Below are 72,089 nucleotides of genomic sequence, written 5' to 3' on the forward strand. Positions count from 1 at the left end.
CGCTATAGAGTCCCTTAGCCACACCCAAGGCCAGAGCTCTGTCTCTGACTAGCGGCAGCAATAACACACAAGCCTACCTAATTAGCCCGTTTCACGATGATGTCAGACGAAGCGTTGCTGGGTATCCTCCAGCATGTCCAGCCGCCAAATACTACAGAAGAAGAAGAAGTATTCATGGGTTTCATCAGGTCCCTTTCCACAGGTGTATACAATCAAGCACCTTGATTATCAATGCAGACTGCATGGTGCTTGATTAATACACCTGTGAAAAGGGACCTGATGAAACCCATGAATACTTCTTCTTCTTCTGTAGTATTTGGCGGCTGGACATGCCGGAGGATACCCAGCAACGCTTCGTCTGACATCACGTGAAAAGGGCTAATTGTAGTGAATGTATGTGTCAACCATAATAGACAACATGCTAGGTGGGGCTATAGAGTCCCTAAGCCCCACCCTAGGCCAGAGCTCTATCCCTGACTAGCAATAGCAATAACACACATGCCCACCAAATGTGGTTAATTTTCGTAAATGTATCAACCACAACAGACAATGCGCTAGGTGGCGCTATAGAGTCCCTAAGCCACACCCTAGGCCAGAGCTCTGTTTCTGACTAGCGGCAGTAATAACAAACAAGCTCACCAAATTTGATTCATTTTCGTGAATGTATGTCAACCACAACAGGTAACACAGCAGGTGGCGCTATAGAGTCCCTAAACCACACCCTCGGCCAGAGCTCTGTCTCTGAATAGCTATAACAAAACACATGCCCAATAAATTTGGTTATTTTTTGTGAATGTACGTGTCAACAACAGACAATGGGCTAGATGGCGCTATAGAGTCCTTAAGCCACACCCTAGGCCAGAGCTCTGTCTCTGACTAACAAAAGCAATAACACACGAGCCCACCAAATTTGGTTAATTTTCGTGAATGTGTCAACCACAACAGACAATGTGCTAGGTGGCGCTATAGAGTCCCTAAGCCACACCCTAGGCCAGAGCTCTGTCTCTGACTAGCAATAGCAATAACACACAAGCTCACCAAATTTGGTTCATTTTCGTGAATGTTTGTGTCAACCACGACGGACAACTCGCTGCTAGGTGGCGCTATAGAGTCCCGAAGCCACACCTTAGGTCAAAGCCCTGTCTCTGACTAGTCGTAGCAATTCCACATGTAGCTGCCAAATTACATCCAAATTATTACCTTTTTTCTGCCTATAACACAAACTTCCTGTTTCTTTAATAAGTCGCCATAATTCAAACCTTCGCCATTTCAATATGCTTCAAAAATTCTAAATCTGTTCGTAATTTCTCTTGAGCAACCCCTCCAGATCATTTTACTGCCAATATTACATGATTTCGATAAACCGTCTATGAGAAGTGTTTCAAAATACACGATGTGCAAAATTCATAATGATAATCATAACTCAAATTTATCTAAGAAAACTTGTAATACATTATTTTCTTATTAATGTAAGTAAACAACTGGGGAAGCTCCATAATGATATTTGCTTACCCTATTCAACTAGTGTCTCGCCAATATATCTTTTAAACTTCAATATGGCCGCCATAAATACATCTGAGCAAATGCAAACATTGATTTTCTGACTCCTCATACAATAACCTTTACAAAAATGTATAGTTTAGCAACTCCCACAAAAAGACATAGTGAACCTGACGGACCTCACTGAGATGTTACATATGATCTAGCTCTATGTAACGTTCTGAGAATGGAAACACATTATCTATGCAGGTTACCATTTGCGAAACATCACAAAACATGTTTCTATGAGCAATTGCCAGGGTATTATTGCGGAAACAAATATTCAACCTCTCCGTTGGCCTTGGTACTTTTCCATTCGCCGAAAAGACGCCCCCAAGTCGGCTCTTCACACATCCCTGTGGGTTTTTTTACGCTACGTAGCTGACGCTCAATGTTGCTACCAAGCGGCAACATTCTAAACTGAACAATGAAGCCTACCCGGAAGTTCGAAAAACTGCAATACCTCGAAAATCCGCTGGGGACTGGTCCCAAAACAGAGCAAATTTCCATAGACGCCCATGTTAAAATGTCCGTTTTCACGGCGTAAATTCGTGTTTTTAAAGCCTGGTCCCATGGACTTTTATTGTATTTTTCGGTAGTTTCCCGGTCCCTGACAACTGTGAGGGGGGTGAATTTTTTTCTAACTCGTTAGTTTGGATCGCATTTGGATATAAAAAATTAATGACGTCGTCAACTTGATTGACAGCTGACCAATGTCGAGGTTGACGTTGCCAGCCGAGTGGACGTCTCAGCCGTGATCCTGAATCTTCATCACCGTATCCTCTCTGAACATTTTTATTGAAATATCTCTGCTGTTAACTGTACTAACCGACACCAGAAGAGGACATCACTCTAGTTTTCCGGTAAGTGACATTCCACTATTATTTCACGTAGCTGCTAGCTTATGTGAACGTTAGCCTTAGCATCAGTAGCAAGCTAACGTTAGCATAAATCGCTAGGACAAATTAGCGTCTGTGGTATGTCTCTGGTTTAACCTACCGCAAACATGCTGGCTTACTATCGGAAATCCCCACGTAAGTGTAACATTAAGGAAGTAATGAACTAATTTGCTTATTGTTGAAACCTAATGGCAGAAGCACCCACAAACATTCATTTAAGAAATGTAGTGAAAACCGCTGTTGTGAGTTAACTTCATGTTAATGTTACTAGCCCAGGTACTTGAGTTAGCTATAATCAACAAACAGACTGTGTAAGGGTAACATATGTGTTTTCTTCAAAAAACCTTTAGGGAATAGTTAGTCTGTTGTCAATTTACAGCCTCGGTTGTTGCATTTAAGATCACAACGTTTGTGAAGACATTAACCTAAGCCGAAGATTCCTCAATCCTCACATTAAACGGCTTGCTTTCTTCTTGCTGAGGTGAACCGCTATGAACCTGACTGTATACTTTGAACACGGGAGCTGTGATAACGAGCGACATCTAGTCAACATACCATTGTCAGTTATAGGTTAGACACAAGGAAACAAAAGTGTACTGTAACATATGCGTGTGCCAAATCAATATATGCAACACAAGAACAGACTGATATGTCCCACATTAGAGTGTAATTCAAATAATTTGATTATAACAATGATTAACAATCTACCATTCTTGCCTGTGTCAAGTTTCTCTTTAGGTGATCCAGCCAGGCTGAACCAGTGGGTGCTGAACATGAGGAGCTGGCTCCTAACAGTTCTCGACCAGTGACAACTTCTGATTTCAAAGACTCTTCACCAGCAGACCCCTTCATGATTACCTTATTTACATCTGAGTTTGCAAAGCAGTCTATATACTGACTATTTACTAGCTTACAACATTGTGTTATTTACCTGTAATGCTCAAGACATAAGTAAAAATGCAAATGTACTTCCGCATCTGGGTCTTTAATTCAACCTACTGATTGTTTTTGCTCCCACTGCAATTTAATCGTAAATGTTTGACAGCATAGACAAAACTGGTTTGACAAGTTAAATGTAGGTCACAGTTGACCAGAAAAGTCCCATAAACATTTGTGTTTTTATTTTCAACTTCAGTGCCATCAACAGTAATTTTGTTAATGAACAGACATTGGTTTTGACATAAGTAAAGGAAAGGGTGTAACAGTCCATCAGTATCAGTAACAGCATCTCTTAGAAAAGTTCCATAACCATTTGTAAGTGCAAGTTCAGTGCCATCAAAATGCAGGTTGCCTACTGAATTCGGCTGGATACAGACATTCAACAATATTTTAAAAATATTAATTGCCCCAGACAGATTAACCTGGTCTCTAAGAAACAATGCAAAGTTGTGTGGATGGGGCATGAGACCCAACACAAAGCATAAAAATATGATAATGGTCATGTGGGGGGGGATGGAGATCACACAGGTTCTGCTTCATCTCTGCGGCAAAATCCACTCTTCAGGGACTAGGCAAAAAGGAGAAGGATGCTATGCCACCTCAGTCGACCCCAGCCAAGCCATTTCACCTGCATTTAGTCCCAGGTTAGAGCTCAGGGACCTCCTTGCCACCTCCTCTCCACAGCAAACATAGCAGTCTTCAATGATCCACACATTAGGTACTGCCAAAATAGAAAGGTAAACATTTAATTACATTCATACCTGTGTAACCTACAATGAAATGCAATACAAGTACAACACAAGTGTCAACTAACAACACTTGTAATCACCAGTATTCACGAGTGTGATTTTGACAGTAAAATTACATATTGTGTAAATCATTGCTCTAAAATTGTATTTAGTTTTACTCATTGCATAATCCATAACACAACACCCTTGTATATTCATTGTTTTCATTAGGTCCCTTTCCACAGGTGTATAAAATCAAGCACCTTGACTATGCATGCAGACAGCATGGTGTTTGATTAATACACCTGTGGAAAGGGACCTGATGAAACCCATGATTATTGCTAAAACATAAAACACATCAATGATGTACAACTAATACCAGACTAAGATTTTGTCAATAACTTGACGGAATAAAGCGAGCTTGATGTTGACATAAATTATTGTTAATGTTACAATGAAATGACCGCCACATTCATGTCTCAGGATCATACGTTTCAACGTTTCATAACTACATTACCAATAATAAAATGAGAACAGAGATGGGTAACGTTAATCACTAAAGCTAAAGATCAATGTATCTGTAGTGGAGTCTAACTTTCTCTATCGTTTATTGTAAATGGGGTAACGTAACGTTAACAGCTAGCTTATTTCACCTGCTAGAAGGCGCAAACACAACTCCGTTCATTATAGTAGGCTAACTTGTTAGCAGCACTAACTATTCACATGAGTTTACCCGGTTAGCTTGCAGGATACATAATCATAAGATGTCTGAACACATGCCTTTAAGAGACATACATGAACACGGTTCAACTTACCAGCAAATTCAGGTGGGTTAGACTCAGTCTTCGACTTCGGTGGCTTCGCAGTAAACGTAGCAGTAGCCAAGCTTGCCAGTCTCGTAACGTATTAGCTGCTTAGCTGAACAAGCCGAGCAGAACAGAACACCTCTTCGGCTCAGTTTCGCACAAAGCCCGCCCTTTCACCCATTTGATTGGATTGGCCAGAATGTGGGCGTGGTTAGGATTTCCCAACGTTTCCCAAGATGGCGCCGCCCATACCCCCCATAAACGGCTTCATTTGAGTTCTTCAGAAATCTATGGGTGACGTCACAGACGCTTTGTCCATATTTTTTACAGTCTATGGTTGCTACACGTACGAGTTCATTTCTGAATCCACTGTAGCGGAGAGCAGTCAGGCCCTCGATTCCCTCTCCGAGGCCGGATGGTAAAATCCAACCTCCAGCGGATACTAAACAGTCATTGCTTTGCTCGCGAAAAAGAAGGAAAACAACAGTTCCACACCACCATGGATGCTTTAAGTAACGTCAGTAACGTTAGTATTTGTGACATGATTGGCAAGTAAGTAAACATGGGAAAAGGCTGTGGGGGAGGGTAGCTAGCTGGTAACTTAGCCAACGAATAGCAGCTAGCTGTTAGCATAACGAAATGCCAATCACGGAAGCCCAGACTTAAAATAATGATTATATACATATATGTTATGCTTCGAATCGTAGGTACTATTGTTCTGTTCGTATACATATTATTACAGCTAATAGTAATACTGACGTACGATATAACGTTACAATATCTCCCTTCAATTACAGCTAGGTAGCGATAACTAGCTTATGATAGCTTGTTGAGTTAGCTCAAAAACATGAAAGTGTTAGCGAAGTTTACCTTAAACATATTCTGTTCTACCGTGTGTATTCGTCGACATATGCTAATCATTGGGGATAAGACCATCATGTTAACGTTAGCGTTTCCTTCCACAATCTCTTTCGTCTATTTCGATATATTGAAACAACGTCAGTAAGATATTCTTAACGTCACGATAAGCAAGAATGATATGCTATTAAGCAACCGCAGGCGCTGTGTGATTAGGGTAGCTGCTACATTTAAAGGCCCAGTTTAACAGCCACTAAACCTCATCACGGAAGGTATAATGGTAGCTTATCTGAAACATTTTAGTTAAGGATGAGCAGAGCATTATTAGATCAAATAACCGCTCTTTGGTCAGATATTTGATTTCAGGCTGTCAATGACTTGGTTTGTTTTGTCTTTACTAACATTGTCCACGCTGTAACAAAACTGTTAAGTTAACGCTAAGGCAGGAGCAACGTTATCAGTACTTGCACTTGAGGCCTAAAAATGCACGGGTTTACCGTAGCCACAATCGCAAGATCAGTTATTTCATGTTCAGTGAAGATCAATTTAATTCATATTGGCAGCAAGGTGTTGTTACACCGGAGTTGTTGATAAACATCATCAGTAGGAAACACCTAGCAGCTACCGTATCACGACCATATAGACAAAGATTCTAGAATCTTTGGTATAGATATACGACCATAGAAGACTCCGCATTGTCCGTTGAGTTCTATTAGAACGAATGTGGAATACGGCCGCCATATTGGTAGGGGCAACATTCCCCCGTAAATGAATGGAGACCTATGGTGAGCTGAAGGAGTTTTGGGCTATAAAGTCCTCAAAACTCATAAATATTTCAATCGATGGGCATGAATTATATGTCATGGTTACAAGTAGCTAAACTACGTGAAGAAAACAAAAAAATAACACTATTTACGTGGAGAAAAAATAAACATTTTGATGAGAACAATTAAAAACACACCCAAACTAAAATATATTGTCGGATTTATTTGAATATTTGACATATAGTCGTTTCATAAAAAAACTATGACTTTTGGCCGTTTTGATGGTTTAAAATGGGAGGAGAGTTCATGACACCGTCAGTTCTGCCACTTCGAATGTTACCATTTCAAATGACGGCATTTGACAACAGTAACAGGAGACAGATCATACGGATATCGTACCTGACAAAAGCTCATTTAGTAGAGAAGCATCTGAGCAGATTAGCGCCAGGAACTTTCAAGTGAACCCACTGAAAAATAGAATCATTAAATCAGTATAGTACAAATAATATTAACATAACATTTGTATGATTTCAATATATTCCTATTTTCTACAACCCCTGGCATAAATTATGGAATCACCAGTCTTGGAGGATGTTAGATCCAGTTGTTTATTTTTTTAGAAAAAAGCCAGATCACAGACATGACACAAAACTAAGTTCATTTCAAATGGCAACTTTCTGGCTTTAGGAAACATTAAAGGAAATCAAGAAAAAAATTCATTAATCAGTAACAGTTGCTTGTTTTAGACCAACCAGAGGGGAAAAAAATATGGAATCACTCAATTCCAAGGAAAAAATTATGGAATCATGAAAAACAAATTGAGAAAAGAACACTTCAACGCACCACTAGCACTTTGTTGCACCACCTCTGGCTTTTGTAACAGCTTACAGTCTCTGAGGCACGGACTTAATGAGTGACAAACAGTACTCTTCATCAATCTGGCTCCAACTTTCTCTGATTCCAGTTGCCAGATCAGTTTTGCAGGTTGGAGCCTTGGGATGCACCATTTTCTTCAAATTCTACTACAGATTTTCAGAGCTCTCGTGTAAGATCTCGCGTGACATTTCTGTGCTTCAGACTGGGTTGCGGTCTCGAACTGATTCTACGTGTATACAGACTATTCCAAAGTTTACAGACTGATTGGTGCTTCGTTTTATGTGTAGACACCTAGAGCAAGCTGCTGACGAGGTTTGCCGCTGTTTTGAGCAATGTTAGTGGTTTAAAAATGCGATTTTGAAAGCGCATGGCTGAAAGCCCTGTGCTAACCCACTGTTTGCGATTTTGGGCTGTAGGTCCTGCCAGTGCTAGCTCTGTACTGCGTGATGAGCGAAAATTACTTCCTCCACGGCTTAGTTGATGTATTTTCATTCAGAAAATAGCTTTATTTTCATTTTCCGCCAAACTTACGCTTTAAAATACAGTTACACGAGTAGTCACACGACCAAGTATGGTGAGACAAAATAAAACGTGGTGCATTTCTAAGCAGGTAAAAGGGATAACTATATTGTGTGGCGGAATAATATTGGGAGCACTCAGACTCTGCGCAGTAATATCCTCACTCCAAAGTGAAACTGAAAGTTCAAGAGTGAGGATATTACTGCGCCACACAATATAGTTATCCCTCTTACCGGCTTAGAAATGCACCACGTTTTATTTTGTCTCACCATACTTGGTCGTTGTTTCTAACTTCATCTCTGTTTGGATCCTAATGAATGAACTGGGCTAGCTAAGTGCTATCAAAGTTGCACCGCGCGCCAGAGCCAGTGAGTGCACGCATTGAAACGTGAGAGGTATGTATTAACTCGTCTTAATTAGGGGAATAACGTAGTTTAATATGAAAAAACGGTGAAATGTTCCTTTAAGAGAGGAGAGGGGTTTAAAAAAAAAAATGGTGCTCATTAAATACAGGAATTTTCAGCCTTTTTTTAGGACACGTCTATCCACATTTGAAGAGCCATATCTCAGAAACTAAACAAGATACGAAGCCAAAGTTTTGATTTTCTTCTAATGAGACATGGGGGAACATTTGGACCAAAAAATCAGGAAAATCTGAGGACCATGGTGTCGGACCTGTTCAAACTGATATGGAATTGCCCTTGAGCCATTAAAATCAATTGTCAAAAGATGATATTATATTCCTATTTTTAGTCAACTTTAGTCAAACATTTTCTTGGATCGTGTCTATTTTGACATGGTATGACCTCTATTGGTGTTGTGACCTTTCATTATCTGCTGCCTTGTTCTTTTCTCTCAACTGTAGCCTGTCCCTGCACTGTAGTAGTACCCACGGTCCAGGGCCTCTGTGGTGCTCCTGATGCCCCTCTCCCACCCCTGAAGATCCCAGGTGGGCGAGGGAATGGTCAACGGGATCACACTCCTGCAACTCGAACTTTGCATTCAGTGAGTACATGCACACACTCCCTTATCTCTCACCATTTGCCAGTTTTTGTTGCGCAAATTGTTGTTTTCTCCAGCACAGTGTGTATTTCATTCATTAAATTTAAATAGTAGATTGTGATTTGAATCAAGTGTTTTTTGTACCCCTGCAAAAAAAAAAGAATTCCACGAATGTATTTATTACAGTGCATGAAAATGCACTGTACTGTTCTTCCTAGGCTTCTTCTTCTTATTATTCTTCTTCTAACGCACGCAAATCAGCTAGAACCGTTTAACGTAGAAACTTCATTCAAACTGCGTTACGTAGGTCTTACTTAGGACAGGTGTGCTATGACTTTTCAACTTTGTAACTTTTATACTTTTTAAACTATTAGTTAAAAACTATTACAATTTCCCCCATAGACTTAACATTGCTCATTATGACATCACGGCAGCAATTAGAATCTTACGCCAGGTGGCCGGCCACCTGGGCACCAACTGTCAGTTTCTCTGGCTTTAAGCATACAATCTCTCTGAAGACTACACATATCCTGTTCACTGTTTCCTCTGTCCACAACTGTTTCAAAATAAAAGTCCTCAGTGCAATAATACACCATTAAATCATTTAACCATTGAAACTACTCAACTATTGAACTGTTCAACCATTCCAACTGTCAGTTATCATCAACTATGCCTCCAGTCAACTACATGAAACCTCCATGTACCTAGCAACCAACATAGCAACCATTAAAATTAAGCGTTTATGACCGTTTCCATAGCAACCAACATGATTATACTGCAGTAACTTCTTGTTTCCTGATAGTGGCCACCATGGATACCCTAGCAACAAATGTTTCAAAATAAAAGTCCTCACTAGCAAGTTATCTAGTTAGCATGGTTAGCATTGTTAGCATAGCTAGCATTTTTAGCATAACTGCAAAAAATCATCAACTAAGTTAGCTAATCAACCTGGTTAGCATTATTAGCAAATCTAGCATTGTTAGCATAGTTAGCATTTTTAGCGTTACAGCTAGAAATCATCGGTTAAGTTAGCTAATCAACCTGGTTAGCATTGTTAGTAAAGTTAGCATTGCTAGCATAATTAACATTTTTAGCACAACTGCTAGAAATCATTAGCTAAGTTAGCTAATCAACATTTTAACATGAATAGAAATCATTAGTTAAGTTAGAACTGGAATGTTTCAGCTTTAAACTGTCTACCCTCACACTATCAACTCTCTGTAAACTATGCAACCACCATGTTTATCCTAGCTACACCTTAGTAACCATATCTACATTATCTATCTTTTTTGCATTTTCATGCACTGGTAATTCCTTGGAATTGCATTTCTAGTTTATTTATTTATTGTAGCACATGACGTATAGATAGATATACACTCACTGGGCACTTTATTAGATACACTGCATTAGTAGTGGGTTGGACCAATGAACTGTGTTGCTCTCAGAACTACCCTAATTCTTCATGACCGTTTCAACAACGTGCTGGAAGCATTTCTTATACAGTGGGTATGGGTTGAGAATGCACCTTCTCCCGCAGGACTCCCGAAGAGATCCCGCAGGCTGTCAAGCCGTTTTTTTTCGAGGCTAAGGCAATGTACCCAAACAACCACCAGGTGGCCGAAAGTTTCAACCCGCATTTCAGCTGCATTTAATGATGAAGACCGCATATCCGTCAATAGTCGACTCCTTAATCTCATTTAATCATCAAATTTGACAACAATCAGCTTAAATGTCAAATCATATTTATTTCACTTTGTCGCCATGGTATTGGGGGAAACGCGGAGGAACGAGATGGTCAGTCCTCGTATTTTTTGTTCACGTTTAGTTATAAGAAATATATAAGCTAAGTAATATAAGTTAAAGTCTTCTTCCGTATTGAACAGACGCCCGGCATGTCAGATTGCAGTTGCAGAGTTTTCGAATGTTTTACAACCCAGCTGGTATCCGCTGTTCATTCCGACATATCATTTAAAACCTGGACTGTCCCACTTAATATATATGCTCCAATGATATACTGTAAAAAATGTGCTGTCTAATTGTTTATTGATAGTGTGTTTAACCTTCATGTAACCCAGTGCTTTGTTTTTATCCTGTAGCTTTGGCACACTTTTTTCACCACACAGGACTCTATACAATTGTTTTTCTGCAGGGGAATTAAGGGTTAAGAGAGGCCACACCCCTGCAGACCAGGTGTAATTAAAAACCAATCAGTATGTTTCCTGTAGTGAATCTGAAGAAGACCAAACGGTCGAAACGTTATTCTTGTGCTAGAGAAAAGAAAATAAAACCAAAAAAAGAAGGATTTCAAGTGTGCAAACCTTTTTCCATTTTTATCATTCCGACATATCCCCACTCGGCGGTATTTAACTTTTTTTTTGTTCAAACAACGTGCCATTCCGACATGAGGTCATAAATAGGCTATTAATGTCATAACTATTAGGCTATCATTAGGCTTACTATGCATGGCTGTAGGCAGCTATGAGGCCACTGAGATCTGGACCTCATCGGTTTTGAGAGCTGGAAATACATGTGTTTGCTAAATATCGGTATATTGTTGTGCATGTTGCGTTGGCGACTCTGGGAAGTGAAAGCAGTTCTGTATAGACATTGCACGTTTTCATGGTGATCATCGGCGCAGCTGTAGCTGATTGTGAAAGCCGATTGGAAATACATAAGTTTAGAGCGAACGTTTCAACTATGTTTGCCATGGTAGACAAAAACACTCAAATAAAACAATAGCCTAAAAAATAACCGTAGTGCGTAATGGACACGGCTCTATATCCTAAATAATGTTCGAGGTTCGCCATTTGGTAATATGACCTATCCTTAGTGACAATAATTTAGATTGAGCACAACTAAAGTTGCACGAAGGCAAAATACAGTCCTAAGCCTATTATATATAGCCTGGCCAATTAGCCTATATTGTAGATGTGCAAAACCAGCATTTGCGTGCGTGCTTGCCGGTGAGGTGTAGCCTACAAAAATGAGCATAACATCTGATTATTAAAGTATGGCTAGGCTACTGGTAAGAGAAGAGCTGGTTTAAAATTCAAGTGTAGTAAAAAGGATTGTGCACATCCCCGGTCAAGGTGCAGAACAAGAGTAAATCATAAAAAATGGAAAAAGGTTCGCACACTGAAATCCTTCTTTCTTTATTTTATTTTCTTTTCTTTAGCACAAAGGAATGACGTTTCGACCGTGTGGTCTTCTTCAGATTAAAATTAAATTAACTTGCGCTATTTAACCCCTCGAGACCGATATAAATATACACATTCCTGCATGCTGGCTGCGCTTGCTGGCTGCGCTAATAAACGTCTTTTCACAAATTAGCTGCATTCCTGCATGCTGCATTACCGTGACCCTTAGCCTACCTTTGTGGATGATTTTTTCTTATTGGAATACAGCAGGACAGAATGCCTTTTATCTAACAAACGCAAAAGCTGAGATTGTTGGAAGGACTAGGCCAGGGGTCGGCAATTAAGTTTGGCCTTGGGCCAGATATTTTCCAGCCATTACATAGCGGGCCACAAGTTCACAACCAAAACAATGGCTAATTGAATTAATTAATATCGGAGGAGGTAAAAATGATAGGCGCTCTTGAAATGTCAGAGCAGAGACATTCAAGCAGGCTGATGTAGGTTAAATTTGTCGACTGGTCATTGGGGGCGCTATTATATGCATGTGTGTAAAAAAAAAAAAAAAAACACCAGAAAAACATTTCCACGCGTTGCTGTTAGCTGTCAAAAAATGGCACTATCAAAAAACCTGAAGAGAAAAGTTAACAGCGAAAACAGGATCTTTAATGATGAATGGACAGAGAACTATGCCTTCATCCTCCCTAATTTTATTAAGGCAAAGCCCACATGCCTGATCTGTAACAACTAACGAGGGTGTCTCTGCATGCAAAGAGTACAAGACGGCTCCGCGAAACTAGGCATGCTAATTTTGCGTTCCTAAATAGCAAACGCTATGTTTGAAACGCGTGTTTTACTTTTCACAGTTCTATGTGCGTAAATTGCCTGTTTGATGTCAGGCCTGTTTAAAAGAAGTCGTGTTTTAATTATCACCATAAGCCCGTTGTTTGAATGACAACATGTGTTATAGGGACTAGCTTGGAATTTGAGAACCAGCGCTGTCCACTGACTTCATTTGTTTTTGCATGTTGTGCGTTCACGCTGCTGCGTGCTTCTTCACTCGTATTCAGATGAAACAAATAGCTAGCATTTAGATTGATTGAAATTCTTCTGTTCTGGAAAGTTACGTTTCAAAATAAAGAGCATTTTTGAGACTGGCAGTCCGATTTTTGAAAAGTTTTTTTTTTTTTTTTTCAAAAGATCTCACGGGCCAGATGTTTTTGCTTGCGGGCCGCCTATTGCCGACCCCTGGACTAGGCTATACTCAACAAACTTGTTTTTCGTTTCTGGGAGATCTCGTTATCGTTTTGGATTGTTGGATTTTTATACTTTGTTTGGACTTATGGACAATGAACTTTGAGGGGTGGTTGTTAGTGCTTTACAAAGCTTTGTGTTAATAAATGTCGGTCCTCCTTCAGCTCACTGCGCGATGCAGTTGCGCAGTAGTGGCCACGAACTCATTAACTGTTTACGACACAATACAGTGTGATATTTGTGTTTTTCGTTTCTTAGAGTTAATGCATGTTTGACATGTAAACAGGCCTTCTGTCCGTTAACTTAAGGCCTTCTTTTGCATGGGGTTGCTCGCATCCGCCCGTAACCTTATAGGCTATTATGTGCGTAGTGGCAGTATACTCTTGATTATAATAAGAGGCAAATTGTTACAGGACAACCTACACTGACTTCCCCAATGCTTCCCCGCAGCACATTTCATTTTAAAAGCATATAATATAGGATGAACAAAGTCTATGGACTTGCTATAGGCCTATATTAAAGAGACCCTATGCAACTTTTTCATAGTCATAAAATCGCTTAGAAATCGTTGTTTTGCTTGACTGACCAGTTTTATCGAAAACAGTCACATTTCCTCCCGCCCCTATTGTCCCTATCCGCTATTACAACCTTGCAACTTTCTGATAAACGATTGTTTGCTGTTTACATCTGGAAGTCAGAGACGCGAAAGGAACAAGAAGAACCACGCTTGCAATTTATATATTTATATATAGCCTATATATGTATAAATATACACGCTAAAGCTGTCGGGGAAGCTCTGCAGAGAAATATGCAAGCATAAAACGAGCGAAAACGAAAAACGAAACCAGAGGTGAACTCGCCAATCCTGCATTATTCCTCTTTAAATCCAGTAGCCTAATAATTAGGCTATGTGCCACGTCCGATTTCGCAAGTGATGTAATAGGCTACATTTAACAATCGACAGCCGTCTGTGAGACTATCCATTTCATGAAGAGCAATTGTCTTGTGCGATCATTCCCCCTCCCCCACACTCGTCTAACCAGTTCACTAGACATTATAGCCTACCTATATGCAGCATCGAGGACGACTGGCTCCCTCCCCCCTCTCTCTCGTCTCGACAGACATTTGAGCCTTATGTAAATGTAAAAATGTGTGTGTGTGTGTGTGCGCTGAACCACAAATTCATATATTAACTTTTCCTTTCAGCAGACATCACAAACATAAAAAAAATCGCAAAACTGAGAAAATCTTTCATTTTTTCCATAAAAAACGCCTTTTGTCTTTATGGGTTCCGGAGAGGTTCGTGGAGTGGGTTTCGAACTCCGGTCGCCAGCGTGCGGTATAGATGCCTTAACCAGTTGTGCCACAGCTGGAGTCCTGATCAATTGTCGCTTGGCCTAGTTGGCATGCACTTTAAACTGCGATCAAAAGTTCTGACATGTTAAACTGACGTTAGTCATTAATTCACCACATGATAAAATGCTGTCATATAGCTTGACGCACAGTAGCCTACGGTAGTCTATGCCTATCTCTGAATTAACATGAACATGCATACCGAGATCTATATAAGTTGCTAGAAACTTATTTTGCGGAGCTAGGCTTACTAGTGGATGGTTACAATGAATCACCCTCACTGCCCTATCGCATATCTGACCACCCATTGTTACAATGTTACAAAATGCGCAATCTTCTCCATGCATGTAGCCTACGGTTATAAGTAAAGTGACGAGCATAGGCATGTATTAAAGAGATTTCTGTTAAATACATTTTATTTTCAGTTGTCAAAAGTGGTGGGGACAAAATCTGTGATAACAAGTGCTGGATAGCCTACATGTACCCAGCGTCGCCGGTTGAAATGGACATGCCTCCGTTTTAAAATAGCCTGCCCTGTACACAAGTATTCCTAGCATATAAATGTAGCCTAAATGTCCATCTTGTCCATCAGTTTCGTCTTCGCCTTGACAATAATAGCCTATTCCCGGAAATGCAGTCTTGTAACCGTAATGAATTAATGAATTAGTAATCTAAGGTTGCCTATCGAGTCTTTCAGGTTGAATTGAAGGCTATTTCCTTCTCATAGGCCTATAGGCGATTTTTTGTGGTTTATTGAAACGTCGTTTGATTAATTTCGCCAGTCATCACCTTCATTTTAATGATTAAATGAGACGGATTAAATGAGACGGATATGCGGAGCATTTCTCTCCCTCTCCATTAACCAAAACGTTGCTCTGGCATCTCTGCTGGACTGACTGAGTTATAGACTACGTCGCGTGAGAGAGCTGTGAGGTAGGCTGTAAAAGCTGTATTCGAAAACTCTGCAACAGCAATCTGACATGCCGTGCGTCATGTCTCTTTTCTCAGCTTGTCACCAGCGCGGTGTCTTCGGGTTTTTCCGTGTTTTCCGGGATGAGCCGAACCTTCATGTTATTAGGGCGGTCTTATGTTGCCCAGTGGCGGTTGCAGTTTTAATTACAAAGTCCCGAACCTTCGGGATTCCCGATGTGCGGCAAAGAAAGGAGCATTCTCAACCCGTACCATCTGTAGATTTTGGTCCATATTGAAATGATAGGCATTACATAGTCACTGCAGATTTGTCGGTTGCACATGCATGATGCAAATCTCCCATTCCACCACAAACTTCACTTCGATTGAGATTTAGTGACTGTGGAAGCCATTTGAGTACAGTGAACGCATTGTTCAAGAAACCAGTTTGAGATGATTCAGGTGTTTTTATCCTGCTGGAAGTTGCTATTAGAAGATGGGTACACTGATTATATAGGATGGACATACAGTGAGGAGAAAATGCATTTGATACCATGCTAAAGTTGCCTAAAAAGAGGAATATAAAATCATCATTTGACAATTGATCTTAATGTCTTAATTCAAATTGAGTAAAAATAACACCGCTAAGTACGCCAATTTTCTTTGTGATTGAAGAATGTTTCGTAAATTAATAAATGTTCTTCCTAAATGCTAGGGGGAAGGAAGTATTTGACCCCAATGTAACCTTATGGGAATTTAACACACAGGGTTAACATAGGGGCAGGCAGATTTTTATTTAAGGCCAGCTATTTCATGGATTCAGGATATTATGCATCCTGATAAAGTTCCCTTGGCCGTTGGAATTAAAATAGCCCCACATCATTACATACCTTTCACCATAGCTAGAGATTGGCATGGTGCTTTTTCCAGTAGGCCTATTAGCCTGTTTGATGCTCATTGAGCTCAATGCAAATCAAACAGGCTAATAAGCCTACTGGAAAAAAGCATCATGCCAATCTCTAGCTATGGTCAAGATCCATGAAATAGCTGGCCTTTAAAAATAAAAATCTGCCTGCCCCTATGTGTTAAATTCCCATAGGGTTACATAGGGGGTCAAATACTTCCTTCCCCTAGCATTTAAGGAAAACATTTATCTATTTACGATACATTCTTCAATCACAAAGAAAATTGGTGTCCGTGGTGGTTTGATTTTTACTCATTTTTTGAATTAAGGCATTAAGATCAATTGTCAAATGATGATTTTATATTCCTGTTTTAGCAGGGTATCAAATACATATGCTCCTCACTGTACAGAAACAATATTCAGGAAGGCTATGATATTTAAATGATTCTCAAATGGGGTAGTGTGGTACCAAGTGTGGTAACAAAATATAGTAAGTAAGTAAGTAAGTAAAATGTATAATTAACATTTAACACCACTTTCACTGACCACTGCTGTACGAAATATAACAAATTATAGCAAAATAAAAATGTGACTGTATGAGACGGTATGAGTCCAAGAAGAAGAAGACATGCAGACTTGCAGAGTTACCGCTTTGGCAACAGAACAAGGGTTAGGAAGCTGGGAAGTCCAAGGTAAAAATGTGGGTTTTGAGCCTAGACGTCAAAATGAGGATAGAGAGAGCATTTTTAATGTCCAGGACTGTATGTTCTCACATCTCTTTAATAGCAGCTGCATTTTGGACCATCTGCAGACGGTTTAGGACTGGAGGAAGGCCTCATCACATTGTACTTGGCCATTGAAAGTAATGCATTTCATAGCGCATGCTGCGTGTAATGTGATGGGGCCTGGAGGCCTATGTAGAGAGAATTACAATAGTCTAGCTGTGATGTGATACAATTCCAGATAATTAAAGACAAAAGGTGTGGCAATTACACATTAATCATAAAAGCAATTACACATAACTGATAAAAGCTGTTTTTGACAACAGAACAGATTTGAAGACAAAGCTCCAGAGGTGTGGACTCGAGTCATGTGACTTGGACTCGAGTCAGACTCGAGTCATGAATTTGATGACTTTAGACTCGACTTGACAAAATATAAAAAGACTTGCAACTCGACTTGGACTTGAACATCAATGACTCGGACTTTCACTTGGACTTGCGCCTATTGACTTGTAAAGACTTGCTACTTCCCATAAAAAAAACAAAGATAAAAAGACAAAAGTATGTTAACACGGACTGATCTATTTCTGTGTGTGCGCCTGTGCATGTGTGCCAGAGACCCGTATTCGGCACAAGATCCAGTCAAATCACTTAGATTGTTTTGATTCGACAGCGGCCAACCACGCGGAACAAGCTATTAGTCCAGGGCCAGACAACGAACGTGAATGCGCTAGCAAAATGATACCGATTATTTCGTCTGCCTACAAAAATTACGTGGAGACCAACAAGAAACGAATCACGGTGTGTAGAACTTGTTAAATTCCTCCCAGCTTCATCCGAGCCTTCATCACATTAAATCCATTCCACTGACGTTACCAGGAGGAGAATAGCCTACCTTAACATTTTGTTTTGAGCACTGGTTGTCACTCATTGGATACATATCAAACTCCATGTCATGTAATGGTAGAACGGGACAACACAATGCCATGCCACGGTAACCTACCTTAATCATAGAAGTTAACATTGCAAGATATTTTCTATGACACCAGAAATATTTCCTTTACCTTGTTAGTTTTTTTAACATTCATTTTATTTAATGAAAACTATATCCTTGAACTATGCGTGACTATTTTGCTAAAACCGAATGAAACCTACTTCTTAAAGTGACAGGCACTCAATTAGACCTACACACCACCCCTGCAATATCATTAAAGACAAGTGTAATCAATATGAAGTATTCAAATTACTGAATATTTTTAGCTATAAGTAATTATGCAGATCCTAAAATGCTACAAATTGTTAACAAAATATGTAACGGTTTTGCCTATATATTTTTGTAATGTACTAAACGGTCACTACCTGTTTCACTCAATTTTAAAAAAGACTCGAAAGGACTCGAAATTCAAAACGTAGGACTTGGGACTTGACTTGAGACTTGTTGGCCTTTGACTTGGACTTGACTCGGGACTTGCCTGTCTTGACTCGGGACTTGACTCGGGACTTGAGGGCAATGAATTGAGACTGACTTGTGACTTGCCAAACAATGACTTTGTCCCACCTCTGCAAAGCTCTATATCAAGAATAACACGCATAGCATGAGACTTATGGGGCGAGGTGATCTAGGAGTTCTGAGTTTGCAAGAGTAACACCCAGTGTGATCTGCTGCTGCTGTAGCCCATCTGCTTCAAGACTCGACGTGTTATGCACTCAGAAATGCTCTCGTACATACCTCAATTATAATGAGGGGTTATTTGTTACTGTTGTTTGTCAGCTCAAAACCAGTCTGGCCATTCTCCTCTGACCTCGCACATTTCTTCCCCATTCTGATGCTCGTTTGAACTTTAAGCATGTAGACATGCTCAAGAGGAGTCACTGCCATGTGACTGATTGATTAGATCAGCATTATATTAATAAGCAGTTGGACAAGTGTTAGGCTACTAATAAAGTGGCCGTTGAGTATGTCTCACTGTATAGCCCTGCACACCAAATCAACAAGGGACAGGAATACAGTGTCTTGTTTTTGATGGCTGTGCCTTGCTAAACCAGAAATGTGCGCATTTCAGTGTTTTATTCATTCTTTTGCATTTTTTTTTGTTAATCAAAACCTCTCATTCTCTTGGTTTTGCAGGACATGAAGTTGACGGTAACTGAGGAGGTGGGAGGGGGTGGGCGCCCTGCAATACTTCACTTCCAGAGCCGCCCCACTGTGTCACGGGTGATCCACTGGGAGGCTGTACTTAGTGGAGAAGGCCTGTATGTGGAGATCCCACAAGACTTACTGCTTGAGGGCAGCAAGGAGAGGTGAAGACAAACACACAACAGTTAGTCGTAAACATTTATCCTGTGTGACTCACCACACATTCACTCCATACAGACTTCAGACACAGATTTCACATATCTCTTGTACAATCTATGATCAGAGTCATAAATCCTGACGAGGCCTTCACCTTACACTATTTACTGAAATGTAAAGGGTCCCAGCGTGCCAGTAGCTATTCTGGTAGGCTATCTCAGACTCTATAACGCAGGCATTCGAGGCAGGCATATATTTCTTACATGCGTTTTATTGTGAGACATGCGTTTCGTTTGGAGCGGCATACCAGTACGTAGGCTAGAGCCCTATTCGCACGGGATTAGTATTACCTGTGGACCTTTGGTGATTTGTGATAATTGCGGAGAATGCCTGAGATCTTAGTCCCGTGCGAATGTGCCATGTCTGTAATTTGTAAAGTAAAAATTCCGCCGCAAATTACCTACTGTATTTCGCCAAACACAGACGTCCGGTGATAATACTAATCCCGTGCGAATCTTCATCTCAGTGATTGCTATTGCAATTGCATATCTTTTCTACTTTCTGCGTTGTTTTCGGACGTTAGCATACGACATATCCGGGTGTAATGTCAGTGAAAATAGAGTAATTTACAGACTTTGCTTATCCCGTGCGAATGCGCTGCAAGTAACACAGAGGTGGGGCGATAATTTGAAAATGACCAGAGGTCCACAGGTAATACTAATCCCGTGCGAATAGGGTTTAGGTTAGATTTTCAGTTTGGTTTGGGATTTAATTTATTTTAGGACTGTCTGATTATTCATCCTTTGCTCATGATGTCATAATTGTTCGCACCACAGCTAAATAGCCTAGCCGGACAGCAAGAAGACAAGTTGAATCAATGGGTTGTGATGGAACGTATAGCATAGCTCAGAGATTATTCGGTTGTTAAGTCCGACGTCACGGACCCAGCAGCTAATTTGCTAAAAGACGTTTATTAGCCCAGCCAGACGGTTTTTGCGACTTGTAAACGTTGTCATCACCACCTTTGTTTTAGCGGTTTTAAAGCAAAATTGCTCAACTTTAACAAAGTAATCACTGTAGCTATGCAGCCAGATGATATATTAATGGGTAACGTCCCGGCTTCCGTGAAAAATATAGATTTGATTAGGTTGAGGCAACAAGTCCGTATAAGATGACAATTTTCTTAAAGGCTAGTCAGAATAGCGGGAAATAATAGTTTATTTTACTGTCCATGGAGAATAACATGTGAGTTTGAAAGCCGTTGGACCCGGAAAGATATTTATTATCCCATTATTACATCATCACTTGATAACCGAATAGTGAGATTTAACTTCATATGCCCTTCCACCACTGTTTACATATTGTTTATAACGAAACAACATCCGATTTCTTGATACAGATATATTTTGCGTGAGTGTTTTGGGAGTATTTCAACCACGATTGCACTGTCATCTTGTCCGTCTACTAAGCTCAGCAAGGGTTGTTATAGCAACCATAAACTCTGAACGGGATGGCTCGTTCAGTGCTAGGATAAACGTTAGCTAGGATAGCTAATTATGGTGTTCTATGGCAGTTAACATTATTTCATATTCTGATATGTTATGTTTTGACTACATCTGTTAAGAACATTACAAATAAAGTGGCCAAATCGGTTTGAAATATTTCAATTCAATTCAATTCAATTTTATTTATAGAGCGCCAAAACATTACACATGTCTCATGGCGCTTTACAGAGTGTTAAACCTTCAAAGAGAGCCCATGAGCAACAGGGGCAAGGAAAAACTCCCTAGAATTGGAGATACATATAGGAAGAAACCTCAGACAGATCCACGACTCAAGGGCCCAACCCATCTGCCTAGGGTCAGTTAAGTAGAGTAAAGTCATTTGTAGTATCAGAAGGTTCAAACAGTCCAGTATAGGGAATAAATAGTCCATCAGTAATCCATTAGTAATTTTGGAGGGTAATGGGTCGCTGGGATGCGTGGGCCGGGGGTCCTGGCAGGGAACCACAGCAGGTAATGGTAGGGCAGTCATAGGGATGATGATGGCAATGGCACTCAGGGGGATGGGACTTCAGGTGTGATGAGGGCCAGGCATAAAGATGGCTGATGACTGGTAATGGTTCACCTCACAAGTGAGGTATAGGGGAAAGGGAAGAATATCAATGGGGATATAGATTATTATACTATAGAGGGAAAAGTCAGAGGGGGAGAGGGAGTTGAATGACAGGACAGAGAGAGAGGGAGGAGGAAGGGTTGAGAGAGACAGAGGGAGAGGGGAGAGAGTTGTACGGCATGACACATGAGAAGTCCATGACAGTGCTATGCTATAGCAGCATAACTAAGGCATGGTGGAGGGTAGTCAGCACCAGCACAGGTGTGGTCAGTAGCCACCATGGGAGGCATGACTGGAGCACCAGTCACACAAGCCCACAGCAGAGGTGGTCCGTTCCAATGAAACCCTGAAGTGGTTGCAGTTCCACACTGCACCATACCTAACTATAGGAAGCACTAAAGAGATATTTTTTAAGTCTAGACTTAAAATAGGGAGGGTGTCTGCTAAACGGCCAGAAATACTTAATATGGGTGTTTAATATTAATGTTAACAGACAGTACGATCGAGCTATGTTCGTGCTGTTATCACCAGCTTTAATAACTATGTAAATTTGCGATCATAACCCATTTTACCTTTCAACACCACTGGCATGTTTATATGACTACCAGACGCTGAACAAAGTAATACATTGAACTACAAAAGATGTGTTCACTTCATCGTAATGTTATTTGCTTTACATCGCCTATCTTTTTGCCGTCCAGCATAGCGCCGTCCAGAGCAAGGGGTGAATATTTCTAACTGATGGGCACTGAAATCTCTTCGGTATTTGATGGTTCACTCTTAAGTTTCATGTCGTTGAAAGAGTGTCGGGATTTCCACCCGTTGTTTGCGATACAAGCTGCTTTCATTCATTTATTGAGCGTGCACGGTGCTGTAATGGAAACCTTAATGCGTAGCTCCGTAGCACAAGCACTGATCTATAAAGAACTCGGTATACGTAGCACTGACTTCACACCGCAATTTGCCCACTTTGATGCCCAAAAGAGTAGGGCAGCATTCTTCGAGTTGCTCGATTAACTTGATTATGAAAATTCCTCGAGGCAAAATATCTGCCTCGAAGCTTCGTTAAATTCCTATGACGCGCACTATACGTGCAGGGATCTGATTGATCCACAAGCACACCAGCGCGTCATTCTGAATTTAGTTGGCGCAATGGCGACAGAGGTGTGTGACGGGGCGAGTAGCCACCGTCACGGCAGTGAAGCACTGCCATCATTATGTGTGTTGTCTGTGTCGGGTTGCATGTAAACTGCTCACAAAAAGTAAGGAAACTTGACTTTGGCCCATTATATCTCCACTTTAATAATACCAATCACTGAAGTGTTTTATGTCATACGACTTTGGCCCATTATATCTCCACTTTAATAATACCAATCACTGAAGTGTTTTATGTCATTTTCATCGTTTATTAGTCACCTTTACAATGAGGTACAGCTTGTAAGCATTGGGCTCCAATGGAATGAGCAACACAAGCAAACGTGTAAGTAGTGCCAAGGAAAAATGTGCCAAAATGGCCTGTTATGCTGTTGGAATTCACCTGTGTTACTTCAAGCATTGACGATTGCACTCTCCCACAGAAGGAAAACAAAACATGTTAGGCATACATTCGTTCATTTTATACTCAGTGTCAGGGTCCTCAGTAGCGTGTAGAGGATCCATATGCAGCCACAACAGCTTGGCACCTTCTTCTCATGCTAGTCACCAACCTGGCTACATTCTGCTGTGGGATGGATCTGTTAAGTCAGCCAACCTGGTTCTGTTGGTGACTCTGGCACGTACAGCACGCCCAAGCTGATCCCACAAGTGTTCAATTGGGTTGAGGTCTGGACTCACGTCACGGCAGGCCATTCCATCCTCTCCACTCCCAAATTCTGCCACTGCTTCTCCCAAATTCTTGCCACTGGCTCCAGAATCTCATCCTGGTATCTAAACTCACCTGGTAGCACTTGAAGCCCAAAACGAGATGTCTGGCAGCAGAACCCTATTACTGGCCATTTTGGCACATTTTTGGTTGGCACTACTCAGACATTTGGCTGTATTGCTCATTCCATGATTGCCCTGTGCTTACAAGCTATACCTCATTGTTAAGGTGACTAATAAACGATGAAAATGACATAAAACACTTCAGTGATTGGTATTATTAAAGTGGAGATATAATGGGCCAAAGTCAAGTTTCCTTACTTTTTGTGAGCAGTTTATGTTAAAAATGCTAACCAGGTTGATTAGCTAACTTAGCTAATGATTTCTATGCTAACCATGCTAACTAGTTAACTTGCTAATGAGGACTTTTATTTTAAAACATTTGTTGCTAGGGTATCCATGGTGGCCACTATCAGGAATAAAGAAGTTACTGCAGTATAATAATGTTGGTTGCTATGGAAACTGTCATAAACGCTTAATTTTCAATTTCAATTTCAATTTAATGTCGCTTATAGAGCGCCAATACATTACACATGTCTCAAGGCGCTTTACAGAGTGTTAGACATTCAAAGAGAGCCCATGAGTAACAGGGGCAAGGAAAAACTCCCTAGAATTGGAGATACATATAGGAAGAAACCTCAGACAGACCCACGACTCAAGGGCCCAACCCATCTGCCTTGGGTCAGTTACAGTACAGTCATTTGTAGTTTGAAAGTTACAATGAGAATGAACGTTCAAATAGTCCAGTGTAGGGAATAAATTGTCCATTAGTAATCCATTAGTTATTTCGGAAGGTGATGGGTCGCTGAGATCCGAGGGCCAAAGATTCGGGCAGGGAACCACAGCAGGCGATGGTAGGGCAGTCATAGGGATGTGACTTCAGGTGTGATGAGGGACAGGCACAGAGATGGTTGATGGCTGGTAATGGTTTACCTCACAGGTGAGGTATAGGGGAAAGGGAAGAGAAATAGAGTGTGTTAGTATTACTGTAAGTCATATTAAGTATTAATAAGTATATCAATGGTGATATAAATGGTTATACTATAGAGGGTTTACAAAACGCTTTTACACACCTCTTTTGTGGGGACAGGTGCGTAGGAATAGGTTACCCAGTTAAACCCGAAGAGGCATCCCGCACATCGTCCACCACGCATGCAAACATCCACCCATCCACCACACACGCAACATCCACCCACCCACAATGCCCCCCCCCAATGCCTCCCCCCCCAGGCGAACCCACACACCACCCCTGAACCGCGCGTCGGAGCAGCATGGCTGAGCATGGCCAGCCAGAGTCCGCCCACAGGCGGCGCCACCCATCCGCAGACAACCCCCCACCACCATCCGCGAGCAGAGAGAACGGGGCCCGCGCCAGCCCCACCCCAACCACAACACCGCGCGAACACACACCACGGCCCGACCAGGACACACAATCTGATCTGCCCCGCCGCCCAGGCCCCCCGGTAGCAGCGCCCCCAGAGCAAAAGTCCAGAATGCTTCATGTCTTTGGACGTGTCATCCTGTCATCCTGTTGACAGGGTCGGGAGGCGTAGGGAGGCCATGTAGTGTAATTAAAATCGTTAAAATCATTGGACATTGGTGTAATGTAATTAAAATCGTTAAAACCATTGGACTTCCACTCTAGAAACACCACCCCAAGAAGGCCCGGGCCGCAAGCCCAATACAATGCCGCAACATAGCCCTCCCCTCCGCCATCCACTCCCAGCAAACCCACCTCCCCCGTCCCCCCCATCCCACAAAATGCACAGCCGTGCACATCTGATCAGACCGCATGCCCCAGCCAGACCGCCAATATACGTCCACGCAGAGCCACTGCCGAATGGAGCCGACACGAACCCCACCCCCCCCCCCCCCCATCTACAGACGGCGACGGGAGGCCCCCCGCGGATGAGCAACGCCACCCGCGAACGGACCCCGACCGGCCCAGAGCACCCAGCCACACCACCCGGGCGCGCAGCCCAGACATGATGCGCAAGCCCACCCGGGGAAGGCCCATGACCGAAACGGCGCAATTGGACAAAAGCCCGCATGCGCAGTGAATGAACAAATGCCCGCACGCGCAACAGACAGCACGCGGGACCCTCCCCCCCAAGCTACACTATAGAGGACAGGACAGGGAGAGAAGGAAAGAGGGAGAGTTGAGAGAGACAGAGGGAGAGGGGAGAAGAGGAGTTGTACGGCATGCCACATAAAAAGTCCATGACAGCGCAATGCTAAAGCAGCATAACTAAGGCATGGTGGAGGGTGGTCAGCACCAGCTCATGTGTGGTCAGTAGCCACCATGGGATGCATGACTGGGGCACCAGTCACACAAGCCCACAGCAGAGGTGGTCCGTTCCAGTAAGACCCTGAGGTGGTTGAAGTTCCACACTGCACCATACCTAACTATAGGAAGCACTAAAGAGATATGTTTTAAGTCTAGACTTAAAAATAGGGAGGGTGTCTGCTAATCGAATTGAGGGAGGAAGATTATTCCAGAGGAGGGGTGCGCGGTAACAAAAGGCTCTGCCTCCTACTGTAGTTTTTGAAATTCTTGGAATTACAAGAAGTCCAGTATTTTGTGATCGTAAGGGTCTAGGTGGATTATATGGGACTAGAAGATCTTTAATATATTCGGGTGCTCTGCCATTTATGGCTTTGTATGTGAGAAGTAGAATTTTGAAGTCAATGCGACTTTTAACAGGTAACCAATGTAGAGATGCTAGGATGGGGGAAATATGTTCATATTTTTTGGTCCTAGTGAGTGTGCGAGCAGCTGCGTTTTGTATAAGCTGTAGGCTTTTTAGACAGGTATTATTGTAGCTGGCGTATAGCGCATTACAATAGTCTAGCCTGGAAGTGACAAAGGCGTGGATTAATTTTTCAGCGTCTGGTAAGGATAAGGACTTCCTTAATTTTCCTCATTTTAATGGTTGCCATGTTGGTTGCTAGGTACATGGAGGTTTCATATAGTTGACTGGAGGCATAGTTGATGAAACTGACAGTTGGAATGGTTGAACAGTTAAATAGTTGAGTAGTTTCAATGGTTAAATGATTTAATAGTGTTTTATTGCAGTGAGGACTTTTATTTTGAAACAGTTGTGGGTAGAGGAAACAGTTAAACAGGATATGTAGTCTTCACAGAGAGATTGTATGCTTAAAGGGACACTTCACCGATTAGTGAATCGATGTATCTTTAGCAAACAAGTCATGTTGTTGAATGGTCATGCATCATTCCCTCAGTTTGCCTTGAGATGGAAGAAATACGGATTTCAATGTTGAACTTCCTGCTTTCAATGATGTAAAAATTGTCCTTTCTGGACAAATTTCACAGCTTTCAAGATTTTCACAAATGTATTTATTTATTACCTCCGCCACAGAGGTTATGTTTTCATTGGGGACCGGCGTTTGTCTGTCTTGTCTGTCTGTCTGTCTGTTCGCAAGATAACTCAAAAAGTCATGGATGGATTTCAAAAAAATTTTGGGAGTGATTCGTAACACGGTCGGGAATCCGAAGCCATTTGTGTTTCGCTTAGTGGTGTAATGGCATGATATGGCCACTTGGTAGCGATCGGAATAGTTTAGGTTCAAATGTATGACAACCGAGGAACAACAATACTCTCTAGTATTAGTCCAGTGCTTTTCTAGTTTATTTTGCGATGATCACGGTGATAAGCTCAGACCCGCGGTAGGCATCACGTGACCGCGGTATTGCGATAATGCGGTTACCGTCCCAGCCCTAGTCGCACGCATGCTATTTGTTTGTCCAGCAAATAACGATGTCCACAGACAAGGTAGAGTATTTTGCATGATTCTATGAAAGTATGATGCATTGCGACATAGACGCAAGTCAAATTTGTAGTTTCTTATGTCTTACATCAAACTACAGATCCGCTACCTGATCTGGTAAGCTTACATAGTGTGGTTATAGCCGATAAAGGCCTGCGAAGGGAATGCAGAAGTGCCGTTCACCCTGTTACAAATTGATGAACCACTGAAATTATTTTGGAAATATTTTAAGGTACAAAAAACTCTTAGAGTTTTGTCTCAAGGACAAGTACAAATCTTTATTTTAACTAACTATGCAGAAAACATTGTCCTGCGTGATTCTCACACCAGTGCCCGTATTCACAAATAATTTTAAGGCTAAAAGTAGCTCCTAATTGGCTTATTTAGGAGAAACTCCTAGAATGAATGGGCATGTCACTCCTAACTTTAGGATTCCTAATTTTTTTCCACTAAAAGTAATTCAGGAAGCACTTTAAGCCTAAACGTAGCTCCTAAGTCTAGAACAGCTTAAAATAATTTGAGAGGATTCCTAACTCACTAAGACCTATTCACAAACCGCTTTTAGTGGCATTTCACGTCACAATGTTTTGAAATGAACGTGCGGTTACAGGAGCTGTCATCCGAGGGAGTAATTGTGCATTGCAACTAAAGGATGCAATAACGCCACGGACAACCAAAACCACCATTGCATGTAAACTAAATGTAACGTCTCATTGTAGGCCTAAATTAAATAGTTTCTCCTCTTTGCGAATGTAGGCTATGTGTTTTCATACAGATTAATTTAAAATGTTAAAACAAATGTTGCAAAGATAAGCTACCGCTACAGTCCGTAGTGTTTCATTATGCTCCTAGGCTATTTGCTTTACTTTATTTTACTTTTATTAATTTAGGCTATGCCTAAAGTGCCTGGGGTGCGTTTCCCCGATAACGATGGATAGACACTCTTACGAGGGTTTTCTACAATTCATCTTAAGATCGATCGTTTGGTTTTGCCGACTGTTTCCCGAACATGCTCGTAGCGTGAACGCGCGTGCACTGATCTTACGATGCTCTTAAGGGGAGCTGTCCACGATAAAAGTTTTGAAATATCCCCTAATTTAATGGTGATGTCAGGTGACTGCACGTCACAGCTAAGCCTACCGTCTGAACTTCGGATCTATACATTAATTCACATCAATACAAGAATAGAAAACCTTTGACATCTGCATGTAAGCATTCCAAGTAGCCTAGGCCATATACCACACACAAGCATACATACTTTTTATTATTTAACATTAGATTGTTGCCCCGTTTTTATGTTTGTTAGATAGGCTATGTAACATATTATGCTTCGGCTAGCTTAGGCTACTCCTACATCGTTCATTCCAGTTCTTTGCTAACCTACTTGTGAGAGCACGGTGTGCTGCCTGTGCAATACTGTTTCGAGGTGTCACGTTTAAATAAAGAGGTTGATAAGAAAATGAGGAAATGTGTATAAATAACATAGCCTAGGCTTAGATTTTGACGCAGCACAGACTATAGCCACATATTCCTTTCTCTGTTTTTACCTCATAAGCCTAATAAAAAATAAAAAATAAAAGGCTACACAAAAAGATAATGGCAAACTTTTCTGGCGACGTCTCGTTTCCTAACTTGTTTGTAGGCTATTTTTGTCCGGTTTTGATAACATCATTATGTCCATTGAATGAATGCTATTTTGCATGCTAAAATCTGAATCATCACAAGTAAATACAATAGAGAATGGTAACGTAAGTTGGATCATTATAATCTTAGTTGTAATCCCCCTACATATCCTGCTGGTGACTCCACTGAGGCATAGCCTTAAGACGCCCTTAGTCAGCAACGACAACTCTGGAACACTCGTTAGTCGTAGATCTACGAGTGTTTTCACGATGCTCTTAAGTTACGATTGTTTCGGGAAACAGTCGGAAAACCTTAAGACGTTCTTAAGAGGGACTTTACGATCATTTTAGGCTTACGATGCTTTCGGGAAACGCACCCCTGGCTAGTTGACATTTTGCTTGAATGCTATGTAATTAGTCAAAGGATGAATTAGATCCACCAAAGGTTATCATAGTTGAGTCATAAACCTCAATTCCGTGACCATTCTCTGGCTAATATATTTTGACGTCTGATTTGTACGGTGGCCGACAGGTGCAAACGACGCGCAACTTATGACGACACATATAAATCAACAAAACACGTGCAATTAAACAAAACACTAACAACTTAAGAAAACATCTTCATCTTCACATGCACATGCACATCACGTTTGTTGCCACTGTAGAAGTGACACTACTTGCCTTTGTTGGAAAATGCTCTAATTTTATTTTAACATTTTATCACCATGTCTAATTGCCTTAATTTTCCTCCAGTTTTGTGTCTCTTCTGGAGTTTGCTGAAGAACATCTTAAAGTTGTCAGCGTGTTTGTCTGCTTTTACAAGAACAGAGAAGATTGTGGTATGTAGTTCACAGATATTAACATTAATATTTAAATGTAACATGAATTGTATGATTCACTGCTCCCTAAATGTTGTCTTACCCGTGTGTCATCTGTGTCTGCAGCAAAATTAGTGCGCACATTCAGCTTTCTGGGCTTTGAGATTGTGAAACCAGGCCAGGCCCTCGTCCCACCTCGACCCGATGTTTTCTTCATGGCCTACAACTTTGACAGGGATTCTTCTGATGAAGATTAGTTCCGACCTACACCCCTTCCACCTCTCACTATATTTCCCAACTACTTCTCACTCTGTGATTCAAGTTATCCCTTGCTTATTTGTTACACTGAAGAATGTAGTTTTAGATGTGTTCTCTGTAGTGTGGCTGATTAAGTTCTCTCTGTCCCCGTCTCTATATCTTTCCTGATCCTTTTCAATCGTTTCTGTGTTGAATGGCTGTATGCCTATTATTTAGATTGATTGGTGTTACAGAACAAAAGAGGGAAGCTCTTGAAAGGGACTTAAGAGCATTTTGCAATTCTCAAATATCAGAAAAAAAACATTTGTTTTGTCATTTTATTGTGAAAATACTCTTGAATGTACAAACAGGTCATTCAGTTTACATTTTGGTACATCAGTGCTATAATTTGATTGGCTTACAAGAGGAAACAAGATTGTTTCCCATTTCATATAGCGATGCATGGTAAGACCTGAGATTAACAGAGTGGTTGTCTTATCGTCACAACAGTATCTGGTACGTATCTGCTGGTTGTTGGCCCAAAAGACCATGGAAGTGAAATGGAAAATGTTTGTTGATTATGTAATAACTGAAACCAGAATCCACAACACTTACAAAAAAAATGAACATATGAGATGCTGATGAGTGAATTGGTACAAAGCTTGATAAAACAGCCAAAGTGCTTTTGCCTCTTTATTGTGTATATCAGATATTTTCTTTAGCAGTATTTCCATGCTGTTTTTACTGGTCTAGAAATTCTTGACTTTTTCTGATAGGTTTGGATGATGTACACCTACATAGTGGTACCTGATGTGCTTCTGTAATAATAAAAAATATTTAGGAAATACATATAACTTTGTCTCAACTCAGAATATTTCTTCTTTCTGTATAAAACGACCTCAAATCCTGTTGGATGTTCAGTAGATGGCAAGAGGAGTAGGATCACAGCTTTTCTCCCTTTACTTATTGGCTTTATGCAAAAAGGATTAATTACAGTGCATGAAAATGAAAATGCACTGTACTGTTGTCACAAGGCGCCTTCTTATTAGCCCTGTTGGGGAATAGCTGTTTTTGCTGGAAACACCAAGGGCTCCGTTTTTGAAAGATTAAAGAGTCACTGCACCCTAAAATATGTTTTTTGAGCTGTTGATTGATTGAAAATACTCAAGTGGTGAACTGTACTATTACCAGGGTTAATATTGACAAAAATCGTGTTTCTCGACAAAAGTAACATTTCGTCTGATTTTGTATTGGAGATATTGCTCTCCGTGCATACTACAGGTTGAGACATGCCATGGCATGTTGGTCCAAAATGCTATTGGAATGCTGACGAAGTCTGTACTTCTCGTCAAACACTACGTCACCGGGTCGTTACAAATTAGGAATGAAACGCCCCAACACCTGCTGGCCTGATTAGCCTACCTGTGATAAGCCATGTCTGCAGCACTCATTCCCAGATTGACAGAAATCACCATGGTTGATTGGTTGCAGCAGTGCTGCACTCCCTCTCCAAATTTCAGAACGTCTCGCCCATTTTGAAAGCCATTTTCAGAAATGTGAAGTGGGTAGAGTTAGGGGTTGAAGTGACTCTTTAAGCTGAAGGTGCTGATCCTTCATCCAGTTTGAAATATCCTTTAGGCATGCAGAGGTGGGAAGGATAGGTAAAGTTGAGTGTCGTCAGCATAGCAATAATATTCAAATCCATGAGAGTGAAAGATCTCACCTAAATATTGGTGTAAATAGAGAAAAGGAAGGGGCCCTAATACTGATCCTTGAGGGACTCCTGTAGTGCGGTCATGAGACTTTCATATCTGTCCCTGCCAAGACACACTATAAGAACGTCCTTTAAGGTACGATTTGAACCAGTCAAGAGCTTTCCCAGAAATTCCCAGTTCATATAGTGTAGAAAGGAGAATGTCATGGTAAACTGTATCAAAGGCTGCAGATAAACAGAACAGAATTGCCACCGATGAAATTCTGATGAAACAGAATTGACACCGATGACCGAGCAGAGGACTTAGCTACTCTCAATGCATAAGTCACAGAGAGAGGAGCAGTTTCAGTAGAATGACCACTCACACTTGAAACCAGACTGCATAGCAGGGATGGGCATTCGATTAAATTTTCTTAGTCGATCGTCGGGAGAATTAACCATCAACTATCGATTAATCATTCATATTTTTATATTACATTTATTTATTTATTTTATTTAAAATGCAATGAAAATACAATACCACAACATGTTTGTTGCGTAGTGTGAGTCTTGAAGCAATGAAATCAATGCCACTTTGATTGCAACAATTAAACATTTTACCAGTCAGGGGCAATATTTCAAGCCATTCTCAGTTACTTGCGAGTTTGTTTTGATTGCGCTCAGTTTCAACCTAGCATCAACTCGAATTTAGCATGGACATTTATTGAAACCAGCATATCGCATTCTGTCACGACATAGCCTAGGCTACTATCACCAGACTGGTGTCTCACCACAGCTCCTGCTTCTTTTCTTCGTAGAGAGATTCTACCCGTTTGGTAGGCTAAATAAAGTTACAGGATGCATATTTATTCAAGTGGTAGGCTAGTTTGAGTGTGGCGGTGTTGTATTTCGCTTTGGACAAAGGCGTCTGCTAAATTGCATAACCATACACGTCAATGGCGTAACTTTGGGTCTACCATTGGGGGGGTTAAACTTGCGGCATGTTTATCAATTTATTTATTTATTGAATAATTTTCTTGTGCAAAAGCATGCTAATTTGCCATTCCTGTATTCGAAACACATCATGGTACTTTTACTGATTTAGGCTACACTTAACATAAATGCATCTATTCACTTGACTATTTGTGCCACAATGACACAGTAGTTAAATTCAGTGTTTAATAAGCACTAGCCAGCAGTGGCAGATTCCATTTAATTGATTGTGTGTGTGTGTTCGCTTTCTCAATTGCTGTACCTCCTCTGTCACCACCTTCTACAGTATCTCTCCTTCTTTGATTGCTGTACTGTACCTCCTCTGTCGCCTTCACCCTCTGGTCACCTATCTCTTATCTCTTACCTCCTTGGCCATTTCTCCATCTTTCCCTCTTCTCCTGATAAAAATCTAAGTTAATGGTCAAATGGTTTGAGAGAGGTGGTATATCCTAATCAGTTTTGGAGAATGTGTCCAAAATGTTGGAAAGCATTTTAAACACCTTTTGCCCACTTAAGATTGCTACAAAATAATACTAATACTAATACTAATGTTGTTTCAATGTTTCCCAAGAGCAAGCCTGCTAACATGGACCGTCATTAACCGTGTGAAGGCCTATGTATAAAGTACAGTATGCGTGCGCACCTGCACTAGCCAGCCAACTCCAGTCAACAAATCAGCTAATTTAACAGCTAACTTAGCAATAGGGGTATAATAGCTGGATATGATTTTGGGGGGTGTCATGACCCCTGTAACCCCCCCGCAAATTACGCCTATGATACACGTTGTTGTAGTGCTTGCAGCGAACTAAGTCACTTTTAAAATTAAAATGGTCCCACGCCACACTTCACCGTGACCCCTTCATAATTGGCTACTACTGAAATCAAAACGGAAACTCGCAGTTAACTGAGAATGGCGGCTGGTAAAATGTTTAATTGTTGCCACGCAGTGAAATTAATATCATTGTTTCAAGACTCACACTACGCAACGCAACGTACAACTGTTTAATCGATTACAAATATATGATATTGACGAAATTCTTAATGATCAATCCTCGATCGTCGATTAATTATGCCCATCCCTACTGCATAGGGTCTAGATTTACCCTAGCAACCAACGATATAATGTCACCCTAGGAGCCACCATAGCAACTACCATAGCAACCAACATGATTACCCTAGCAACCACCATAGCATTAGCTTCATTATGCATTGCAACAACCATGTAAATCTAAGCAAGACCATTGTTACTATCTCTACATGGTCTGTTTTAACACTGTATGACATTTTACATAATATGTTTTGCATTTTCATGCACTAGTAAACCATTGGAAGTTATTATTCTGAGTACCACTTTTTCTGTACACTACTAAACTTGAACTGATTTGGGTCTGCCATAGGACATTGCTGCTATCTATTTTTCATTTTCAAAACAATAAATATCACTGTGGGTACGCGATCCGAGCTGGCTGGATCGGATATGCGCATGCGCAAGATGATCGCGCATGCGCAGTTGATGCACTGTTTTACAGCTCTGCACGATCCGATCAGCGCATTTTAGGTCTATGAAATTGTCCCATGAACAATTTATATATAATTATAAATCATTTCACTTCAGCACACATCATGCCCACACTTTCTCTTATATTAAAGCCCCTATCTGCCAGCACAATGTCACCTATGGAATGAGGGTGAGTAGAAGTGTCTGGAGCAATGCAAAGTTTGGAAGCCCCGTGTAATACTTCACTGTGTTATCATCACCACCAGGGCCGGAGTGGGGCCTCTTTTCAGCCCGGGAATTTCAGGCTCAATACCGGCCCACTTTTTCCATGGTAGTGGAAATTGGATCAATTAAGCAACAGTTCAATCTGAGAAGTTAACATATTCCACTATCCCAAGGTTGATAAATTAACAAAAGCAGAAATAAATGAATAAAGCATTTCAAATGTATTCCACTCTTTAGCATAAAGGCATATTGAATGTTTACAGTTCAAATCACAGTATAAAGTTACACTGTGAATGGCAACGGCATCTAGGCTATAGAAGCGGACATCCATGTGACCGATGGACGTAAAATGTATCCAAATTCACATTCTCTGTTTAGCCTAATTGCTCACAGATCACACATAATTCACAGATATCGTGGAAGAGCTGGACTTGAGCTTTCAAACGATATTAGCAGGTGCTGTGATAAACTGAATGTAAGCAACGTCAATTTTCGTTAAGTTTATCAGGCTATTTCCACTGTGAACACAGAGCTTCATCCACCTCCACACCCATTACTCTCGGTGGTAGCCTTTATCTCCCAAACTCCAGTCAACATATAGCATATAACCATATATCAAAATAAACAGCAGACCTTATCGGACCCGAGGATATGAAGCATTCCTCTGTGCAATAGCTGATCCCGAGTAGGCTAATCCGGTTTTGAAATTGCAGCAAATATCTACATGTTATCTAACTTTATATTATATTATAATATCTATTATATTAAAGCAACACCATGGAAGTTTTGCTCTCGGGGTCCCCCTACAGTTGGGAAACGGTCATTTCTTTACATATGTCGTAAAATCAAGAGTTGGAATTCCAACGTTGGGCCAACACTGACCCAACGTCAGCAGCCCAACCAATTGCAATTTGATGTTATTGGTTGAGCAGCTGACGTTGGGTCAGAGTTGTCCCAACGTTGGAATTACACCCACAAATGGCAGCGTCAAGAGTTGGAATGCCAACGTTGGGGCAACACTGACCCAACGTCAGCTGCCCAACCAATTGAAATTTGATATTAGTGGTTGGGCAGCTGACGTTGGGATTCCTGAGTTCTGCAGACTGCTTGCTAGTTGGACTATATCTAAAAAAATATCCTGCCTTGACTGAGACTGTACATTCTTAATGCTACACAATGCTGAGGAAGAGTCAGAGGCTATAACTATATTACTTGGCCTAGGCCTATTACTCTCACTCCATGAGAGAGCCAAGAGGATGGCAACAAGCTCTGCTGAGTATACCGCCAGGTCATTATTTAGCCTCTTCCTTACAGCTATTCTTAGTTTAGGGATGACAAAAGCTGCCCCCACATGTTTGTCCTCTCTTTTTGACGCATCTGTAAATATAATAGATCGATCTCCATAAGAATCCTGTATAAACCCTTCCACATAAGATTTATCAACTTCTTTGCCTTCCTCTCTTGCCTCTAGGAGGCCAAAGTCAACTGAAGGCAACTCAAGGGTCCACAGAGGCACTGCTGGATAAGGCACTGTGGGACACACCGCTAACTGGTCTACCTCCACTTTTCTTGCTTTTCCTTTAATGATCCATCCAAAGCTTTTGATTTTTGTGCTCACTCTCTCTTGACAGTTTACCAAGGTGTTCAAGCCTATGTGGCCGTCCTGGTGACCCTTAAAGGGATAGTTCGGATTTTAAGACACGAAGTTGTATGGGTTCCCTGTCAGCAACGTAGTGCATCAGCACTGACTTACCCCCGACAGCGTCCTGTGAGCCGAGATCCAGCCGGTTTTAGATCGTTTTTGATGCTGAAGAAAGTAGTCCGGCAAGTTTCTGGGGTCACGAAAGTAAAGTGTTTTTCTTCTCAAAACCATATGCGTTCAACAGAGTGATATATTTGCACCACAAAAACGTTGTCCAGGAAAAATTCAAACCTCGTTATCACTTACTTATTTTTCGCGATTCCTATCACTGCGCGCTACTGACAGCTGGACAACGTTTTTGTGGTGCAAATATATCACTCTGTTGAACGCATATGGTTTTGAGAAGAAAAACACTTTACTTTCGTGACCCCAGAAACTTGCTGAAGAAAATAGTCCGGCATCAAAAACGATCAAAAACCGGCTGGATCTCGGCTCACAGGACGCTGTCGGGGGTAAGTCAGTGCTGATGCACTACGTTGCTGACAGGGAACCCATACAACTTCGTGTCTTAAAATCTGAACTATCCCTTTAAGGTTAGCCCAGTATACCAGAGCTAATTGATCTCGTCTGAGATGCAAAGGCATCTCCCCCAATTCCACTAGTAAGGCTGCCACAGGTTGTGGTTTTCATGGCTCCACTACATATCCTTAAAGCTTGATGTTGCACAATGTCTAGCTTCTTTAGTACTGTATTAGCAGCAGACCTATACACAATACATCCATAGTCAAGTACTGATCTTATTAACCCAATATAGATGGTCTTTAAAGGGGAAATGAACCCAAAAACAACACTATGCTCCATCACTATATTTCATCACATTTATATAGTTGATTGTGCTGCCATCAAATGTACTAACTCCATATAAAAAGAAAAGAATTTAACTGCTACAGTAACGGTGATTTGACGCGTCATCAAATCACCGGAATAGGGAGGGAAAGTGAAAACCAGCGCCAAGTGGTTGCGTTCCTATCGAAGAACAGCTCCAATGTTAAGTCCCATAGACCGACTTTTCAAAAAAATACTACGCAGCTATACCAGCGATCTTATCCACCAAAAATATTTTTCAGTCTGCATACTGTAATAATCTACTAACTGTGAAAATATCAGACCCTATTTCGCCTTATTTAAAAAAAACGTAATTGCTCGTTTCATTTCATAAATGGACTACAACTTCAAGTGACGTGACACCCTTCCACGACGTTACTCGCCTAGCATGGTTTGTTTATTAGCCTGTTAGCTAGTTGGTTAGTTAGTAGACAATCACACTTACTGCCAGCTCTTGTGTGAGTAGGAGCACAACACAAGTTATCCCAACATAAAGGTAATTACCACACGGTTTACATCGCTCTCTGTTATTACAAAAATATGATTGCCAGTTAAGCAAATTGCCGTTTTGATCAGTTGGAGATGAAGCGCCCAAACTGGTGACGTCAAATGCTACTGTAGCTAGCTACTGTAGTTCGTTATCACCATGTTACAAACAAACTCAAAACAATTAAACTGATCCTAAAAAATAAAGTATGACCACTCGAAGCAATAGAGCTGACCTACATGTATAGCATATTGAAGGCATTTAACTAACTTCCCATCATGGGCCGAGATATATTTTTTCTAGAAGAAAATCCCATCCACTCCTGCTAGCCTCTAGGAACGCAACCACCAGGTGGCGATGAGATTACTTTCCCTCCCTATAAAAATGCACGACTACAAGTTATGAACGTTCTGAATGGGGGGCGGATCTTGAGCGAGATGATTGACAGTATCGTTCTTTGGTTGACAGCGGCAGCTACTAAGTAGGCTAACGTTAGAAGAACTGCTGCTGGCCCCAGCCGTGGCGCGACTGGCTGGGGCACCTGCACCGCACGCCGGCGACCCGGGTTCGATTCCCGCCCCGTGGTCCTTTCCGGATCCCACCCCTGCTCTCTCTCCTGCTCATTTCCTGTCATACTCTCTACTGTCCTGTCCAATTAAAGGCATAAAAAGCCCAAAAAAATAATCTTTAAAAAAAAAAAGAAGAACTGCTGCTGCTAACCAAAGAAGGTGAGCCTCACGAAAATAATGGACGATACCGACAACGATTTTTTGGTTGCTGAGAAGCTTAATGCTGACCCATTTGAAGGCTATTTATTTGAGCCGGAATATTCTCCCACTGAAGTAAGGCAACGGAGGGAACAGCAGCAGGCAGCTCCGGATGGTAACGCCATCGTTGCGGCTGACCGTCCTCGAGTTGACAGCAGTTGGTATCCGAGCTGTCCTTCCTAACCCAGCACAGCAGCTTTCACGCTCATCTGGATCGAGGGGTCCTGGAAACATTTTTCCACTTGGAGAGAATAAATTGGAAGAAACAGAGACGATCACAAGGCCAAGGAGGACAAATGTCAAACAGACAAGTGAGTCAATCATATCTTTCTGTTATGTCTGCTGGTTGGCCTGTAGCAGATTTGCTGAGCCACCAGAGCAAAGACTATCTATCGCCCTCTAACATATGTCACTTCATTTCTATACAAACTAAGGATTCGTTAAAAAACGCAAGCAGAAACAGAGGCGGTTACATGGCTACTGTCTCATTTTTTACATGAAATGCAATTTAGCTAATGTGCTATTTTAATGTAGCCATTTTCTTCTACCCAGTTTTGTTTGGTTGGCTACCGAATCCTGCTGGAATGGGTGCTAAGAGGCGAGCGTTTGGGGAAGCACAACCGAGCAGTACTCCCCGCCTGCCTCATTGATGCAGTAAGGCTGGGATTATACTTGCCGTTAGACCAAGCGTAAGCGTATGCGCCCGTGTGCGACCTGCTGTGTCCTGTGTACAGACTCGCTGCAGCATCACGCACCCAACTGGAGGTCTTCACTAGGGGGAGACTATAGTAACATCAGATGTGGATGTGGCCATGTGCCATTGTTTACTCTCACGATTGCCCCCAGCTTCGATGTCGATAATGCATCTTGCAGTCACCTTTTTTTGGAGTGATCGCCCCCTACTTTCTTATCAGTATTGCATCTCGCGGACGCGTCATATTCGCTTGCGACGACGTGCACGACCGACGCACCAAACGACCGCAAAATACGCGAGGCAGCCATGATACGAACACGAACGCGTTGTCTGCAGCAAGTCTAAACCTGCCTTAAGGCAGCGGTATGCGTCCCCTGATGGCCAATACACCGGGTTCCTCGAGGTGAGAGAGGCAGCAGAAGGAATCGAGTAGACTGCTCAACAAATGTGAACAATTCGGTTGTCGTTAATAAACATTTATTTTGTACTTGAACCCTGCGTTTTTTTTAAATATTTACCTGAATACCCATAGTTATCTCTTGCATCAGGAGTTCGATTAACAAATGCACACTAGTAATTGTTCATGTCTGGTCATTTTTAGCCCTACAAGTAATGGTGACACTCATTCTGCCACAGAAAACTTCAGATTAGGCCACACGTGAAATGACCACCTAACCTTTGTTCTGACAACACAGCTCTAATTTGAAGGAATTCACATTCACCTTAGATTTTGTGCTACATACAATCATTAGAAAATGTGGACTGATGTTTATATCTAGGACAAGTCTAATCCATTTACACTTCTGTAAGCATATCTGAAACATAGAGACAGTTCAATAAATATGTATTAAATGGCCACACCATACAGTTTATATACAAATATAATCTGTTGTGAAAGTAATGACAGGCCACTGATGTATGAGCAAACTGAATCAATGAGACAAAATCATCCAAATCGCAAGACTTTTTTTTACAAGAGGCTTGCAATATACTCACTGACACTGGTGGTTAATGAGTTACTCATTTAGCAAAACAACTCTTGTGTTTCTGGGCAGCATCATCTTTGGATGGTTTGGGGAGTGTTCCTATGTTAGCAGGCAGGTCAGGTCTAAGAAGAGTTGAAGATGTGTCCTTGAAGATGACAGTAGGATCATTCCGCCTCTCCAACAGCAACTGCATCAACCTGGTTCTGAAGTTGACCGTGTTTTGCTGATGCCTCTTTCTTGTGACCCATTCTTTTGAACGCTTGCTCCATTCTTGAATGATAACAGGTTTTCCTGTAAGACATGCAAGGATTATTTGAGCAATTATAGTCTGTTTAATATATATTGCTTCCCACACATGCAATTCTATCACTGACCTTCTGAGTCCAGCTTTGGTTTCTGAGTCAGGTTCTCATTGTGATGCATGATGGCCAAGTTTGTTCTTTGCTTCATACTCTGGTAGGAGAAGCACTGTCTCTTTGGAGCATACGGCAATAGGGAACCGTGGAATACTTCCAAGGCGAGTAGCTGTGTGCACATCCCACCTTGCAGGTGCAGGACAAATGGAGAGTAATTATGGAAGAAAAAGTAATATCCGCAACACTGATAAATGCTCCCGGTTTAATATTGAAAAAAATGCAACGTTTCGACCCTACTGGGTCTTCATCAGGCAAAATCAAAAATTGTCTGATGAAGACCCAGTAGGGTCGAAACGTTGCATTTTTTTCAATATTAAACCGGGAGCATTTATCAGTGTTGCGGACATTACTTTTTCTTCCATACTTCCAAGGCACCTGGTTGTTCAGCAGAGATGTAATGTATTAGATTACCTTTACTATCAACAATTAAAAGGGTGCTCTGATTCATCCTTGAAAGAGACTTTTTGAAAGCAAAGTCAATCAGATGGACCTTTAGCAGTAGGATGACAGCATAGCATAATGTTAACCATTACTTTTCAATACAACAGAAATACATTACTGCTGTCCAAAGCATTGGGGAAACGATGTTCTCACCCCTTAGACAAGTGAGGGGGGATGCTAGACTATCGAACGACGGTGACAAAATTCTGACAAAAAACTGACCTGTGTGTTTGAAACGACCCATGTTGTCAAGATCCTTCTGGAGTGTTGTGTTGAGGACTATGCTAGCCAGCTCCTGATATGCCTCACTGTCCTTACACAGCCACATTTTCTTCTCCCATTCTTCATTGGTTAGAGGTGGGTGTTGACAGCTGTGCTCAGTCCCTCCTTCAGTCCATGTGTGTTCATCAATTATGTGGTGCAGAATTGAATTCCACGTCGACTTCAATTTCTTAGAAGAATAAATATAACAAAACATTTTCAAGAATGTGGCCAAACACCACATACCGTTTAGTCTTGCCAATGAGAAGGGACTACTGAGATAAGCTACTCAGATTGGATGACAGTTCTATAGTGACACAGTTGAGGAGCAAAATGAAGCGTACAGAAGACCATAAAGTGGTCTACATACCTCGACATTTCCTCCTGCTCTGGCAGTAGAGTACCAGAGATGGTTCTGGATTGAGCGGATCCAAGGTTTCAATGCTGCACATCTCCTCCTCTTGGACTTTGATATCAACTTGCTTTGGATATCTGGGTAGACACAAAACAATGTTATGAGCATGACCACTTGCAACCAACATTTGGGTAGTTTTACAACGAGGGTAAGCGCATAATGTCAAACAATGTGTTTGAGTGAACATGTAAACGAAGGCACTTTGTCACTTATTGAACTCATGAAAGGGCTAGGAGTTCCGTAACACAGAAACGTTTTAACCTGATGCTAAGTGACAAGAGTCTTTGTCTACATGTCCACTCCAACACATTGTTTGACACTATGCACTCATGCTGGTAGTGAAAGTACCGGTCTACAGTCAGTGATTAAATTGTTGTGTACTGTACTGTACATCTCATGTCATGATTTTAACCTGGAATGGGGTTAACACCCATCCCACTTGACCCTCATCTGATTAGTGTGAATGTACTGTACATTTAGTGTAGTTCTGTTTTGGATTTGGTATGACTGAATAATACCATTGTAAGTCAACCAAGCTTCATGACTTTTTTGCTATTAATATCCACCTTCAACACTTTCTTATGCTCTATAAGGTGACATTTGGTTAAGCGAGTCAAAATAGTTCCGAAAATTATGCTTCAACACACTATCTAATCTAATGAATCGAAATCATGCAAATTTCATTTTTTTCTCATGTAAAATGTATAATAGAAATAAATGACCCGTGATAACAGGCTAGAATGTCTAAAGTTCATTTCCCCTTTAACGCAGGCCTACTAGCACCCCACTCTACACCCCGCAGACACCGCATTACATTCAGTACTTTTTTACACTTCTCTCTCATTTTTTGGATATGCACTGCCCACGTTAATCGTTTGTCAAACCAAATACCTAGGTACTTGAAATGGTCTGTCCTTTCCAACTCTTGCCCACAAACTGTAATTTTAGGTCCTGACTTATAGCTCAGGAAGACATTGGCCTGACTAATGATTCTAATAGCTCCGATGAGCAAGAGGGAGACAGTGACACTAATTTAATTGATGTCAGCAACTTGCGTGTTGACATAAAAGTATGGGCAATTGCAACCAACACACCTATTAGTCACATCTCAAGTCTTCTCTCTGTGCTTCGGAAGCACTTGCCTAATGCAAACCTTCCAAAGGATGGCCGCACTCTTCTCTCAACTCCAACTTGCACAGAGGTGCAATCAAAAGCTGGGGGCTCCATGCACTATTTTGGGGTAGCAGCAAATGGGATTAGGGCAAGAATAGATGATAACGCCATACTAAAGAACACTCACACACTTCATCTTCAAATTAATATTGATGGCTTGCCTCTCTTCAAGAGCAGCAATCAACAATTTTGGCCTATATTAGGGCTAATTGAAGAAGACCCTTGCCGAATTTCTTTCGTGATAGGTTTGTACTGTGGATTCTCCAAGCCATCAGATGCAAATGAGTACCTCTCTGACTTTGTCACAGAGATGGGAAAGCTTGGTTCTGATGGCTTAGAGCAGGGGTCGGCAACCTTTGAGACCTCCAGTGCCAACTTCAAAATTTCTAGTCAATGAGTGTGCCACTATCAACAATAATGGTTAAAAAAAACACACACAAACAACAGGAATATACTTCTACAAATTTGGAATTTTATTTTACATTAAAAATGTGCTAATAAAATAAAATGTTAATTATTTTTATTATTATTATAGCCATGCATAACAAACGAAACGGCCACAACATTTTATAGGCAACAGCAGGCCTATTTTAACTGAACAGTGTGGGCTGAGGCTAAAATGAATCATAGGCTATATGTCTCAATTAAAAGGTACTGCTTTTTTATCTGGGGTTTGTAGTTTGTCACTTTGTCAGTCTGAGATTTTTTTTTTTTTTTTGCTGATGCTGGTGGCGGGTGCCAGTGATTATGCCTTGGCGTACCAGCAGTGGCACCCGTGCCATAGGTTGCCTACCCCTGGCTTAGAGTATCAGTCCTACTTCTATCGAATCGAAATTTCAGCATTTGTGTGTGATGCTCCGGCAAGAGCCTTTCTTAAAAACATAAAAGCTCATAACTCCTATTATGGATGTGAGCGATGTGTTCAAGAGGGTGCTTGGTTAAACCAACGCCTTAACTACACTGAGACCAATTCTGTCCTGAGGACAGATGAGGACTTCAGAGAAAAAAACAATCCTGACCATCACAAAGAGGGTGAGAGTGCTCTGCTCCAAATTAAAATAGGCATGGTCTCTCAATTTGTGTTAGACTTTATGCACCTTGTCTGCCTGGGAGTTGTGCGCAAGCTGATATGGCTATGGATGAGAGGCCCACTCCCAATTAGAATAGGAAACCGTTCTGTAATAGCCATATCTGATACATTGATAAGACTAGGGAAGAATCTGCCAAAAGAGTTTGGCAGAAAGGGAAGATCATTGAGGGAGGTTGATCGATGGAAAGCCACGGAGTTCCGAACATTTCTGCTTTACACTGGCCCCATTGCTTTAAAGAAAGCACTGCCTAAGCAAATGTATGATCACTTCCTCCTGCTGCATGTTGCCATATCCATATTATGTTCACCCCGTCTGCATAAGCATTATTGTGATTATGCTGAGAATGTTCTCAAGGTTTTTGAGCAGAATTTCCAAGTTCTTTATGGGGATTTTGGGTAACAACATCGTATCTTGTGCCAACACCACCTACAAAATTGAGGAAATACACAGAACTCTTGGTGTTACCTCCTTTGTGGTGAGACAGTATACACAACAGCTACCCTTTTTTAATGACCCAGTGAACTCCCTTCAACTGGGAATGGCTGTAGAAGAAATGTCAAGAGACACCTTGACAATAACAGAAAAAGACAAGGTTTTTGAGCAGAATTTCCAAGTTCTTTATGGGGATTTTGGGTAACAACATCGTATCTTGTGCCAACACCACCTACAAAATTGAGGAAATACACAGAACTCTTGGTGTTACCTCCTTTGTGGTGAGACAGTATACACAACAGCTACCCTTTTTTAATGACCCAGTGAACTCCCTTCAACTGGGAATGGCTGTAGAAGAAATGTCAAGAGACACCTTGACAATAACAGAAAAAGACATAGACTGGAAGATGGTGGCAATGCCATACAAAAACAGACTCGTCGTATACCCTTTTAATCATTTGTAAAATCGTATTCCTATTTTTCTTTTTTATATTCATAATTCAATCAAATTTAATCTGGCCCTAATTCAATTATTCATTCAATCTTGTCATTCTAATTGTACACTAACTTTTAACCCTTTCATTTAGATGTTCGCAGTTGTTTTATTTATTGAAACGAACGAGGTGGAGGTGATACCGTCATGTTGGCTGAGTTTGGATGAAAAAGTGGCTTTCTGGCCACCATACAAAAAAACTGATAAGGCCAAGGCAGCAGTTTTAACCATGGAGGAGCCAGACGAGACTTGGGGGGAATTTTTGGTCAAAGTCTTCAAAAAATACGGTGAGACACACCACACAGTGCCATATACACAGAGGCAGAAAGGGGTAGCAGACATGGGCTGTTGTAAAAGGTTGCCAGTGAATGAAACCAATAACAATAGAATGCAGAGGTATAATGGCACAGGGGAGAAGTATTGAACACGCTAAGACAAAGAGGCTTTCCAGGGCTACTGAAGACCTCTGAATTTTGCTCCTGAGCTCTGTGCATTGCTGGACAATGGTGAGTGATGTTCCTCTCACCGGGGACAATGGTACCACTGGTCTTAAAGGAAGATTTGGGTGCTTTGAAATGCATCCTGTGTAGTTCCACTGATAAAACCACACATGTCTGAGACAATAAGGGGAGTAAAAAACAACATAAAAAGTCTATTTCACACAGTGTTTAAGCAGCAGACTGCACCACCCTACGCACACCATCTAAATCTATACTTTACTCCTCCGTCCCCTCATGGCCTTCAGCATTGTGAACGCAAGCTTATCAGCAGTCAGCTACCTCTTCCTCTTCAGGCTTGCAAGAATGTATAGAACTCATCATCCTCCATCTGAAACAACACCAAAAGCATACAAATGCAGTACCTTAATTAAATAAAAGAAAACAAAACTGGATGTGTGCATGTATGTATATGCACACACAAGAAGAGGTAGCCTAATATATTGAAGCATTTCTGAGTAACTCAAACTATTTGTAAATATATGAAAAGTAATTTCACTGCACATGGGTTAGCTACCCTTTTTTTGTCTGCATTAGGGTAGATGACATGACGTTGGTTTTTCACCGTCACAGAAGATAAAACACAATTAATTTCACATTTTCACATTTTAAAATACTGTAAAAGGTTAAACATTTTCTTGCTTTACATGGATTTGTTGTTTTAATACCCGAGTCATTTATCGTTTTTTCAGTACTTTGAGCCAAACCTTAAAATTGTCCTATGGTGTGATGGTAGACAACATAATTATGTAAATGTTAACTTTTATAAATAGAGGAAATAATGCTTAAACATTTTAATGAACGCTCCTGGCATAATTGTGCAAGTGTCTATTTTACTAAGTGGCAATCACTTTTCCCATACATACATTTCTAAAATGGTAGGAACTCCGTAAAATTCATCACAGAAAAAAATGTCCTTTGGTGTTAGGCAATAACCTGATGTTAAGTTGGCCAAAATCATGGACAACTACATTTAGTTGAAAGACCCCATTCAAGGTCATGTGACTGAAGACCCTAATGAAGCCCTGGAGCAGTGAACATGGTGAGAATTTCTCTCAGAATTGCTCAAATATTCAACTATGTTTTCAGACCACTGAAGTTGTTAAGTTTTTTTGTCCTTTGGTGTGACACCCCTAAATGCCATTTTTGTATTCAAATTTGTATTTTTAACAGCAGGACTATGTAATATTATGCAAATGCATGATGTCAGTTGCTAATGACAGCTCAGTTAGTATTAGCATGGTCATTAACTGCCACAAAAGCTTAAATGTCCTTTGGTGTGACAGGAAATGTCCTTTGGTGTGACACCTAATAATGACTTAAATTCAAATATTTATTGCTGTTTTAGAGACGACATACAATGTTTTGAAGTGTTACTAAAATAACTATAATATAAAGTACATAAATCTAAAACTTTTTTTTTATAACAGAAAGAACCTCCCTGCAGGACCTGTGGCCCAACCTGCCCCGGAACTTCCAGTGTTGCCACCAACAAATATAATGTCATTGTAGATAATTGTGTTAAGTATGATTAAAAACTGCTCTAACAGCTGAAAAAACAGCCTGACCAGCTTAAGGTGGTTTGCTGGTTGACCAGCTTGTTAACCAGCTTGTTTGACTACCTTATGATGGTTAACCAGCTATAGACCAGCAAAAGTCTTGCAAAAACATACCTGCATCTTACGATGGTAATTCTGCTGGTTTTGCTTGTCGTACCATCTCACGCTGGTCATTTTAGTTGGTGTTGCTGGTCTACATTGCTGGTTTTTACTGGTCATGCTAGCTTATGTTGGTGATTCTAGCAAACCAGCATGGCCATCTTACACTTACAATGTCAAGCTTGGCAGGCTGGTCACCAGCATGACCATCTCACACCAGCTTTATCCCACACGACAGGCTGGTCACACCAGCATGACCAGCTTCCTTAGATGGTCACGGCAGCATGTCCACCTGGTGGCCTAACCAGTTATACCAGCAAAGACCAGCAATAGCTGGAGACCAGCTGGAAACCAGCAAAAAACAGCTAAGACCAGCTACCAACATAAATTGGTTTCTTGCTATTTTTTCAGTAGGGATGTTTTAGATAGAGTGGACTTCATGAATGTAACGCAATGTTTTAGAATGGAATTTCCCTATTGAGGATTGTGGTCCCTCTTTTGGCGATCAAAAACGGATTGTCAGAAGCACAACGTTTATAGACATTAAAGGCATGGCAGTCCACATTCACTAATTTAATGGTGTGATTTTGTCAGGTGCTGGACACAAAAGGGTTGTTCTTATGTCTCTTAATCAGTCATGGGTGTGTTTTGGGCATAACATCCTTTAAAACAATGAGAATAATATCTATCATTTCCTTTAACAGCAAACAATGCAACTTCACACAGCAGCACATTTGAAGGAATCTGCATGCACACAAGACTATATGGAACAGGGATTCCACTAAAACTTGCTTTACTAAAACCTGCTTGTGACTAGCAGAGTATAGCCTACATGCATCTGCACTCACCTATTATTTGAACTCATAGACAAAGTGAAACTTCACCGTGGTTTCATAGTCGACAAATTAGTTCAACACAGTTAAGTACTATTACTATTGACTGACAATGGGTTATCATCAAAAAAATAGCCTGGAAAAAGCAACACTTATCCAACAAATGTCCTCCTTTATCACTGTTACAATAAACACTACACATATTCTGACTCACTTCATGCAATAACTATCTTTGTCCTTTAGTGTGACATTTTGTCCTATAGTGTGACAAACATAAAACAACAGAAAAACATCCTTAATTTCAAAACATACTTTTAAAAAGCCAGGTTTGGCATGAGGGGAGCTCCAATAATAGCTCCTCTTAGATAGGTACAATTTCAAACAGTTTTGTAGGGTTGGCGGAAAAAAATGTATCGCCATTCATAGGAAAAAGTCAATCAAGTTCATCTATTCATGGTGAAAATGATTTTAATGAGTACTTTTATCTGAAATAAATATAATTTTAAGAAAATAATGATTTAATAATGTGAACAATTCTGTTTCATGTATTTTTTTTATGTTATTTAATATAATTTCTTAGTACTTTTTAAATGTCACACCATAGGACACATTCACAGTGCAGATGAGTGTAAACGTGGAAAAAAACAGGTGAGGTCATTGACAAAATGAGTGACCACTATTATTTTCAGAAACTACAGTTTCCATACTACATAAATATTTGTATTTTTTCTTTTAAAATGATGTTTTCCAAAAAAAGCACTTTTTCTTGGCCAGATGTCAACTACCCATTAGCACTTTCCCTAGAATTATTGTCTGTGTATGATCCTGTAGTAACTCATACTGTAAGCACATTGAGCTCACAATATTTTGGTTACAATAAACGTTAAAGAGAGCTACACGAGGCCCTTTTTTTTTCTTTTTTCGAATGTATGCGCCACTGTCGCGTCTGGTGTAGCTACTTCCATTGCTTAGTGATTATTAACTGCTGCAACATACGCTTCGAGAACGGAACGCTTCAGTTCCGCGCCTGGTGTAGCTCACAGCTGAATGGCTACAGTTACAGTTTGAACAGATAGCGTAGCTCACATAAAGGCACTGCAACAATGTTTACAGAGATACATTATAACATTGGCTGCAAAGATTATACTGAGTATCAGCAACGTTTTATTTTTCTTTTTTTTTATTCAGGGAAAATTGACTGAGCATCAAGCTCTTTTACAGCAATGCCCTGAGTCACAAAACAGTATCTTACTAGATTGACTCACAAGCACGCACACACATTTGAAATCTAACGCCGGACGCTTTCATGTTTAAGCATTACCGCACGAGTGGGAGTGATGTTGTTGGCCAATATCGCCACGGCTGTGGTTTGCCGCAGGCACGAAGCCGAAGGCTGAGTGCCGTAGGTAACTACAGCCCTGGCGATATTGGCCAACAACACCACTTTGTAATTAAAACTGCAACCGCAAGGGGGCAACATAAGACCGCCCTAATAACATGAAGGTTCGGCTCCTGCCGAAAAACACGGAAAAACCCGAAGACCAAGGTGACAAGCGGAGAAAAGAGACATGACGCTCGGCATGTCAGATTGCAGTTGCAGAGTTTACGAAAGTTTTACAGGCACCTCACAGCTCTCACGCGACGTAGCCTATAACTCAATCAGTCCAGCAGAGATGCCAGAGCAACGTTTTGGTAAATGGAGAGGGAGAGAAATGCTCCGCATATCCGTCTCATTTAATCATTATAATGAAGGTGATGACTGGCGAAATTAATCAAACGACGTTTCAATAAACCATTGTTGAAATTAATGAAAATGGTTTTAGAAAATTGCCTATAGGCCTATCAGAAGGAAATAGCAATTCAACCTGAAATACTCGATAGGCAACCTTAGATTGATTCATTAATTCATTAGCCTACGGTTACAAGACCGCATTTCCGTGAATAGGCTATTATTGTCAAGGCGAAGACGAAAGAGATGCAAGATGGACATTTAGGCTACATGGTGAGTCAGGTATGCGATAGGGCAGTGAGGGTGATTCATTGTAACCATCGACTAGTAGGTCTAGCTCCGCAAAATAAGTTTCTAGCAACTTACAGTATGTATCGTATGCATGTACATGTTGATTCAGAGATAGGCATTGACTACCGTAGGCTGCTGTGCGTCAAGCTATATGACAGCATTTTATCATGTGGTGAATTAATAACTAACGTCAGTTTAACATGTCAGAATTTTTGATCGGCGTTTCAAGTGCATGCCGCGAATAAATAAACTTGACTGACTGAATCCCGTATATTTGTTGGCAAGTGTTAATACCTAGGCTAAGCACAATGGTGATGAGATTCGAGCTGTGGCGCAACTGTTTGAGGCATATAAACCGTACGCCAGCGACCGGGGTTCAAAACCCACTCTATGAATCTCTCTGGAACCCATAAAGACAAAAGGCATCGTTTAAAGAGACCCTATGCAACTTTTTCATAGTCATAAAATCGCTCAGAAATCGTTGTTTTGCTTGACTTTCGTTGTTTCGTCGAAAACAGTAATATTTCCTCCCGCCCCCTGTGTCCCTACCCGCTAATGCAACCTTGCAGTTTCTGCAGGAGACGATCGTCTGTTTACATCTGGAAGTCGTAAGGAACAAGAAGAACTACGCTTGCAATTTATATATTTATATATAGCCTATATATGTATAAATATACACGCTAAAGCTGTCGGGGAAGCTCTGCAGAGAAATATGCAAGCATAAAACGAGTGAAAACGAAAAACGAAAACGAAACCAGAGATGAAATCGCCAATCCTGCATTGTTCCTCTTTAAGGAAATCAAAAATAATCTCAGTTTTGCGATTTTTTTTTTATGTTTGCGATGTCTGCTGAAAAGAAAAGTTAATATGTGAATTCGTGAAGCGCACACTCACACACATTTTTACATTTACATAGTGTCGGGCTCAAGTGTCTGTCGAGAGAGAAGGGGGGAGGGAGGCAGTCGTCCTCAATGCCATAGCAGAGAATGTCTAATAAGGGGAGAAGGACCACTATAGCGAAATACTTCCGCATGGTACTGCAACTAGAGGGCGATCGCGAGCAAGTGATGAATGAATGGGTAGCAATGGAGCTGAACCCCCCAGTACCACATTTCTCGTTATATAATTTTTTCTCCTGAAATTGCATTAATGCATGCGATGCAGGATAACTTGACTTGACAATCAGCTGACAAATACAATTTTCAATATGTGTTGTTATTCCTAAAAACCCTTTCAAAGTTTCCATGTCACGTGACACAAGCGAACCACTTTACGGCCATACACCTAAAAGAAGGTTCAGCTTCACGACGGTCGTAATCGGTCGCGATTGTCGCGAGCATCCATGAGCTAAATGCTAGCATGTTACAGGGAAAACGGCCCATCCTATGAAAAGCAGAAAGGACATGAGTGACTTTTCATTTCATTTCCAGTGGAAAACCTACACTCAGGTAGCTACTACGACAATGTACATTAAGAAATGAAGTTGTCAACTGTGAAAAAAACGAGTTCTAGCCGCTTAGCCCCATAGACCACAATTCATGTATCACTTGCTCGGCAACGCCCCTAGCGGAATTTCAACAGATTGCATGAACAATCCGGTACAATGGAGTTAATAGGAAGTGGACCGGCTCTCCCTAAAGGGGCTCTGGCCATAGGTAGGCTATAATGTAGTGAACTGGTTAGACGAGTGTGGGGGAGGGGGAATGATCGCACAAGACAATTGCTCTTCATGAAATGGATCTCACAGACGGCTGTCGATTTTTAAATGTAGCCCACTACACCACTTGCGAAATCGGACGTGGCACATAGCCTAATTGTTAGGCTACTGGATTTAATATAGCAAGTCCATAGACTTTGTTCATCCTACAATACGTATAAAATCCGACAATCCAAAACGATAACGAGATCTCCCAGAAACAAAAAACAAGTTTGTTGAGTAGCCTAGGGGGTATTCCATCAACCTCGCTAAACAAGGCGGCGCTCAACAGAAATAGCCTGGCTTGAACTAGTGTATACTTCCACTTGAAGCTAAAGCCGTTCCATTAACTCAAGTTAGCTGCATCTTGCCCTCGTTTATTCAAACGAGGCTAAAATCAGCTTCATGTCTGCTCGTGCACGAGGTAGAAAAGTAGACCAAAACCATAGATTGACGAAAAGAGGATACATGTCGTAAAATTAAGGCAAACTAGAAGATTTCAGTTCGATTTACAGGCGCCATCTACAGGATTTTCATCGGAAGTAATCAAATTGAACACGAGAGAAAAAAATAGATACAGTAGTTGCCTAAAAAGGAGAATAACGAAATCGTAGGCCTACTGTAGCCTAAATCGCTAAATCGCTAAACAGTAATTATGATGGTTTGAATTGGGACTTTGATGGTCTTCACTCTGAACAAAACGAGTGAATAAGTAGGCTATTTAAACTCAAAACAACTTTGGCAGCTATTCAACATTGATAACGTTTGTAGATTAAAAGGGTTCACTGTAAAATATTTTTTCGGTGGTCATAAAATAAATTAGTAGGCTATTTTCCTGGGAGTATTGGGAGAAAACCTATTGTCTCCCATAAGCATATAGTTCTGCCAAAGTGTTTGTGAAATATACTTATCTGAAATGCAATTTGGCTTTCAATATGTCATAGGCCTAATTTAATTTGTGTAATACAGTTGGTTTGATATCCGAAACTAGGCCTAATCAATAGACTAGGCTATGAAGCGGTTTTAATAGCCTTTACAGAATAAACTGTAGGCTGGCTTGCCTCATCATATACTGTAGCCTACTGACAGCCTGCCTACTGTCACTGAGCAAGCTACTGTACATGACCCTTTATCAATAGTGATGCCTTTCATTAAAGAGTATAACTAAACATGGCAATATTAATGTGTTAACATAGCCAATATAAATTTATCCCATGGGAACCGAACCCGAGAACACGCAAAACATACTTCGTTTGATAACCTGTCACGCTGCGCATGACACCACGACAGACTTCCTCCATGAATAGACGCAAGATTCCTTGGAGCACACACAGATCAAGTTCAAACAATGTAAGTTGCATAATTTTCAGAAATTCTTTGAAACTAGCGAATAGGTAGCCTTAATCAATGATTGCAACACTGTCGGGAAAAAAGTTTCTCCTTCTACTTTTTAAGTTGTATGCTAGGCCTACGGGTGACGAAAGCACAGGTTGAAGGAACCAACGTTTGGGACTCGTTTTCCGACTGGTGGGGTTTTTTTGCAACACAGATAAATTTAGCTCGGCAGTTAGCCTGCCACCGACCTGGGGGGTATTTCACAAAACCAAGATAGGGGATTTAGACAGGCTTACTGGGTTATCCTGGGGGGTATTCCATCAAGCGAGCTAACCGTAAATCGCGGCTAACTTTGATAAGCCTCGCTAATTTTAGAGAGAGTTTGGTTCCATTACTCCCGCTAACAGGAATCTCAGCTGAGTTGCTGGGGTAACATATGCTTCTGAACTAACCTGGTCGGTGGCAGGCTAACTGCCGAGCTAAATTAATCTGTGTTGCAAAAAAAAAACACCAGTCGGAAAACGAGTCCCAAACCATTGGTTCCGTCAACCTGTGCTTTCGTCACCTGTAGCCTACAACTTAAAAAATAGAAGGAGAAACTTTTTTCCGACAGTGTTGCAAGCATTGATTAAGGCTACCTATTCGCTAGTTTCAAAGAATTTCTGAAAATTATGCAACTTACATTGTTTGAACTTGATCTGTGTGTGGTCCAAGGAATCTTGCGGCTCTGCTCAAAGCACAACTTGCGTGGTGTCATGCGCAGCGTGACAGGATATCAGCCGAGATCTGTTTTGCGTGTTCTCGGGTTCGGTTCCCATGCGATGAATTTACATAGGCTATGTTAACACATTAATATTGCCATGTTTAGTTATACTCTTTAATGAAAGGCATCACTATTGATAAAGGGTACAGTAGCTTGTTCAGTGACAGTAGGCAGGCTGTCAGTGATGAGGCCAGCCTGCCTAATTCTGTAAAGGCTATAATAATTAAAACCGCTTCATATAGGCTAGTCTATTGGTTAGGCCTATAGTTCAGATATCAAACCAACTGTATTACACAAATTAAATATGAAATGACATATTGAAAGCCAATATTGCATTTCAGATATTTCACAAACACTTTGGCAGAACTAATGCTTATGGGAGACAATAGGTTTTCTCCCAATACTCCCAGGACAATAGGCCTACTAATTTATTTTATGACCACCGAAAAAATATTTTAGAGTGAACCCTTTTAATAGAACGTAGGTTATCTTTAATGTTGAATAGCTGCCAAAGTTGTTTTGAGTTTAAATAGGCTACTTATTCACTCGTTTTGTTCAGAGTGAAGACAATCAAAGTCCCAATTCAAACCATCATAATTACTGTTTAGCGATTTACAGTAGGCCTAGGCCTACGATTTCTTTATTCTCCTTTTTAGGCAACAACTGTATGTTTTTTCTCTCGTGTTCAATTTGATTACTTCCGATGGAAATCCTGTAGATGGCGCTTGTAAATCGAACTGAAATCTTCTAGTTTGCCTTAATTTTACGACATGTATCGTCTTTTCGTCAATCTATGGTTTTGGTCTACTTTTCTACCTCGTGCACGAGCAGACATGAAGCTGATTTTAGCCTCGTTTGAATAAACGAGGGCAAGATGCAGCTAACTTGAGTTAATGGAACGGCTTTAGCTTCAAGTGGAAGTCTACACTAGTTCAAGCCAGGCTATTTCTGTTGAGCGCCGCCATGTTTAGCGAGGTTGATGGAATACCCCCCGGGATGAACACAGCCTTGACTTGGTTTCACAGAAGAGATCACATATAAGTTACCATGGGAATTTATACTTGGAAGCTAGCCTGCTCCCGACCAGGCTAACAGCCAAGCTAAGTTAATTCTAATGGTAATTACATTATCTGATTGGTTCTGCTAGCTGTCATTCAAATCAGACCTCCATGCGATTTTTTCAAAGAGCTGTATTCCATTTATATATTATTTGCTACTTGCATTTACTCGCAAAACATAGCAAAATGTCTGCCTAACATGTAAATTATGGTGGCCTTATAATTAATAACATACTCGTTGTTTGCTTCTTTTTTGACGGACGTTTGATGAATAGCCTTAGTTGATTGGAAGTGGAGGGGACATTTTTTCGAAGGTGTTTTCAACTATTTCGGCTTTTAAGACAAATTAAGATATATCATACTGTGTGCATCTTTGCGGTGGCGAAGTGCTTTCTTAATGACGTTGCGTGCCGAGACAAGGAAGCTCTCACACGTGGGTGCATACGTATATTTGCATTCACTTGGTCTGCCACACCCACTCCCGATATGTAACAGAAATAGGCTACTCATGATTCCCGTCCAAAAAAATACAACTTTACCTCGTTGTTAGTCTATATCAAAAGCGGTTGTTCACTTTGTGTGCAAGACGCTATTTTTCGCGTCTTTTTTATTCCCACCGTGAGTTATTTGGGGGAGAAACGAGAACGCGCACACATACCGAATAACTTACACCTGGCTTGACCGAGCCGCCTCAACTCATCTGCGCTAGGCATTAGTGAAACGTATTGAGCATGTTTACTTTAACCAGGCTAGGTCAACCGCGTGTGTCGTCACTTATCTTGGATCTACTTAGGCCTACTCTGGTTTTGTGAAATAGTCCCCAGGTTATTTCAGAAGCATATGTTACCCCAGCAACTCAGCTGAGATTCCTGTTAGCGGGAGTAATGGAACTGAACTCTCTCTAAAATTAGCGAGGCTTATCAAAGTTAGCCGCGATTTACGGTTACGTTGATGGAATACCCCCCTAGTCCTTCCAACAATCTCAGCTTTTGCGTTTGATAGATAAAAAGGCATCCTGTCCTGCTGTATTCCAATGAGAAAAAAACAAACATCCACAAGGCCAGGGGTCGGCAACCTGCGGCTCTGGAGCCGCATGCGGCTCTTTAGCGCAACCCTGGTGGCTCCCTGAGTGTCTTCAACAATGTATGAAAATGAATGGGGGGATTTTTGTTTGTTTGTTTTAATATGGTTTCTGTATCAGGACAAACATTCTTAACGTTTTCCAATGTTGTAAAAATGTGCATAATAAATATTAAAGTTCAACATTTCTGTCAACGAAGATTTGATAGCCTACGACACACGTTTCAGAGCGGCGCCGTCCCATGCAGGTGGCTGTGGTTGTAAACAAACCGGCGGGTGTCAGCATGGCCATGGCATGGATCCCAAAGGGAAAAAGAGAAAGATAGCCGATGAGATCAGAGAATTTAAGGCAGAATGGACCGAATCATTTGCTTTCATTGCCATTGCGGAAGGATTGCCTGCATGTTTGCTTGCTTTGTAATGAGAAGTTGGCGAACAACAAAATGAGAGACATTTAGAAAGACATTTTCAGGGAAGGCATGCTACATTTGCAGCCGACTACCCAGTTGGGACTGAGGGAAAAAGTGCGATTGCAGTAGCCTACTTCTGGAGAAATTTTGTTGTAACCTGAGAGATATTAAAACGTGGAAAACAACGGTTCACGGACGGTGATTACACGAAGTTGAACTTAAAGCACCAGCGGAGTAGTCACGTGGTGTGTCATTCTCTCCGAGATGCGCTGTAGGGAAAAACATTTAATCATGAAAGCTCGTTATGTAGCCTCGTTGTAGCCTACTTAGTCATTTTGATAGTAGGCTAATATAGATAATATACACTTACAGCCTGTGTTACCTTCATATAAGGCTTACATAAGGCTTTTAATTTTTTTGCGGCTCCAGACAGATTTGTTTTTTGTTTTTTTGGTCCAAAATGGCTCTTTGAACATTTTGGGTTGCCGACCCCTGGTATAGGCTAAGGGTCACGGTAATACAGCATTCAGGAATCTCTCTCTCTCTCTCTCTCTCTCTCTCTCTCTCTCTCTCTCTCTCTCTCCGGACTGAGGGGTTAAATAGCGCACGTTACTTGATTTTTAATCTGAAGAAGACCACACAGTCGAAATGTCATTCCTTTGTGCTAAAGAAAAGAAAATAAAATCAAAAAAGAAGGATTTCAAGTGTGCGAACCTTTTTCCATTTTTTATGATTTACTCTTGTTCTGCACTTTTCTGCACTTTTTTGTAGGCTACACCTCACCGGCAGGCACGCACGCAAATGCTGGTTTTGCACATCTACAATATAGGCTAATTGGCCAGGCTATATATAGGCTTAGGACTGTATTTTGCCTTCGTGCAACTTTAGTTGTGCTCAATCTAAATTATTGTCAGTAAGGATAGGTCATATTACCAAATGGCGAACCTCGAAAATTATTTAGGATATAGAGCTGTGTCCATTACGCACTAGTTGTTTTTTAGGCTATTGTTTTATTTGAGTGTTTTTGTCTACCATGGCAAACATAGTTGAAACGTTCGCTCTACACTTATGTATTTCAATCGGCTTTCACAATCAGCTACAGCTGCACCGATGATCACCATGAACACTTGCAATGTCTATAGCCTACAGAACTGCTTTCACTTCCCCGAGTCGCGAACGCAACATGCACAACAATATACCGATATTTAGCAAACACATGTATTTCCAGCTCTCAAAACCGATAAGGTCCAGATCTCAGTGGCCTAGTAGCTGCCTACAGCCATGCATAGTAAGCCTACTGATAGCCTTGCCAAATAAGTCATCAGTCACACACCCCTAATCGCAGGGTTGACCTGTTCCTTTCACACTGAGCCCCGATGAAAACAACCTCCTTGGCGGAGATAATAATTAGGCCTATCAAATTAAAAGCACACTACGACAGGTATACTTGTGTGACCACGCAACACAAGAGAGCATTTAGCGATGGGACAGTTGTGAATGAGTGCTTAACACCCTGGAGTCTAAATACCCCCCGGGGGATTTGAAAAACTGTTCCAAACACACATCTCAATCTCTGCTTTTATCATATTATAGAAACACCATTAGAAACCTTCAATCAACTCCTGTCACTGAGCTATGGACAAGCAGTTATACTCGAAAATTATCATAATAACAGACACACCTAATTGTATGGCTCTATGTTTAAACACATCAAATTAGCAAGCATTTCCTCCCGGTAGCAGCAACGTTTGCTTTCTGTTTCTGTCGGTCCGCGGTTGCTTGGTCAATTGCGCAGCAAATTATCAGATGAAGCACCGGACCTAATTTCACTCCATGTCTCGCGGACCAGCAGCAGTCTCCACGCTTCGCGGCCCATAGTTTGAGAAACGCTGCATTAAAGTGTCATTAGTAAGTAAGTAAGTAAGTAAGTAAGTAACATTTATTTGTATAGCACATTTAAAACCAAAGTGCTTCACAATCAGCATATGGAAAAAATAAAATAAAAAAACAATATACAAAAAAATAAATAGAGGGACAGAAGGACAAAGACAAAGAACAGAGACAAAAGACAGATACAGATACAGATACAGATACATTAGGTTGTAAACTATATGTTTAGTGTTTTCTTTGTATGTTTTTCATTGTAGTGTGTGTGCATTGAGTAGTTCCTTAAAATACGGAACAAAGAGCGTCCCGTATCTGTTCAATACGGAAGAAGACTTTATATTACTTATATATTTCTTATAACGAAACGTGAAGAAAAAATACGAGGACTGACCATCTCGTTTCTCCGCGTTTCCCCCAATACCATGGCGACAAAGAGAAATAAATCCTATGATTTGACATTTAAGCTGATTGTTGACAAATTTGCCAAACACAATTCGGGACAAGCAGCGGACAGGAGCGCCACCCTTGTGGTGGCGCTCCTGTCCGCTGCTTGTCCCGCTGTTTGGCAAATTTGTCAAGCACTTTTAGCCCAAATTAACATGGCAACGTTGCTTGTGACTAAAGTGTCTAAGTAGGCTAGTCCTACTAATAAACATTTGATTTGATTGGTAGCATGTTTGTAGCGCGCCAGTTTACCCATCCCCTACATCAAAACAGCTTAGAATCAATCAAAGAATCAGCTGTGTCGGCGTTAGGCTGTAGGCGATTTTCTATAACCATTTTCATTCATTTCAACAATGGTTTATTGAAACGTCGTTTGATTAATTTCGCCAGTCATCACCTTCATTTAAATGATTAAATGAGATTAAGGAGTCGACTATTGACGGATATGCGGTCTTCATCATTAAATGCAGCTGAAATGCGGGTTGAAACTTTCTGCCACCTGGTGGTTGTTTGGGTACATTGCCTTAGCCTCGAAAAAAATCGGCTTGACAGCCTGCGGGATCTCTTCGGGAGTCCCGCGGGAGAAGGTGCATTCTCAACCCGTACCCACTGTACATATATGTAGGCTATGTACACTATATTGCCAAAAGTATTCGCTCACCTGTCTTGACTCACATATGAACTTCAGTCACATTCTTGAATTTCCCCTTGGGGATCAATAAAGTATCTATCTATCTATCTACATCCCATCCTTAATCCATCTGACGTTAACCCAACAGAACACCTTTGAAATGAATTGGGCGCAGACTGAGAGCCAGTCTCCTCCACAAATATCAGTGTGTGACCTCACAAATGCGTTTATGGAAGAATGCTAAAAAAAATCCCTTATTAGACACACTCCTAAACCTTGTGAAAAGCCTTCCCAGAAGGGTTAAAGCTGTTATGCCTGCAAAGGGTGGACCGACATCATTAAAACCTAGAATAGGATGTGACTGAAGTTCATATGGGGGTCAAGGCAGGTGACCCAATACTTTTGGCAATATAGTGTATATGGGTTAGTCTATATAGCATATGTGAACTGTTTTGGTTCATACCAACATCTACTAAAAAATCCATGTACAGTATAGCTTCATTGGAAGTAGCCTATAGGCCTATGTGATTTTGCACTGAATTTCACCTTTGCTTCTCTTTTCTTAAATGCAGGTACTTACGAAGCAGCAAGGCAGCAACTGCCAAAAGCAATCCGAAAAAATTCCCTCACATCAGAGGACGAGGGAGCCAAACGTGTGCGAATGTAAGAACTGTAAGGCATACATACATGTACACTTAAAAAAAAAAAAAAAAAAAAATCTGCCATAATTTGAAATTCTGTTGTTCTATTGCAGGCCTTCTACAAAACTGAAGGAGCGGTCCCCTTCCTTGCCCAAAAAGAGGTGCTCAAAAACTTTCCTTCATTGATATCACATAGCAGATAATAAGATAATCAGGCTAGATAACAGCCTCTCCAACATTGTTGGAGAGGCTGTTATAAAAAATTGGCTGAAGTATAGTGCTGACAGGAGTAGAGGGAGGAAGAGGTGAGCTGGGAGACAGCAAGGAGGTTGCACAGCCAGAGCTTCATGATCCTTCAGCTTTTAAGAAATTAAGACACAATGAGTCACGACATGTGTTAACGTGCATTACTTGTGATAATGTTTACTCCCGCACTGGGTATTCTATTTGAATAAAAAAACTAAACAACTCGACACTACATTAATACATTAGTTTGTTTATGAGCCTAGACTATTGTTTTTATAATAATCATACATGTCGCGATCAGGACGCATATTGTGCACACGCTGACTGTCTTAGCTCTGCAATATAAGCTAAAACTACAGCGCTTTTTCTTTTTATCACAGAAAATCTAATCAACTAATATGATTGTTTTCTGTCCTCAACTTCACAACATTGCAGCTATGCATTATGACAGCCTTATCTATGGAAGCTCATTTCCGCCAGGGAAATAAAAAAATAAGTTTATGCTAAGGCAAAGAGATAAAAAGTCAAAATTCTCAGAAAAAAAAACAAGTCATAATGTTGAGATTAAAAAGTCAACATTTTGAGATAAAACCACTAATGGTTAAGGCACCTAGACCCTTGAACATGGATCGTTACGTTGAAGATTATTTTCAAACAAATGTACACTAATGATGAAATGATGGCAGTATTGGTTCAGGAGCATGGTGTGGTGGAGTCACACCATGTTCCTGAGTTAATACTTCCATAATTTCATTGACTTCTCTTGTTTGTATGAGCCATAGACTGTATACAAGCCATAGACTGTATATATACAGTCTATGGTATGATGGCTAAGCAAGAAGTATTTATTACTACACTCCAAAGTAGATTCTGATTAAGGCCAGTAGATGGCGCTCTAACATAACAAATGACTGGTAAATACTGTGCACGGAACCCATAATTTCCCATAATTTCATCATTAGTGTACATTCCTTTGAAATTGTGGGGCAGTCGTGGTGTACTGGTTAGCGCACCGGGCTTGTAACCGGAGGGTTGCCGGTTCGATCCCCGACCAGTCCACCATGGCTGAAGTGCCCTTGAGCAAGGCACCTAACCCCTCACTGCTACCCGAGCGCCGCTGGTTGGGCAGGCAGCTCACTGCTCTGGGTTGTGTGATTCACCTCACTGTGTGTTCACTGTGTGCTGTGTGCTGTGTGTTCACTAATTCGGTTAAATTGGGTTAAATGCAGAGAACTGAATTTCCCTCACGGGATCAAAAAAGTATATATTCTATTCTATTCTAAATAATCTTCAACGTAACGATGCCACTCCATGTTCAAGTGACATTTTATCTAAAAATTTTGACTTATATATCTCATAAACTTATTTTTAAGTAGCCTAGGCCAATTGACTCCCTTCAACTTTATTAGAAGGCACAAACATTTACCTGCAGCCAAACGTATCCCGATCTGTAGGTCTAATGAACATCTTCTTTGCTTCAGGTGATGATCCAGCATCCAGGGACAGATCCAGATCCAGGGACAGCAGCAGCACGGATGATGAAGACTGATGAAGACTATTTATTTATTTATCCATTTATTTGTTTTATAAATTATATTGTTACCTGTAGGTTATAACTGCTGTCTGTTTTTCTTCCTTATTCCCATTTAAGATATTTAAATTATTCCCATTTAAGATAGGCTATTTAAATTATTCCCATTTCTGTTTTTCTTCCTTATTTGAATATGAATGGACCTCTGTAAGATAGAAGCTCAAATATGCTAGGTTTAATTTCAAAAGAACATAAACATGGCTTAAGTTGGCAATTGGTTATAAGCCAACGTTGGCAATTGGTCATAAGCCAACTGAATTAATGGCCAGCACAAATGACGTTGGCCCATAGTCATGCCAACTTCATGCCAACATCTGCTATGCCGTTGGGCCAACGTGGTGCCAACCTGTTGGCCCAACGTGTCCCCGACGGCCAAAGTGACGTTGGCCCATTGTTGGCGGGTGACGCAAGGCCAACGTCTGTGACGCAGTTGGGCCAACCACTGCTTGCTATCTGGGAGAGCTCTTGTAAGATAATTGATAATTGTTTGGTCAGTATAGGCGGTAGATTTACACGTTGAGCTACAGTATAACTAGCACACATAACCAGCTCCCGAGCAGTTTGGTCGGCAGCATGACACTAGATGATAGAGCCACGCTAAGACAGAGCCACTTTCTTATGACAGCACATTTGAGCAACGCTAACCCACTGAGCCAGGATACACGTGCATTTGTTGACAAGCAGAATTCTGCAGGAGGTCTTGGCCAAACTCGGACTGCCTACGTTGTAGCCTATGTGAAATTTATATTCCAGGTAGGCCTATGTGGCATACATTTCAGCATATCATCATATGAGTATAACTTCATGGGTTTTATTTTTTTTCAAACGCCATGATCGTGTAGCTCATGTAAGGCAGCGTCATTATAGCCTACTGTTTACAGAATGAATATGTAATTCAATTGTTTGTATGGTAGCCTAGGTATAATTGGCATAGGCTATCGTCAATATTATAATATGAAGCTATCTGCAAAGTAGAAAAGTCAATTTGCATTAGGCTACAGCCTGTGGCAAGACACTTTCACCAGAAAAGTAAATAAACAAACATGACTCAGTCATTAGGTTAGTTAGCCAAAAATATTATTTCTCTCTAATCGTGATTCACTTTCAAGAATGTAGACTAGCCCCTACCAAACGTGTACACCCCGTTTATAGGCTTAGGCTACTTATGACTGTTTTTTGTCCTAGAAGGAGCTAAGTCATAAATCGCTACTTCAACATCAGGCTGTAGCCTACAAAGTTTACACTTGTATCATAACACTTTCGGTTTCGTTGCTGCTTCAGCCATCAACATCTTTTACTGTCTATGCAACATAGGCTACAGTGGGCTCTCACTGAATTTGAGGAAGTGGTGGGGGAAGTGTATGCTGTAAAGCAGTCGAATTTTGTAGTTCTTTTTGTGCGCAGGTTCACACCTGAAAAACTACATGGTGTTGCTTTAAGCTTCCATTCTAATAGCAGCTCAAAATAATGAACTTGCTTTCTTAATCAAATAATCAAAAGATGGTGCATGCACAGATAGACTGTGCATTTCAATAGATATTTCTATCGCACGCTTCAGGTGACACGAATGCTGACGGTAGGCTAAGTTAAAAGTTTAATGGGCATAAATCATGACTTGTTGTAACAAAAACTGGGTTAAAACAACACAATTTTAACCCAACCACTGGGTAAATAGTGGTCGCACCCAAGTTGGGCTATTCACTGGGTTCTTAACACAGCAACTTGGGTTGTGCAGTCAACCCAGTGAGTTGGGTTGATAGTCCAACCCAAACATTGGGTTATTGTAACCAAATTGTCAGGTTAATCCAACATAATTGTTGGGTGCCTTGTTCAACCTACTGTAGCATTTATGTTATTTTCACCCTCATTGCTGGGTTAAATTAACCTAACTTGTGAGTTATTATATATGTCTTAAAAATATAATAATAATAATAATAATGCTAATAATAATAATAATGACAATAATAATAATAATAATCAATCAAACAGTCACCATCATCTTCTTTTCCAAGTCTTGTTTGCACAACCTCCTTAATTTCCTTCGGGATAAATAAAGTATCTCTATCTGTCTGTTTTGAAATCCATTCTATACCTTAACATCTATTCTGGCCTGTGTGTGAAATATCCTAATAAAAAGTAAAGAAGTTAACAACTACACATATGTGACCATTCATAGTGAAATCAGTCGTTTTGCGCACAACGTTATTTTGAGAAAATCAACAATAACAAACTTCCGGGTTAAAATGTTGAATTTCACGTTTTCGCATAATTCGACTGTATGCAGTCTACAGTTTCATATCGTGAACGCATTTCACCGAAAAACATACATTTTGACTGTTAAACCCGGCGAAGATTCAACACATTTGCTGTCATTCCCGTTGTGCACGCGCCGCTTAAAAAGGTGATTTCTCCTCTTCTGGCATATCGTGACAGGAGAACCATGTCAACTTTGGATGCGGTTATCTTAGCGATAGTTGTGTAATACCCTCGATATACATATCGTTGGAAAGCTTATGTAGTAGGGTAGAGTCTGACTGCTGGCCCTGTGTCTTCCCTCTGGCCTGCCTTAGTTAACGAGGGGCGGGGCAGTGACCTTAATTGCTTAACTGGCTATTTAAGAGCCTGGTGGCTAGCAGCAATGGAGGCTCTGCTGCAAGAAAGTGTGTGTGTGAGCACACCAGAGCCTTCCACCAGGTATGCCATCTTTTTAAGTGTTTCTGTTTGTATTAGTTTTGTCATTGTGGTTAATGTTAATCATTTTATGTACTGTAGCTGGGTGCCCTGCCTGTCCGGACCACAGCAGTGGTGATGTTTCCTGCTCTCCGGACTGCTACAGTTGGTCAGGCTGCTGTCTTGTCTTCATTTAGTTTTGTTTGATGTTTGATTTACTATTTTGTCTGTTACTTTTGGTTTGATCGTTTTTGTCCATTGTCTTTCTTTTGTGAGCAGGCAGAGTGTTAAGGGGGGGGGGGGGGGGGGGGGGGGGGGGGGGGGGGGGGCCTAGTCACCTGCTGGGGAACTAGAGTGTGTGTACTGAGAGTTGCTTGCTGTGGAGAGCTGCACTACTTAACACTTTCATACTGTAGAATTGCTGTGTTTGGTATAAACTGGTCACCGTTGATATTAGCCTGCCCCCTCAGGCCAGCTCTGTCTGTCTCTGTTGAATGTCTGTCTTTTGTGTTCAATAAATTGTTTATTTAAGGAATTCATGTCTCCAAAATGCTTTAAAGAACCTGTGCAGCTCTGTTTGGTAAAGGTCCCAAGCTCCTAAAGATTCCCTGAGGCGCTAGGCCCCAGGGTGGCGTAGTCAGCAGAGGCGAAGGCAGGGGGGTGGCTTGGGGTGGCACGCGCCACCCCTGAAATTCGATTGGCCACCCCAGGTGCCACCCCAAAATACTTGTCAACGATTGGCCATTAACGTTGTCAAAGGCGGAACCTTTCTCGACGTACTTGCTGCCTTTAAACCAGCGCGGGAGTTCGCAGAGTCAGAAATGTAAGTAAATCGTTTTGATGAAACCAAATAACTGCCCATATACATGTCATGGCTTATTGTTTTTTAGCATGTGAGTTTACAGCTCTAGGTAGGTAGGCCTACTGCTTATGCTAGCAAGCAAAGATATCTAATTACACATTGCATCTACCTATGATGTCTAATCACACACACAACCCAGTCACGTCTGTTGAATCACGCCATGTAACTTAGGCTAATTTTGCCAATTCTGCCCACTCAGTCGGTCATTTAGTGTTAACTGTAGAATAGGCTACTTTTGAAAAAACGTTTAATGATAGATCAGTCCTAATGTAATGTTAAGATAACGTTTCATTTGTGATTGATAAGCTCACTCACTGTCTAATGTAGTCGGCTGTAACGTTAACGTTATGCTTCCATAATCATCCGCGGGTCCGTTTTTAAAGACATACGGTAATAGTTTAGATTCATGTTAGTCTTTAATTGGTGTTTATTTAATTTAAAACTTTGAATTGATAGCCTAGGGGTTTGTTGACTGTTCCGAAGGAAATCTGACTTTGCAGTATGAAAAGGAACCAGAGTATCCAACAGTTCTTCGTTAGCAGCAAGAAAAGCAAACCTGAAGACAGTGGTTCAGATAATGTTAACGTTAGTCAGATCAGGATGATGACATGCAGGGTGACGCGAATGAGCTTGCAGCTTCGCCTGATGACCTGTGTATGTAACATTTAGAATTACATTTTATGCTAGCCTTGATGTAATAGACAACTTGTTGTTACCATGGCTTTTAAAACAAATAAATAAATTATACATAAATAAAGATTAACAGCATCTTCATTTAGCCTGCACAAAATAAAATGTTTAGGCTACTGTGAAATCATTCTGAATGCTATCAGACTCAGACGAGGATGCTGGAGACAATTCAGATCCCTGTGAGGGTATGACATCTCAGTTATCTGATATTGAATTGCACTCGTTTTAGTTAATACAACAAAATATTTTACATTTTATAGGTCCATCATCTTGTCACACTGGTTCTCCACTTGCTGTGACCAACCAAACCCCTGGGCCTGATGGTGTGTACTGTATTTTATTATGAGTATTATTATTATTATTATTATTATTGTGGTTAGAATATAGAGAACACTTGTTTATATAATTTGCTGAATTATTTTCTTCTTTACAGATATCTCCCGGTCAAGGGCAGGGTATGTTTCCCAAGACCACACAAGGTGAGGAGGGCATTCAACCCTCAGTGGTACAGCCAGTTTTCTTGGTTAGAGTACTCTATTAGCAAAGATTCAGCATACTGTTATGCATGTAGGCATTTCTCACTCCATTCAGCGTCAGAATCAGTATTTACGTCCCAGGCAGGTTTTTCACATAGGAAAAAAGCGCTGTATAAAGATGGAGGCCTTAGGTTGCATGACCGGTCTGACAGTCACATCAATGCAATGTTTGCATTGATTCTCAGCTATATAAATTGCATTGTATATAGCTGAGAAGTTGGATTTTGGATGTTAACAGCTACAGAAATACAGTGCCCTCCAAAAGTATCAGAACACATGCTTAAAGTTAAATATAAAATCATCTGCTGGAAATGTATCTTAATGCCTTAAATGAAACAATGAGGAACTATTCAACCTTTAAGGACATTAATTTTCTTTGTGAATGAATAATGTATTGTAAATAAATAAATGTTTTCCTTAAAATACAGGGGGTGTTAGCTGTTAGCTAATTAGCTGGTTTGAATTGCATTGAGCTCAATGAGAATGAAACCAGCTAGTTAGCTAACAGCTAATAACTGACATAAAGCATGCCAAACTCTTAGTATGTTAAGGGTATAGTGTTGACATGGGGTTGTTTTAATTCCAAAGGCCAAGGGGACTTTACCAGGGTGCATAGTGTCCTGGATCCATGAAATAACTGGCCTTTAAAAATAAAGATACAAATAATCTACGGGAGTTTAACATGGGCGTTACAATACTTATGACCCCCTGTATTTTAAGGAAACATTTATTTATTTACAATACATTATTCATTCACAAATAAGATTAATGTCCTTAAAGGTTGAATAGTTCCTCATTTTTTCATTTAAGGCATTAAGATACATTTCCAAAAGATGATTTTATATTTAACTTTAAGCATGTGTTCCAATACTTTTGGGGGGCACTGTAGATGGCCAATAATATTGTGCTTGAATATTGTGTTTGAATTGTTGTTGTGAGAAACAAAAGGCCTTGGAGGTGTATTTTTTTCATATCTTAATTTAATTAAGTTAGATATGTTTGTCTATTTATGTTTGATTTTATTCAAATAAAAAGAAATTTGATGCAAGAGTGCAGTCTTTGTCCTTCTTTGTACTTGATTTAAAGTTTATGATGTATGGTTTGATGATGACTTCTCAAATAAGACGTGGTCTGGCAACCACACGTTCATTTTCTCGTATTTGAAAAAATGCCCAGATCCGTTCATTGGGCGCCACGGATGTCTATCAAATGTGTCTGTGCATAGCTCATCATCGTCTTGCTTTCCCCCCTGTTCTGTGATTGGTCCCCTATATCTCAGGCAAAAATTAGGGCGGTCGTTTCCAGACTGCCTTAGCAGCGTGAATGAAATCGCGCGCAAAGCAGCATGGGAACACCCAGGCTAGGTATGTCTCATGCCACCCTTGAATTAATCAGTGCTCCACTAGGGCCACCCCTGTTTAAAAAGTCTAGAATCGCCACTGGTAGTCAGGCTACAGATTTGGGGTGGTTGCCCTGACCACCCTGTTACACTTAGTTTATGGCCGTTCACGTGAGCACGATAACTTAATTTAATAAATTTGACCGAAACGACTGGTTCCGCTTTACAGGGTCACATACAGTGAGGAGAAAATGTATTTGATACCATGCTAAAGTTGCCTAAAAAGAGGAATATAAAATCGTCATTTGACAATTGATCTTAATGTCTTAATTCAAAAATTGAGTAAAAATAAAACCGCTAAGTACGCCAATTTTCTTTGTGATGGAAGAATGTTTCGTAAATAAATAAATGTTCTTCCTAAATGCTAGGGGGAAGTAAGTATTTGACCCCCAATGTAACCCTATGGGAATTCAAAACATAGGGTTAACATAGGGGCGGGCAGATTTTTATTTTTTAAGGCCAGCTATTTTATGGATTCAGGATATTATGCATCCTGATAAAGTTCCCTTGGCCGTTGGAATTAAGATAGCCCCACATCATTACATACCTTTCACCATAGCTAGAGATTGGCATGGTGCTTTTTCCAGTAGGCCTATTAGCCTGTTTGATGCTCATTGAGCTCAATGCAAATCAAACAGGCTAATAGGCCTACTGGAAAAAGCACCATGCCAATCTCTAGCTATGGTGAAGGGTATGTGATGATGTGGGGCTATTTTAATTTCAAAGGCCAAGGGAAATTTATCGGGATGCATAATATCCTAGATCCATGAAATAGCTGGCCTTTAAAAATAAAAATCTGCCTGCCCCTATGTTAACCCTATGTGTTAAATTCCCATAGGGTTACATAGGGGGTCAAATACTTCCTTCCCCTAGCATTTAAGGAAAACATTTATCTATTTACGATACATTCTTCAATCACAAAGAAAATTGGTGTCCTTGGCGGTTTGATTTGTACTAATTTTTTGAGTTAAGGCATTAAGATCAATTGTCAAATGATGATTTTATATTCCTGTTTTAGCAGGGTATCAAATACATGTGCTCCTCACTGTATGTGATTTAATGGGCCAAGATTATCTAAATGATCTAAATTGAACAGGTCATCTAACTGAAACAAATATGCAAAGAAACAAAAATAAGTTAGACAGAATACTTTATTTTAGCCTACAGTTTATTTATTACAACAAACCTAAAAACGTGTGCTCCTTTCGATTAGGTCTAGGGCATCCATCATCTGATTCAAAGTCAGGCTGCCGGACCTGAAATAGAAAAATGAGAACACTGCATTAAATACTGTTAACAATTCAATTTCAGCAAAACTATTAGACCAGGAATTGATGTAGGCTAGAAATATTTGAAAATCAACCCAACAGACTGCATTGTCTTATTTTCCAAAGTCCCTCGATAGGCTTTTACTGCAAGTCTTTTGACCACACATTCAGTAAGCTAAGATAACAAGCATTTGTCATAGGTTATAGTATATTGAACCGAACTAGCCAGCTATGCTAACAAACTGATGCAACATAAGGGCAGTAGGCTAGCAACTTGACTACAAGCTAACCGTTTTCTTTTACTTTGCTTTAACTTAACGTTGTGTTGTACCTTGACTTTATTTCCCTCTGTCTACTTACACTAACGTCAGTAATGTTATCGAAGTGGTTGTCATTCACTGGAATAACACTATGTAAGGGATAATCTGAGACAATGTTGTATCTAAGACAGCGGCAATATAAACGAAAATATTAGCAGTGGTATAAGCGGGATAATCAACTCCGCGCCGTGCGTTTCTAGGAAAATAATGCACTTATCGAAGTGTCAAGTCCCCTCCGCCTGCGGCGTCAGGTCCTTATTACCACTTCGAACGTGCATTATTTTCCTATAAATGCACGGCGCGTCGTTGATTATCCCGCTTATACTGCTACTATCATTTTCGTTTATATTGCCGCTGTCTTAGATACAACATTGCTGTTTTTACCGTTACATTCACATTGGGGAATTAATATTCAAGTGTAATAAGCCCAAAAGAAGGGAACTACTTCATAGCCGTGCGGTATGTAAGGGATAATGTATAGAACGCCGGTCATTATCGGAAAATAATTCCCGACAGGATGAACTGAACCCCGACGCGCAGCGGAGGGGTTTTGCTTCGTCCTGAAGGGAATTATTTTCCGATAATGACCGGCGTTCTATACATTATCCCGCTTATTATACGGCTACTTGCCAAAACGAGAAGAAACGTACCACAATGTGTCTTTAGCAATGACTTAGCTACCGTTTCGTGGCTTCCGCTAACAAAATAAATAGTTCGCCACACAGATAGAACGTGACTGTTGCCATTGACAGCGGTCATTATTTTTTTCAGAGGTCCTCTATCAAGAAATAATGACCGGTAGAACGTTGGGAAATCCCATTCAAGTCAATGGGGCGTTCTACTTGCATTGTGAAGAGCCGTATAATAAATAGAAAAATAATGCACGTTCCAAATAGCGCATCACAATAGAAAATTTGACCAAGCAGTGGTATACGTTTGACCGGACCCGCGTCACACAGAGCAGGTTGTTTGCGCCACGCCCCTTTTGAGGGGAAAACAAGCCCTCAGAACAAGCTTGAAACAAGCCAAAGTGACTGGTGTTGTTCGCGGTCACTGATCTATAACGAATAACTTATTACTTATAGATCAGTGTTTGCGGTAGACAGACATGCCGAGAAGTTGCTGTGTGGTTGGGTGTACCAACCACAAAGCTAAGAACCCCTAACATTAGGCTACACCAAAAAATTAATCAGACCAACGAAAACGGAAATCTAGGCTAACACTTGGCTAACACTAGGCTATCGGCTATGACAGAAATGATCATATCTAACGCACATATTTTACATCCGAGCCTGTGAGTCAACTACACTACATTAAAATTAAAATATTACAGGAATACAGGAAAACAATTTAGTTATTTAACTGGAGACTAAATGAGATACGAGTATGTCCGGGTATGACACTGGCCACTGAGTGGGGTTGTTGCTACTGCTAGTAGGCTACTCGGGAGACCGAGGGGAACGTTTTTTACTTTGATTGAATTAAGCTTTTGACGTATCTTTCACGGTCAACGACCGGCAAAGTGGTAATATATTGAGTGGTCCTATTGATTCGTTGTGTTTTCTGTTATTGTTAACCCCTACGATTTCGGTACGAATTACGTTTATTGACCCTAATTTGCATTGGAGTCAATGAGAGACGTTGTTTGTTTTCCCCCCAGAAGGGGCTGGAACGTTTCTCGCGAGTCAAGTTCCCGGATGTGCCGGTCTAACGTATAAGAAGTTTGTAATGTGACGTTAGCTAATTCGCTATGTTGTGTTAGCTCGCTAGCTTCATTAGCTCTGTAATAATAGCGGGTGAATTTTCTCCAAATTAGAGCAGTGATCTTACACTTTTAGGCTTGAAATGATGACAAATACCTACACATTATGACAGATATTGCCAAAAATCTCAACAACTTCAGAGAGACGTAATGACATCTCATTCACTTCAATGTAACAAGGTTTGAGCTAACTTTCAAGGTAGCTAGTGACTGAAGTTGGATTCTCAGGAAAAACAGGCTACTGACGCAACTTTCCGAGTCTCTGGATTGATTTTCACATTGATAGGCTATGTTTAAAAACTAAATTAAGTGCAGCTACATACCTTACAAATTGCCTTCATCTCTGTACGTTGACAGTTACTGCAGGACCCAGGTAGCCTGACTCTCGCCAGACCCTTGTAGTTCCGCCATGCTCCACCAGAGGCGTTTAGCTGAGCTCCACACAAGGGTCTGGACCATAGGTCTGGACCATAGACCTAAAAGAAATGGACAAACAGACTCCGTTGTTCTCGATGGAAGGGGGCTGAAACAAAATTCCGTTTACTTTCCGTCGTACTGCGCAGACTCGTACTCACTTCGTGACGTTAGCCTGCTGTAACTCGTCTGATAGATTGAAAACCTCTGAAATTGTTAACGTTCGTTTTTAATATTATGATTATGTTTACTTGCCTCTAGGTAATGCTTTACCCTATCAAACAGTAGGCTACCGTAGGCTACACGCATTTTCACTGATCTTGCGAATGACTTTCCGTCATGGTTTTCGTGCAGGCTCACTCAGCTTCTTATCCAAACATTACGGGGAATCTCCCCTCGAACGTTAGCTTCCCTACAACCAACATGCTAAAATACTTCTTTACGGGAAACCAACGTAATATACGGGGAAGAAGTGAATTAATTTTGCCTTCGATACCCTATATAGAATACACAGAAGCTATAAGGGAGACAAAGGGCACATGTTACATGAAGTTATGGGATCGCAAACAAATCTGAAATCTATGGCCGTCCAAGGGGGTTAGCAGAGCGTTGATCACCAGCTCATTTCGTGTTTCTTCTTCCGGGAATATGCCTGCCCCCTTGGTCTGGACGCGAGGGCAATTAGCCATTTACACACTTCCGCATTTTTCGAGCGGAAATACGTCATTGTAGCGTTGCCGAACTTCCTGTTATCGTAGAGCGATAGCGGCAGATACGAAAATGGCA

The 72,089-nt window shown here is 40.9% G+C and overlaps 2 protein-coding genes and 4 long non-coding RNA genes across 6 annotated transcripts in view; 2 read left to right on the forward strand and 4 right to left on the reverse strand.

The window, feature by feature from the left end:
* Window positions 1-180, reverse strand: part of LOC134101383 (uncharacterized) — a 1,587-nt gene extending 1,407 nt beyond the window's left edge. Inside the window, exon 1 of the long non-coding RNA XR_009941371.1 lies at window positions 1-180. This exon is cut by the window's left edge and continues 478 nt beyond it. This is a non-coding gene — a long non-coding RNA (uncharacterized LOC134101383).
* A 3,227-nt stretch (window positions 181-3,407) lies between these two features.
* LOC134100969 (uncharacterized) lies at window positions 3,408-5,014 on the reverse strand. The gene is made up of 2 exons (XR_009941336.1): window positions 4,921-5,014; window positions 3,408-4,098 (listed from the first exon to the last, which is right to left on the reverse strand). It is a non-coding gene; the product is annotated as an uncharacterized LOC134100969 (long non-coding RNA).
* Window positions 5,015-5,251: 237 nt separating this feature from the next.
* oaz1b (ornithine decarboxylase antizyme 1b) lies at window positions 5,252-30,854 on the forward strand. Its single transcript, XM_062555234.1, is given in 6 exon segments — window positions 5,252-5,463; window positions 8,794-8,845; window positions 8,847-8,933; window positions 19,335-19,507; window positions 29,699-29,784; window positions 29,890-30,854. Coding segments are annotated over 6 exon segments (666 nt in total). The 5' UTR covers window positions 5,252-5,326; the 3' UTR covers window positions 30,021-30,854.
* Window positions 30,855-39,904: 9,050 nt separating this feature from the next.
* On the reverse strand, window positions 39,905-44,741 carry LOC134100404 (uncharacterized). The gene is made up of 6 exons (XM_062553579.1): window positions 44,736-44,741; window positions 43,975-44,093; window positions 41,359-41,480; window positions 40,950-41,069; window positions 40,245-40,412; window positions 39,905-40,161 (listed from the first exon to the last, which is right to left on the reverse strand). The coding sequence occupies exons 1-6, from the start codon at window positions 44,739-44,741 to the stop codon at window positions 39,905-39,907; spliced, it is 792 nt and encodes a 263-aa protein (XP_062409563.1).
* A 14,717-nt stretch (window positions 44,742-59,458) lies between these two features.
* Window positions 59,459-61,399, forward strand: LOC134100565 (uncharacterized). The gene is made up of 3 exons (XR_009941288.1): window positions 59,459-59,567; window positions 59,659-59,706; window positions 61,273-61,399. It is a non-coding gene; the product is annotated as an uncharacterized LOC134100565 (long non-coding RNA).
* Window positions 61,400-68,672: 7,273 nt separating this feature from the next.
* The window catches only part of LOC134101423 (uncharacterized), a 6,420-nt gene continuing 3,003 nt past the window's right edge, over window positions 68,673-72,089 (reverse strand). Inside the window, exons 2-3 of the long non-coding RNA XR_009941375.1 lie at window positions 71,213-71,365; window positions 68,673-68,795 (exon numbers count right to left, since the gene is read on the reverse strand). This is a non-coding gene — a long non-coding RNA (uncharacterized LOC134101423). The remainder of the gene's footprint in view (window positions 68,796-71,212; window positions 71,366-72,089) is intronic.

Source organism: Sardina pilchardus, chromosome 14 (genome assembly GCF_963854185.1).
Source record: "Sardina pilchardus chromosome 14, fSarPil1.1, whole genome shotgun sequence".
Taxonomy (NCBI): Eukaryota; Metazoa; Chordata; class Actinopteri; order Clupeiformes; family Clupeidae; genus Sardina; species Sardina pilchardus.

Bases quoted from the DNA above. Each gene is read 5' to 3' on its own strand.
- LOC134100404 (XM_062553579.1), bottom strand. The intron at 41,481-43,974 runs GTGAACATAATA...GTGTCTACCCAG, and splicing joins ATAATGCTTATGCAGACGGG to ATATCCAAAGCAAGTTGATA. The intron at 41,070-41,358 runs GTATGTAGACCA...TAACCAATGAAG, and splicing joins GAGCAGGAGGAAATGTCGAG to AATGGGAGAAGAAAATGTGG.